The 72,089-nt window shown below is 34.1% G+C and overlaps 4 protein-coding genes and 1 pseudogene across 4 annotated transcripts; 2 read left to right on the plus strand and 3 right to left on the minus strand.

Moving 5' to 3' along the window:
• Positions 1-10,080: 10,080 nt before the first annotated feature.
• LOC106624603 (fork head domain transcription factor slp1-like) lies at positions 10,081-10,986 on the plus strand. The gene has a single exon (XM_014244351.3). It carries the CDS (start codon positions 10,157-10,159, stop codon positions 10,859-10,861), a length of 705 nt encoding a protein of 234 aa, XP_014099826.1. The 5' UTR covers positions 10,081-10,156; the 3' UTR covers positions 10,862-10,986.
• Positions 10,987-13,804: 2,818 nt separating this feature from the next.
• On the minus strand, positions 13,805-14,182 carry LOC106624601 (forkhead box protein D3-like). Its single transcript, XM_014244349.1, has one exon. The coding sequence runs from the start codon at positions 14,180-14,182 to the stop codon at positions 13,805-13,807; it is 378 nt and encodes a 125-aa protein (XP_014099824.1).
• A 1,314-nt stretch (positions 14,183-15,496) lies between these two features.
• Positions 15,497-16,348, plus strand: LOC106624602 (forkhead box protein D1-like). The gene has a single exon (XM_014244350.3). The coding sequence runs from the start codon at positions 15,570-15,572 to the stop codon at positions 16,287-16,289; it is 720 nt and encodes a 239-aa protein (XP_014099825.3). The 5' UTR covers positions 15,497-15,569; the 3' UTR covers positions 16,290-16,348.
• Positions 16,349-36,777: 20,429 nt separating this feature from the next.
• Positions 36,778-39,903, minus strand: LOC106624261 (uncharacterized; annotated as a pseudogene).
• Positions 39,904-40,038: 135 nt separating this feature from the next.
• LOC106624262 (uncharacterized) lies at positions 40,039-40,847 on the minus strand. The gene is made up of 2 exons (XM_014243957.3): positions 40,491-40,847; positions 40,039-40,432 (listed from the first exon to the last, which is right to left on the minus strand). The coding sequence occupies exons 1-2, from the start codon at positions 40,779-40,781 to the stop codon at positions 40,223-40,225; spliced, it is 501 nt and encodes a 166-aa protein (XP_014099432.3). The 5' UTR covers positions 40,782-40,847; the 3' UTR covers positions 40,039-40,222.
• Positions 40,848-72,089: the final 31,242 nt, after the last annotated feature.

Consider the following 72,089-nt stretch of genomic DNA (forward strand, 5'->3'; position numbering starts at 1 on the left):
TAAATACAAAAATTGTTATTTTGATGACTTTCAGTAAAATGTAATGGTAAGAAAAAATTATTTTTCTTATTTATTTTTAATACCGTTGGAACTCAAGTCCCTGTATGAAAAATTTGTGTAGTTGATAAGCTATGTGTATGTAATTTTGCATAGTTTATTATCAGTGACATCGCTACAATTGCCCAGAAAATTGTTCAGATCGAATCACCTAAGCATATAACTGCTATACAAACTGACCGATTGAACTTATGTTCTTGTATGGAAAACTTTTTTATTTGACAAGATATCTTCACGAAATTTGGCACATTTTATTATCTAAGGCATTGCTACAATCACTATAGCTTACAGCTGCAATACAAACCAAAATCAAAATAGATATATTTTTATACCCTTTTATGCTATATGAAATGCGCCTGTGATAGGTTAGGATATTGAAAGTTGGTTTTTCGAGCATTCATTTTGCTAATTATGGAAAACTGTTAATGAGATTTGAATTTAGTTCAATTACAGCCGAAGTGGCTGCGAAGATTTGTGAAACTATGAACTGGAATTATTTTTATAATTAGGTAGATTTCGCTTATTATTAATGACTTGAAAGCATTTGTAAAGGAAATAACTTCATTAGAGCTTCTATTCAGCATAGTTATATGCATCTAGTTGAATATCACAACACTTCCTCAGATGAAGCAATTAAGCAGTTATGTCCACAGAATGAGTCTCTTAACAAACACAGAGCTCATACCAAATAGCTAAGAATTTCAAAGAAGGCTAAATACTTCTCCAATGCGTAAAAATAACTTGGCAGTCTATTATAGGGTAGCGCTTTATCTATTCAAACCGGCTGCCAGCTGTGAGAAAATTGCTGTGTGACCAGTTTACCAGTTAGAGGCATGCGTAAACTAGGTAGGTGGTGTACTCAGGCCATCCACAGTCAATAGCAGTGGAACACGCAAGCTAAATAAACAAATGTGTATGTATACTATATGAAAATAACAACAACAAATAATAGAACTAGCAAAGGATTTGTGACTTTAAGCCGAAACACAACAAGCTGTGGTTTATCAGCCGCCAAAAGTCAAATTGCCACCACCATTCACCACGGCATAACTACATATGTTGAGCATATTTGAGTGGAGGGATGCGGCGGTAATTAGGGTGCTGCTTAAGCGACACACTAAGCGGTATTAATATGTGTTACGACATGCGAGTTAAACGCACGCACATTTGTTGCATTTACTAAATGCTAACTGTTTATTCACAGTATGCCTGCGCACATTTTTATTGCCTGCCTTAGTGCAACATTAGTTGTGTGAGCGATTGTGTTCTGGTTGTACTCTCATTGTTATGTATTTATGATTATTTTACCACTTAAAGTTTACTACAGGGATTTGTTGGTTGCGGCCACAGCGAAGCACAAGCAAATAGGCAACTAAGCGAGTAAGCGTTAAATGTTTTGTTAGAAAAGTAATTGTTATGCGTCTGTTTGTTGTTATTGCTTTTATTGTTGTTGCATGAATTATATTGACATTCGTAGAATGTAACAGATGTGCATGCGTAGTGCTTGTGTATATATATATTTAAGTAAAGTCAAGCCTGTGTGTGTGTGTAAATAGTAAGGTTTTTGTTTTATTTGTTGTTTTTGTAGTAAATATTATGCATGCGCAGAGTAAAATAAATAACAGCACATTTAACGTCGAGTTCGCATATTTATTCAACACTATTCAGGTCAGTAGAGTTCATTGCTGAAAGCCGGATAAATACGTTATATATGTACATAAATAAGAAAATGGTATTCGATTGACTTGAAGAACGGTGTTACTTTTATAAAGTAAGCAAGCGTTGCAGTTCGGGTGCAGCCATACACTATATACTCTCACAATTTGTAAGACATGATAAAACCAGAAAGATATCGACATAAAACTAGCGCAGACAACGCCACTGATCAAGTTTTATTTGGACTGGTATACTTGAACTGCCTGGGCAAACCGAATTGATAAAGTATTATTTCTAGATGAGTACAATTTTCTAATATTCGTTTAAAGTTTGTTTACTATATGTCGATTATTTTGTGTTTGGTAACTGTTTGTCAACGTCACGAAAGGTTTGTCTGGATTTTCACCATGAAAAAAATTAATCAACGAGCAAACTCGTTTGTAAATTTTCAATGAAATCATGGATTCGTAATCTTTGAAAATGTTGTAGAAATGTTTTGTGCATTTAGTAAAGGTCGTGAGGTAATCACAACGTTACCCCACGCTAGTCATCCACCTCTGCTAATGACGTTAACTGTCCAAAAACTTAGCGAATGGCGCTCCATAAATGAGCCTAAATCGAAAATACTAAAATTCGCTGAAGGTACTAAAGGTAATCCCCTCCGCTACGTTTTCCATATAATTCCCTAACCGCCATATATCCAATAAAGCATTGCTCTTAGTGATCACTTTTTTCAAGTTTTCTCACTAGGCTTCCGAACCGACATAGTTTCATCTCATAAACTAGTTTACTCATTCAATATTTTTACAGACATTGGATGGAATCATACTCTATAAACAGATCACAGCCATGTTTTTTTTTATGAGTTCACTTTCAGCCAAATTTTCTATTTGAACTGACACCAAAAAATGAGAAAATAATGTATTAAATTTACATCTCTTCATACTTTTTATACTTTGAATAGGGCATGATAATTTTACCAGTATGTAACATCCAAAAGAGAATTTGGGCGATCATATAAAGTATATACTTTATATACCTATAAATGAGCTGCGTGACGAACTGAGTAGATTTAGACATGTTCGCATGTTTGTCTGTCTATCCATCTATCTATCTGTACATACGGGAACTAGTCCTTCAGGTTTTGAGTTATCAACCTGAAGCCCTTTTCTTCATCAGACCACTATAGAATATAGCTGCCATATAAACTGACCGATCCGAACTGACCGATCCAAATCAAGTTCTTGTGAATCAAGTTTCAAAAACAAAATTAATGATACAACTAACTTTCAAGATCGTATTTATGGTAGATACATTTGTGGTGCCTAATGCCTGGTGGCTTAAGCTCAAACTGAACTTTTTCGCTAAGACTCCCTTAAAGTTTTTTAATATTTTGCCTACTACTAGTTCCGTATATCGGGTAATATCCTAAAATGTGTTAATGGTGTTAAGGACCTTGTTGTGATATTTCTTGAAACCTTTATTTCTGTGTAAGTATGCTCTGTTGGGTTCTATGCTCAGATGTCTATGAAATTTTCATTCAATAACCATAAATAGGATTGAACGCTTTTAAAACTCTTCCGTTAATTACTCATTTGTTTTTTAAACTGACTAAATTCAAATAAATTTACAAAGATTGAATAGAGCGGCTAACTACTTTAGAAATTTGCAGACTGTGTCCTACTAGGTGGTTTTAAAAATGAAAACACTCAATTTAAGAGAGTCAGCAGTCTCCAGAATGTTTTTTTTACTACAAAGTGAATGCTAAACAAAATTTGTATAAAGCTCTTCAAAATTAGTCTTACAATGATCTAAATTATTAAGAAAATCTCAAATTAAAATGATTTCTTAGTCTTTAGGAGCATTTTTAAAAATTAAAAAAACTTAATGTATCACAAACTCTCCCTAAAAAGCTCTCAAGTGTAATTTAAAGGTGCCCTTAATTACCGCAACATGACCTCCACCGCACCAACATTTATAGTTCACATTTTCTTATGCAAATACCGCATAAACTTGGCATTTAAAATTATCCAGATATGAATTATTAAAGTTGCTAGCAACGAACATAAGCGGCGCGCTAACTCCCTAAATAAGCAAAGCGGCTTCGGCGGCTCCCACTCAATACGCTTATTATATGCGGCTGCTTGCGCCATCATTTTCCTTCACATTTTACATCACGTTGTTAAGGGTAAAAATAAAGTGAGTATTATCCTGTTGCTGCTCCTCAAACATATTTTTTCTCTTTTTCTCCATTTTTTCTGTGTCTACGGTTTCCTCCCGCTTCACAGCGCGGCACATGCAGCTTGAGTGGTATTTTAAATATTTAAAGTTGTCTGCTGATATCTTCCTGCCATGTAACTCATTCCAGCCGACGTATTGACGATTGTATACGGTTGAGCATGGAGCACAGAAAACGTCGCCTTGATAACAACAAGTTTCCTGCGCGTACTCTTCCACTTAATACTAATAATGTGCTGCTCGCTCAGCGTCTTAGTGTCTACTACACACTTGTCTACCGCAACGCGGTGGGCGGATTGAATGACGCGATACGCGCATTTCTTACGTTTTTTCGTTCTTCACTCTTCGCAGAGGGTTCTGCTGATTGCGGTATACTGCTGTGTGAGATGCTATCGGTGAAATCCACTGACAAATTCTGTTGAATAAATTTTGAAGTATAATTCCGCTTTGTATACAAATCCGCTAAAGTAACTGTTGAGCAGCTTGACTTGCAGTGTCACGCAGTGTTCATAGTATTATTACCGACTTACTTACGACTGCTTTTACTTTCAACCGTTTGCTGGTATTTCTATTTATGAGCTCTACGTTGTTCTCCAAGTTGAGGTAGGCAAATTTGCACTCAGCCATTTTTTAATGCTTGCAAGTGAGGCTATGACAGGGCGCTACAGGTAAACAACAATCATTGTGTACTTGATGTCACTCAAAACGAGTCTCGTCAAGTGGTGAAAAGGGATCAATTTGATTCAATTAGTAGTTAATAGTAAGCATAAGTTTGATTTCATACCCGAACGCATATTTTTGAACTGAATATAAAAGTTTTGCTTTCGTACTATTTTGGTGTTGATATCAGTCATGGAAATTACTAATTTTTAATTGAGTTATGGATTTATTTTGCCTGACAATTTCGCTAGCCCAGTACCGTTAATATACAGATGAGAAACCAATAAAATTAATAAAATATTAATATTAATAATTAAGAAGGGAAAAATTAGATAACCAGACAACACTAAAAATTGAAAAAAAAACGATTGAAGTTTCTATAACATTTACGACCATATTGGGTAGTATAGCTATAATTTCTTCTAATCTTTGCTTTGAGCTTGTCAGTTGGCGGAGGCCGAAAGATGGTCATAGTCACCCCTTTTTGATCTATATCTATATCTATATCTACATCTATATATATTATTGTGTACAAAAGTACATTCATGAACTGTTTTTGTATCAAAGATCTGGTATCAAAGATCTTGAAGAAATTTTCTGTTTGCTAAAGTGCGCTTTTTCGCTTATTGATGCTGCCAGAAAAGTTTAGGGCGAGTTAAGCAGCGCGAGAGTAGTAAATCAATCAATCATTTTAGAAAATTATCAAACATGTAAGATAATAATAAGTGTGGTATTTATTGTCAACTCATAGCAGATCATCTAAAAGCTATTCACAACAAAAGAAAAATCTGACATTGAAAAGTAAATGCTTTAAAGATTAATTTGAATATTTTCATTTGATTATAAATGTGACAAAGGTAAGTAAAATGAAGTACGCAACAACATTTTCCCAGAAAATCTCTCAATTGCTCGCAGACGTCTTGATTAAAAAGGGGTTTTACACAATCAATATTCCTAAATATATATTTTCTTTTATCAAATTCATGCAATTGTCAGAAAATGTCACTGAAATATCACTGTCCTTGAAACATTTCTCGGCAACATACACAGATAAGTGGTACACATGAATTAGGTATGTATGTATGTTTGCGAATTCCAACGTCCTTCAACAAACTGCTTGAAGCACTTGTTGTCAATATAATTACGTAAGTAAGACAATGATTTGGGCTCAACTTTTTCTGTTCGTGTATGTGTATGTGAAGCAAAAAAAATTCATTCATTGTCCCCACTTACTTTGGTTCGAGAATCAAGGCTAAGACCTACCATACATATCACTGATTCCACTTTGGAGGATTGGTCTGGCAATCGCCAGCTGATTTTCTCTCCCTCTTCTTTCTTTGTAGTGATTTTAAAGTTTTTATATTTCCGTTTTACAATTTTTGTTTCGTGGATTCTTGTATGTTTGTGTATTTTCAGGCACCCTGTAGGGAAATCAGTATTCTATGCGTGGTGAAGACTTTTCACTCAATTATTTTACTTTCTATTTGGGCTTTATGTTAAATATAGCTGATTTTATTTATTCTTCTTATTCTTTAAGTGTTTCATCCCCATTTTTCTCTTTAGAAAACTGTATCAGCATGATCCTAATGAAGATTCTTTAGAACATCAATACCTATATCTACTTTGAAGATGGCGTTAATAATTAATATTATAATGTTCTAATATGCCGAACATACGAGAGAAAGCTACTGTCCTTGTCCTTTTTTCAAGAATATGGAAATCATTTGAAGCATAAATTATTGGTGGCCGTCCAGCCGGCGCAGTGCTTTTGAGATACAAGTAGAAGTCACAAATTGTCAAAAAATAGGAAAATTGTATAGCTTCATATGAGCAATACATTGAATTTTCTTAAATAAACGTTCATATTTTGAAAAAAAAAAAAATATACAAGTCAATGAAGTCAGCCAAGAAAAATGTAATGAAACTAAAAGTTGGTCTACGTCGAACTTTAAATATCAATATGCCGCTTACGAGTATAAAAATTACTGTTTAAACTGAATTGAGGTACAATTTAGTCCCTACCGGTTTGTCCGAAATTCGACACAAGCCACATATCAGGGGTATTTATTATAGATTGCTTCGATATCTTTATTTACATTTGAGTTTATTATTGAAAAGTCAGTGCAACTACCTTAAAAGCACATTATTCGGGCAGTAGTTCTGGATTTTTGGAAAAAATTGAGTTTAACTAAACTGTATTTGAAAGTCTTTATAATCAGAGTGGAATACAGGATCGTGTGTGAACCACTTTTTCATATATACATAGATGCATGTACATACATAAATACATACATACATACATCTGTGTACAGTTAAGTAATAATTTAGTAGTTTTGTTGGCTTTGAAACAGCCGGTTCTTTTATTACTTTACTGCACTACAGATGATATTACTTTCGTTACATTTCGTAATTTATTGTAGTACTAAGTTTATGCTTTGCCACAGGCACTCACACATACATACACACACATACTTATTTTCTTACTCAATTCTTAGCAATTTTTATTGCTCTGATTTTCGTTTTGTTTATATTTTCTTTTCGTAACTGTTGATGATGATTATTTTCGGTCATGGTCAGTTAGTTACCCCAAACACACATTCACACACACATACAGCCGCTTAGTTGCTATTTATGTGTGTATGTTTGAGATATTTGCGAGCCATTGCCTTGCGGTTGTTGACATTGAACGCGGATGAAAAGTACATATGTATGCGGCGAGGGAAATAGAGAAAAGGCAAAAGCACAAAACACTTGAAAATAAATCGCATCAATTTAGTTGATTCTGATAGTAAAAGTGCCATAATGTAGACTTACTTGTGTGCCTTGGCCGGTTATGGGGATACATTTTCGGCAGTAAGTGGGTCTGAAAATAGAAAAGTAGATGAAATAGTAAGTGAAGGTGTTTGTATATGCATGTTAGGGTATTCGTATAAGCTCATGAAAGTATTTATATACTAAATTCGTTTGTAATGGAAGTGTAAGAAGTCACTTATAATTGGGTACAAGCATTGCAGCTCTTAGATAATGTGAACTAATTTGTTGAAAAATTAGAAAAAAAAATATATTTATAAAATTTCTTCATTGCTTTTTATAAACAACTTTATTATGAGTATTTTTATTAAACATTTTTTTTTTTGGCGAGCTAAAAAGATTAAATTTTTCACATAATTTCCAACTCTTTCGCGCAAAAACGCGGCAAATATGCAAAGCATTCCTTTAACTCCCAAATTCATTTTTGTCAACCAAAAAACGCTACAAAAGCAAAACAGCACGAAAATCCTTTAAAATTTCACCTAAGCCCTTAGCACAATGAAAAATGCATACTCATAATTTAATTAGTGAGCTTTACAAAAGACTAAATGAAAAATGAGTTACGGGAAATGAGCAAGAATGCAACGGTAGAAAGCAGAAAGAAACGACCAGCCAGCAATACCAGAGAAATTAATGTCGAAAGTATGGCAACCATGGCGAGCGGGTAGCTGCGAAAGCGCGCAGAATAACCTGCAGCCAGACACATTTAATGAATTTGGCCTCCTTTAGTCACGATTGTTGTGTGCACTTCGTTTCGTTTCGTTTAGCTATTACTTTTGTTGTTTTTGTTACGGTATTTTGTTGTTTGTAATGCTTTATAAGCAGCTGCATGTTGCACACAGATAAGCTTCCATTTAATGACGCAACATTACTGCAGGTGTTTTACGCTCACGCCCACCGCCTCCCACATATATCCTTTGCATTATTTCCGAGATTTGCTTTGGCGTTGTTTGTCGACATTTTTGCTGGTAGGAAGTGTTGCACCGAAATGTTTAGTCAGCACGAAATGAAAATCTTTAGCTTGAGACATGGAATTATAGCGTTCAACAGTTGCCATTGATTTCAGCGACCTATCTTGTTGTAACATTCACATGGAATTTAAATAGCTCGAAGCTAAATTTTGAAGCAAAACAAAGTCCAAATTTTTTATGCTGGTAACTGCTGCAAAGTTAGAAAGCCGACTTGTTGTTTATAGAACATTTGTTTCTATACCGCATCGAGCATCTGCTAAAGGGTGACAGCATTGCAAATCAAAACTAAAAGGGTTTCCACTCCTGAACTGATAGACCAATGGTTTCCACCTCCAGGTTCTTCACTAGTCCAGTTCTGTATAGCATTCAAAGTCAGTTTACTCTCAGAACTGCTACAGCTCACCCAGGCCATCAACGCACTATCTGTATAGTTGGCCAGAATTCCACAGTTCTCTTCGTTGGACGACATCGAAGCAGTCAGTGATATGAATCCATTATATGACGGTGGTTTTTGCACTGGGTTGGTATCACATTGTTCGCTAACAAATCACGAATTAATAAATATGATGTGTTATTGTGAATAACTTTCCACAGATCTAAGTTAACTAAATTCTCTAGAGGTATTGTTCCAGAAAGCCAAAAGTCACTACAATTATGTCACGCAAAGAGTTTGACTAACTCAAACTGCGTCAAAAGTGCGGTCATAAACCGAGGACACCACTTGTTCCCAAACATTCTAGCAAGAAGGTCACAATATGCTTGCGACTTTTCGGTGACATTTAAATTGAAGACCTTTATGTTCATAGTCCAACATCTACCACAGGAAGAGATCAGAAAACAATAGAATTAGAATGCAAAATAATTTAACGTAACAATTGATGTGGATCTGGTCACAGGTAAACGATCGATGCTAAGCCAAATTATTTCTATGAAAAACATTTATATTTATGTCTGTGCTTTATCTATAGAAAGGAATAACAAAGGTGAACAGGTATAAAGCTGACAGCGGCTTAATTTCAATGCCGAATATGCTAAGGCCTTTCCAGCTTTTCGCTAAAAGATAAACCATTACTTAACACAAAATCTTCTCTTCAATCACTATTTTAAAGTAGTACATTGAAGACTTATTTCAAATATAATAAAAAGTTAGAATAACCAATTTAAATTAGGCATCAACTCATTTTAACAGATAAACAAAAAACAGCCCAAACCAATACACGGTTTTATTTAGTCCATTAAATATTAATTGTATAACAAGTTGCATTTACACTGGAACTAGATAGCCGCTAGACTCGGTTGCTTTGAACCTTTATAACAAACTGTAAGCCTCTTAAACATCCAATGTAACCAAATATAAGCGCCATTCTTTTACCTGTCTGCTACTCACACCGATGAAAGAAAAAGTTAAGATGACATTTTTAAACCTTTTTGTGGTTATTTTTTGCAAGATCTATGTTAGAGCTTCTATTTTCTATTGTATTAAAACTCCATTGTTTTCGCACTACTAAACTTAAGAACATATGACTTTTCAACGTCCTTTTATATCGGTTACCCCAGTAATTATCCGTTTTCTTGACCTTGATTTAATGACCGCAATTTTGCCATAAGTTTGACTCGGTCAAACGCATTGCAACATCTTAAGGTATATAAACGAAAATTTTCGAAGCAAAAGTCATCAGTCATCTTTTGGCTTCCACACTGAATATAACTGCAAAATTTAGTTTAGCTCATATATTCTCAGCTCTTTAAAACAGTTATACACAATGGCTCAACATTTGGAATCAAGCTTCTCAATTCGTAATTTGTTAGCGACCAATGACGGTACCAACACAGCGCTGACACCACCACCATCTGACGACGATTCGATGTCGTCTAACGAAGACAACTGTGTAAGTCGGCCTAACTATACATATAGTGCGTTGGTGGCCATGGCGATCCGTAGCAGCCCTGAGGGTAAATTGACATTGAGCTCTATACAGAACTGGATCAGTGATAACTTCCCTTACTACCGGAAAGATGAGCAGGGCTGGCAGAATCAAATAAGACAAACGCTGAGCACGAACTCTTGTTTCTGCAAAAGTCCACGACCTATGGGCGATCCTGGACGTGGAAATTATTGGGCCATTAGTCCAGAAGTAGGTACACTTCGTTTTCAGCAGCCAGTTGTTGGCACTGAGGCAGTACTTGGGGCGATGGTGAATGGTGTACCGCATCCGCAGGCTTCCAATGCGGTATACTTCCCTTCACCGCATGAGGTACAAGGAGCCCATCAGACCATGTTGGTGCAGGCTTTTCAGGAACAGCATACCTGGTACCAATATCATCTGCAACAATCACATCTACTACAGCAGCAACTAGTAGTCCTGCAACAACAGCAGATTCAACAGCATTACCAGGAAGTGTATCAAAAGCTCGCATTCCACCAACAGCAAATCGCTTTTCTAAGCGCTCAGCAAATGTCAGCATAAGTAGTATTTTATAACAGCGAGACATGTTGCACGAAAGTTAGTTTATTTACTGTTTTCATATGTAAAATTTTGTAAGAAGTATATATAGTGTAAAAAGAGATAAATGAATATTGTATATATTGTAATTGCTGTTATCTAATTTGCATAATAAATTTTAGTTAAAAAATAAAATACCTAAGTTCTTAGTTATATTCATTTATGTTTAAACCTGCATATTGGCCATGAGACATAGTATGTCTTGTTCAAAAGCGTTCGGCTTTGATTTTTCAAGCCGCAGGATTCCTACGATATAAGAACTTTTGTGGCAAGGGCTGAGTTTTTGCCGAAAACGTCGACCTATCGGTGAGGCGCTATGTTACTGAAATTCCCAACAGATTCTCCTGATAATAATGTTTCCTTGGATAAAATCTGATCACTTCTTTATCGCTGCCTCCATATAATATGTATATAGATTCTAGTCATTAAAATAAAATCTATATCGATTAAATCTATCAACTTTTGAGTTGTATTAATAGAATTGTTGCTTTACAATAGGAATCAATTATGTTATGGATCGCTATGTCCATATCTGCGTTTTTCCCGTAGGTCGATAACGAATCATTGGTCATAATGATTTATCTATTTAAATTCTAAGAGCCACTTATGAATTACGAAAAAAAAGCTTGGTATCCACAGGAGCAAAGAGGGACCCGCACACAACCACATTTCTAACTAATGTTAAATGTATGGCAATAAATTAAGGCCACCATGTGGTATGAGCGACGTCAAAAAATTTCTGAATCAGTATGAAGTGCGACATATTGACTTAATATTTGTAAAAAACAACCTAAAGTCAAGTCATGTCAAGTTCAAGTAGAAAAAAACTAATATCTATTTGCTTTATATTCTTAAAAACCGCCTTCACAACACAGCAACCAGAAAAATGTTCAATATGTGGAAAATTTACGCTTAATAAAATTTTATTTTAAAAGGTGATATAAAAGGTGTTACGTTTGCGTGACAGCAGGATAAAAGGGAACGTGCATAAGAAAATTGAGAGACAAAAATTTAGAAGTGCTAGTCAATTAGTTCAAATGACGCGGAATATGCACTTGTAATTCAAAACTAATTATATATATGCAAGTATATATATATTTCTTTTTAAAACAGAAAATTTATATCAAAGCAGCAGTCGCACCTATGTAAAATTGTTTCATTTCACACGAAAACGATATATTCATATTTTTCAAAATCGGGGGTATTACACCCTTTTTTGCACGTTTCCGATATTTTTGAAAATTATAAGATCAATCATCATCATAATTTACGTGATTAAAAAACCCCTCAAAAGTATAAGCATATCCCTAACAAATTTTGCTTGCTAACCGTTCCTAGAGTGCAAATAGTTTTCAAACTCTAGTCTTTGCAATTGGATTGAAGTTTTCTGCACTAAATTCTGCTTAGTGTCGCTGTTATACCTGGTTTCACTGTTTTGTTACAACTTTAAACAATTATGTTGCATTGAAGAATTGCCTACATGCAACAGCAAAGCAAAAACCGCAGCTCTTATTGTATAGTGGGATATCCCGGTTATTATTGTCTTTGCCTTGATTTAGCGACTTTCTCTATGAGGTTGATTTATAAAAAATTTGCTACCTCTCTTCACAGCCAATCGTCGGCATTATCGATCAGCTGTTTTGGTTTTGTAGGTATTGAGTTGACATTATGTCAAAAACCGAACGAAACTTCGTCTTTAGTCTTTTTATCATACCACACTTTGAATCAAAGTTCTTCATCAATAGATTATTCTCCAACAGCAAGGAATAAAAGAGCGCGTAGTCTCCTTCGCCCAAACTATATTAGAGGTATACATAGTGCAGTATAGGTTACTTTTTTGTTATTAAGCTCTTTTATAAACCTACCTATATTCGAAGGTTTTGTGCGAAATTGACAGGCTTAAGTTATGTTTTCATATCCATCTGGTGAATCAGGTTACTGAATTCCAAGAAGTTATTCTAAAACATTTTAAAATATGAAGTAACGAAATTAAGGTTAATTCAGCAGCCAGCAACCACCGGCCAAAAGCATAATACGCTTTGTATTAGCGGCGTTTCTATGGCATCAAAGTTACGAGGTTGCCACTGGTTTCTTGAAATCCACCGCAAGTGCGGGTTCGCAGCGGATACAACAATAGAATTTGTGTACAGTAACGTAATAGAACAAAGCAGCGCATAAGCTACCGCAAGCCACTTCATTGCTTTCTTGACCAAGGAGGAGGTTTGAGGTCTATTGTTCATCACTTGCATCTGTTTATTGTTTTCAAGATTATACCTGTTTGACTTCAGTTAAAGGATGGGATCTGCTATGGTAAGCAGGTAGGAAGCTGGCGCGATCCAGCATCGAAAAGGTCAACCGATTAAGTTTTGTGTAAGAGAAACTTTGCGTCAGCTGAAAGCATGTTTTCAAACTCTATTGTAATTATTCGTCATTGTTCAGCTTCATTGGTATACTTGTGGTGATTCACAGTTCAAAAGATAATAGATATTACAAGATTTGAATGCAAAAGTAAAAGCGGATTACCCGATGGCCTTCAAGGTAATCTACCACTGTTATTATGGGGTTTTCCTACAATTATACTTCTCGCGATCTTGATCTGGGGAAGTTGCGGTTAATAGTTGGTTTCACGCAACGTTGACTTGTTGTGATATTTTCTTAGGTTTAATGTTTTGGAATATTTTAATTATAAAGCTGTTTGGAACTCGATAAATTTTGGGCTCAAATTAAATATTCTACAACTTTAATCTTAAATTGTAACTGTACTATTAATAATTTTATCCTAAATACTGGAGGCTAATTTAAACCATTTCACTGAAACTTGCAATAAATTCTCATATTCAAATTAGTTTTGAAGCCTCTCTCTCCAAAACTAAGACATTAAAAATTGTGAAACATTTAACAGTAACCTTATTTTATTATATTTGGATATGCGATCGAGCATGATGGACAACCCTGCACCTCGTGTGGTGTGGGGAAGTACACAGCATTTGGAGCCTGCGGATGTGGTACACCATTCACCATCGTCCCAAGTACTGCCTTAGTGCCAAGAACCGGCTGATGAAAACGAAGTGTACCTACTTCTGGACTAATGGCCCAATAATTTCCACGTCCAGGATCGCCCATAGGTCGTGGACTTTTGCAGAAACAAGAGTTCGTGCTCAGCGTTTGTCTTATTTGATTCTGCCAGCCCTGCTCATATTTCCTGTAGTAAGGGTTGTTTTCACTAATCAAGTTTTGTATAGAATTCAACGTCCGTTTGCTCTCAGTACTGCTGCAGATCGCCATAGTCACCAAAGCACTATAAGTGTAGTTGGGCCGAATACAGTGGTTCTTTTCGTTGGAAGCTATTGAATTACTAGGAGAGACGGAGCCATTAGATGGTGCTGGAGTTATGTATGGAGTATATGAGGAAAGTAAAATTCTCTAGGGTTCCCTGTGCGAAGGCAAAAATCAACTGATTACCTCTTCTTCATATCGTATTCGTATCTATACCCCAAAAGGCATTTCTGTGTTACAAAGAGTAAGTCAAAATAATATCAGAGCGCGGTTATAAAATCAAGGACACCTGAAGGAATAAAGTTAGTTTCCAAACAATAGAACAACAAAGTTGCGACTTTCCGGCGCCATTTAATTTGTCTTTTGTCCTTAAGAAAAACCAAAATCTTCCTAGAACCAAAGAAATAGCATAATAGAATTGATGCGGATCTTATCACAAGTATACGATCGATGTTAATCGAAATGAGTTTTAAAAATATTTTTCTTTGCTTTCAAACTTCTTTGAAGCTCTACCGAATAAGAGCCAAAGTCATAAAAGCAGTGACCTTAGAAAGAGATTACATAAGTGTGTAGATACAAAGCTGCCAGTGAGTTAGTTTGATCGCGGACTGTGCGATTCCAACAATTCATTATTTTGAACAAATACAATGAAAATTTTTTGTATGAAGCAAACATGAAAAATCGAAGGATTAACTTTTGGGTAAATGTTTTTTTGCTGAAAAAGCTGACATCAACCCAAAAGGACATAAGATTTTAAATCAGAGTTGACTCCTTGAGATACTTATTCTATCTCATATTCAGTCTTAAGCTGCTAAACCTGTTTTGAAGAGAATGTAGCCTTAAAAACTATATATCATAAGACAACCGCTAAATGTGGTTACCTTGAACATTTACCACTTGCGAAAATTCTCCTGAACATTTACTACGTAAATGCAAGCGCCATTATTCTACCTGCCTGATATTTATAGCCACCAAAGAAAAGGTTACTTAGTACTCTAATATCTGAATTTACTTAGCGTCGCTCCTTTACCTGAAAGGACATTTCTAAACTTCTCTACTGTTATTTTTTGTAAGGATTATGTTAGAAATTCTATTATCTATTGTTTTTAAACTTCATTGTTCTTAAGAAAATACACTTTAGAACATATGACTTTTTAATCTTTTTTTATATCGGTTATGTCAGCTATAGATTTTTTTCTTGAGCTTAATTTAATGACCGCACTTTTGACATTAGTTTAAGCTAGTCAAACTCTTTGCAACATGAACATGTCTTAGAGTATAAATACAAAATATTTCACAGCAAAAGTCATCAGTCATCTTTTGACTTCCACATAGAATATTACACGAGGATTTTATTTACATTGTATAAACTCAGCTCTCTAAACAATTATCCACAATGGCCCAACTTTTGGAATCAAGTTTTTCGATTCGTAATTTATTAGCAAACAATGACGGTGTCAACCTATCGCTAACACCACCACGATCGGATAGATCCATGTCACCGAATGATTCGATGTCCTCTAATGAAGATAACTGTGGAGGTCGACCCAACTATACATATAGTGCGTTGGTGACCATGGCGATACGTAGCAGTCCTGAGGGCAAACTGACGTTGAGTTCTATACAAAACTGGATCAGTGAAAACTTCCCTTACTACAGGAAAAATGAGCAGGGTTGGCAGAATCAGATACGGCAGACGCTGAGCACGAACTCTTGCTTCTGTAAAATTCCACGACCAATGGGCGATCCTGGACGTGGAAATTATTGGACCATTAGCCCAGAAGTAGGAGCAATTCATGCCCAGCACTCGGTTTTAGGCAGTGAAACAGTAATTGGGGTGATGGTGAATGGTGTACCGCATCCTCAGGCTCCAAATGCTGTGTATTTTCCCACACCGCACGAGGTACAGGGCGTCCATCAGTCTATGTTGGTTCAGGCGCTACAGGAACAGCATGCCTGGTACCAATATCATCTGCGACAATCACATCTACTACAACAACAACTGGCCGTCTTGCAACAACAGCAGATTCAACAGCAGTACCAGGAAGTCTATCAAAAATTTGCCTTCCACCAACAACAAATCGATTTTCTAACGTCCCAGCAAGTATCAGTTTAAGTAGTATTTTTAGCAGTGTCGAAGTGTTGCCGCAGGGTGAATTGTTTATATTATTTTAGAATAAACATATAAAATGTAAGTAAGGACTAGACTAATACTGTTTATAGTGTAATTATTGTAAAATATTTTATTAAATAAATCATAGCTTGTAAAAATTACATCCGTATTTTTTTTACAAATATTATTTATTATAATATTTAGAGCAAACAATTTCAGCAAGTGAGGAAGATCCGTTTGTTATTTGTCGCTTTCTATTTTCATTATTACTCAAAATGTCGCATTGCTTTTTGCTTTTAAATCTCTATAGTAGTTGTGAGCACTTTGTTGTAGAGTATTACAAACAAGCCTGATGTAACAAGGTTATGTTTAAATACTACACTTGATATTGAAGGTGTGCTTCTCGTCGAAACCATATATCTTCTTATAGAAAATTATCATTTCACTTTGACTTATAACAATCGATTTTAAGGGAGGCACTGTTAAACCAACGTTAAGCCAATGGACATTTAATACTAAAATAATTTCCAGAGTTTGCAATTATTTATTAACATTTTCTGCACGATTTAAGCCATCCTGTCCTGCAACTTTACAACAAAGCTAATAACGTAATTTTCCTAGCGGCCAACCCCGGTTTATTTGACCTTCAGCGAAAGCGTGACTATGTAAATAAGCGCGGTTGGCAGCTCATTTACTGTGGTCCTCTAAGATCTTACCCATTGATCTAATGCTGCAGGCACTCAATTGCGCGTGACACAGGGGTTCGGCGAGTAGTTTTCACATTCAACTTTTGCCGCTTAATTAAATTTTATAAAGAGTAAATTAAGGAGATATTGAACATATTTGTTTTTGTTGTGTTATTAGAATAGTTTGTGGGAGTAAACAGCAAATAAAAGATAGTAGCGGCTTATAAAGCTTAAGACAATATTTCGCACTCTTTAGAGATTCATAATTAATTTAACGTCGCGCATACCACATGGTGTACGCCGTTTAATAGCAGTTTGGGATTTACAACTTTAAGTATGGTTTTTAGACAAGTTTATCGTAACAGTTATGATATGTATTTACGTAAGTATATTAAGACTTGTACAAATATAATCTTACAATAATAAAAGCAAGGTCGCTCATATATATGTACGTCGTGGTGGACTAAAATCTGCATTTTTATATAAATTTGGTATAAAATTTATATGCGGATTTCTATTACAAAGTTTATGATACATAAAGCGAATACAAATTTGCTGAATAAGTGCCGTTATATCTTATTAAGGATTGATTTCACGTAATAACAATGAAGTTGGGAGCTAAAAAATCGTATTGCCATGATTGCTTTACATAAGTTTGGAAGAAGCGCAAGTAAAATGTATGAGCTTCTCAAGAAAACTACTTGGAACCACTTTGGCAGAAATCCACTCAGGAAACAGAAAAATATATCAAAGGCAATGAATATATCGATCAGATCAATGTCATCTCCACATGAAGGCTTACCATCGGTCAACTAGTGGTCTTCTGGCAACGCGCTTGAAGCAAATCAGGCTCAACAGATGCAAGCGGCTTCTTCAGTAGCACGCGATCTACGGGCATGAATGTAAAGTTTTTATAGATGAAAAAATTTTCACTGTTAAAAAGAGATATTTCTAGGGTTCAACGTAGTCGCTTATTACTATGGTACTATTGACATCTAAATAGAAATTCCGGATTGTTTAAACCACCTTCAACCTTAACTGTCTCAAAAGCTATATATATACATATGTCAATCGTGTCCAGTGGAAATTACCCTCTCTTTAGTATATGGCAGCGATTAAATGAAAGACTAACCCTTTTCATATGTCGCATTCGCATCAATAAAACAAACTAAAACGAGTCATAGTGAATAAGCAAGGAGGCAGGCATGGAAAAGATATTCACACGTGATATGTCAGTGTCAGAGAAATTGTTTTTATTATTATTTTTTTGGTAGTCCTTCATGGTTCCTGAATATGCCATATGCTACATGAATACTTAATCCATCTTTCTTTGTTTCAAAAATTACACATTCTGTCTGCCCAAAAATACAACAACCACCAACTCGGGTTATGTCATTTTTTTCCATATTTTCCTGTACATATTGATTTCTTTTACATTTTTTAATATTTTTTTTATACATTTTCGCATTTTTATTTTTATTTTTTATACTTTTAAATCTTCTTTTTTTTATTTCTTTCTCCTCGCTGATGCAATCTGTGTGAACAACAACACGTAAAACTACGATTTGCGAAAAGTAAACTGTGGCTGGAAGCGAAAACAAAGCAAAGTGTAAATAGTAAAGCACGAAAGGCGAGAGAATAAAGCAAGAAAAAAATACGAAATTGATGGCGTCACACGTAAATCCGTGGCGACATATCCGCAGAGAAATGCAACAAGAATAAAGGTAAAAAAAAAATGTATATACCAAAAAAACCCAAAGTCTGGCAACAATAATAAAAAGACAAAAAGAAGTTTTGGTTTTTTTTTGAGAAAACTTTTTGCTACAAAATATTACATTGAACGAGTGAACAATGAACCCGTCATTGTGACACCCGACAGCACACGACGCGGAACGTGTGATACGCGGCTGGTAATGACACATCTCTCAGCTTACGTGCAGACCATGCTGACCACCTGAACTGTAAGCTGCTAAATAGTGAAGCCGTTATTTGGAGGTCACACATATGTACATATCTCTATATGTATGTATATGCACACACCCGGCTGTACTAAGACCTTACATTGGTGTAACCGTTGAATCCATTGCTGCAGCTGACAAAATGTCCACTAGCTTTGCTTGGTGCTGGTGATTTATATTTTTGCTATTTTTAATATACAGCAGACCATTGTGAAGTTACGTAAATAAAATTTTATAATAATAGCAACATATTTTATTTTATTTTATGGCAGTCCTTTGAAATGTCAACTCGAGAGGTCGAGTGGAATTTATTATTTAGACAAATAAATTTAATATTTTTTTTAGTCTAAGATGTTTGTAGTAGCTGATTGTATATATTATATAAGTTAAAAGCTCTACATGATAACTAACTGAAATTTAATTTAACGGGATGCGACTAATCCATAAATAGATGAACAGAGATTCTGCTGAATCCGTAAGCCCTTCCGTTATTAATTTTAGTCACTATAGTTTTGTCTTCTTCTCCGACTCTCTTCGTTTGCACTGCAGTGTGAGCTTTAATAAGACGAACCCAATATGAATTCTCGTTGGCTATGTATCGAATTCGATAAGTCTGTTTTGGCTTCAACTATTTAGCCCAAATAGTTAAAGGCGTAAGATCCATGATATTTTATTCTTAATCTTGCCAAAACGGCGCAGTCAAGAAGGAAATAATAAGATCCTATCTTCTGGCAAACAGCTCTGAAATTTAGTAATCTGAAAGATTTCTAGTCTAACTGGAGAGATGCTCATGCTACAGTTAGCGACTAGCAGCCCGAATATCAGGTAAAAACAGAAAAAAACAATAAAAAGTCTCAGACCGATAGCTCAAAAACTGAGGGACTACTTGTAGTTCGCGTATATACAGACAAACGGATAAACTCACATGGCTAAATCAACTCAGCTGTTATATCGATCATTTATATATATATATATATACATATGAAAAGATCTGCGACGTTTCCTTTTGGATGTTGCAAACGAGCCCACTAGATCCATGTAGTTTAACCAGATAGACCTTGAAATCTCGAAATTAAATGCGGTTGAATCGTAGAAGATAGATGATCTTGGACCTGTTCTCAGCCAGATGTCTTATCCTGCTGTTGGGAATATACAAATATATTTTTTACAATAATGGTGTTGTCATGAGTTGCTATTTTGACCCACAGCAACTTGATCGAATGTATTATATAATGACCTATATTTGACCGAGACTTTGAGAGCTTTTTTTAAAGCATGAGAGAAAAGCCAGACGACTTTAAAAAACTTTGGCGGGTAAAAAGCTTCATTACGTGTGCAGTTTACATATGATCAAGCGAATTATGAGCCAACACAAATATTTTTTGTTGTTTGTTCCAGACACAAAACGAAAAAAGTTGCCACTGGCTTGAAATACTAAGTCAAAAATATATATATGATAAAGAAGCAATACAAATTAAAAAAATTTTTAAGAAAGGTTTAACAAAGCTATTTTTGGTAGAGCCTTGCCACCTGTTTATGATTTGTAATTTAATAAAAATTAGAGAATAATAAAATTTTTGTCTAAAGATAAAATTTTTAAAAAGGCTTAGAGTTGAACATACTTCATAGAAGTGAAGATTGTGTTTGAAATAGAGTTGCCATTTGTTTGAAAATTTTATTTTCATAAAACTAAGCATACATTTTGAAATTTAGGTGTCCGAATAAAAACAGAAGTTAAGAAAACTACAGACGAAAATGTTTTTGAGCAGGGATGCCACCTGATTACATATTTTACTCAATTAAATTGAACAAATAAAAGAAATTTTAAAATGTGCACATCAAACAACGTGTGTTTAAGAAAAAAGAAAGAAGTATATAATATATTTTTGTAAAGGGGTTGCCACTTGCTTTCACTGTAGAAGCAACATTCCAACTCTATAAAATAGACTTTCGCTAGCACACCTAAACTAAACTCAACCGCCATAGTTATTCCAAAAGCAAAACAATCATTAGCTCTTCGCCTTCTGCTAAAATTGGCTCAAAATTGGTGCATTTAGATAGCTAAATGTAAAACCAAAACTAAATTTGTCCACCCACTCGAGTGTCTGTTGCATTTTTTGCTTTTTCTTAAAATCAAATCAAATGCTAAAACAATTGTAGACGAGGGCACAAACCAAGTGTTACGCACGGCTTGACAAAGTTTGCAAAATATCATGCGATTGCTAATGCAGAATGTGCTGATTGAATATGAAAGTGAATAAGACATCGATGAAAAACCAAATGACAGGCAACAGAAGTAAGGATAAAAAAATAAAATGTTTAACCCTATATCTGTCACATGTAGACATGTGTATATTTAACTGCTGGTAGATGTGACGAGGCACCGGTCTGTTTTAATGAAAATGCATGCAAAAATAGTAAGAAGTAGATAGAAAAAATGTGCTTTGTTTCCATAGCAGTGACGTTGGCAGAACTTTAAGATGAGAGGAGATGCTCGAGGGGTACATATTACCGCCGGAAGTGTGGCATGTTTCTAAAAACTCTTTTTGGAGATTTTTATTTGCTTTCGGGTCTAAAGAGAACAAATATATAAAGTGATTTATAAAGGGCAATTTCCTTACAGATCCAATTAATTCAGCTATTAAAAGAAGACGTCCAAAAATTTGTTCATCAAATCTATAAACAGTTCTAGTGGAGAAAAATGTAATTTCAGAAAAATGTAATGTAAGAGCATTTGCTCTAGATGGTCCGAGTCAATCCGAGAGGTTGGTCGTTTGCTTTGTTTTTGGATTTCCTTCAAATATGGTCCTTGCTGATCTAATGTTTTTGTGTTGTCGAGAACATGAACTTTGTTAACCCTTGGTGTTAGTGAAAGCTAAATACCATAGCCATTAACCCCATATATCTCTGGTGCTTCATTAAAGATATTCGTGTTATCGGCCGCTTTAAGAAAGTTATACTATATAATCCTACGTGACAGAAACGATATTATGCTAACGATATTTTAATGATTTAAACTCACAATTCGAGACATTATAGAGATAAGGCTCAGAACCATTACTTTGGCTTCATATGTACATAGATCTAGGTAAACAAGACATACCCAAAAAAAAGAGATATCGAAGTGAAATTTTGCACACGTCATTTCCTCTCCTAGAAGCTGCTTATTTGTCGGAATCGGCGTTATTGGAACACTATAGCATATAGCAAGCATACAAACAGATCTAATAAAATCAAGTGCTTGTATGGAAAATTTTAATTTTTATTTGTGCTTCATCTTAACCTCTCTGTACCCAGCACCCTTCTTTCTCCACCACTCGTCCGTATGTCCATTAGCTAAATTTGTTTTTCCCAAATCAAAGCATAGCCCAAGCAACATCTAACTCACTTACACTCGCATAAAACACTCATACTAGTAGGTATGCATGTATGTCCTCAAGAAAACCACACTTGCAATAAGTTTGCACATTCAGTTGACAAGTGTGACTGCAGGTGTAATTGAACTTACAAACTCACTGCTAAATATTCGTATTTCCCAAAAACTACCTGAGTATTTTTAGAAAGCAAACAAAAAGCATTGCTTTTCAATATTGTTTGCTGACAAGCAGTTTGCAATTTTCTTTCATAAGGAAAACTCAATAAATTGCAAAAAAAAAAAATGTGGAAAATTTAAAAAAAAATTAAGTCATGATGTTGCTGCCGTTGGCTATTAGATGCTCCGAAATAGTGAAATATGGCAACAAAAGCTGGAGAAACAGCAGCAATCAGCAGCCGGCAGCTGTCAAAGCATACTTCAATTTTTCTATTACGAAACACAACCAAACAAGCACACGTACACACAAACACACATACACACATATATATATATATATATATGCATATATATGTATAGTATATGTATACAAGTATATAAAGTATGCATGCATAGAAACTCAAAAACAGTAAATATACAAGCGCAGCGATGAGCGTGTGTGAACACTGACAGTCACTAAACTCAATTTTGTGCAAAACATTTTGCTTCGGTTACTTTCAATTTTCTAGAAAACTACTAAAAAAAAAATCACCTATTTTGTACATCTGCAGGCGTATATGTATGCGTGTGTGTGTGTGTCTGCTGGGCAAATGACTTCAAGCTGCACGTAAACGAAGTTACGTGTGCAATTTTACGTTTGAGAAAACTTAAAAATTTCCTTACGTGGCTGCCGCTCAAATGCTCACTGCCTCCACTTACTTGCTGTTAGAAAGCACTCGTATATATGTAGATGTTTGTGTTTGTGTTGCATATGCCGATAGATAAATGTAAGTAAGTTAGATTTTTTCGTAGAAAACTTGAAACAAATTTAATTTATGTTGCTTTGGCTGAAACAAATGCACTTACGAGCGTACGAATAGGCTCCAACGGAGCAGTAAAGCATTGAAAATAGGGAGTTGTAAGCACACGAATGCACATATAGAGATTTTATTATATAATATAACGATTTTATAGAAATTATTTGAGTGCATGCACAACTGAAAAGTTATAAAATAGAATGTTAACTTCGTTTACAGCGCAGCTATTATACCCATCTCAGGTATATTTCTTATAGCATAAAAGTGTATAAAAAGATCCTTATATTTATTAAATTTGAACGGTCAGTTGTATGCCAGCTATATGCTATAGTTATTCGATCTGAACAATTTTTTGCAGATAAAAGCAATTTCTTAGGCATTAATCTGTACCAAGTTTCAAGAATATATCTCGTCTAATAAAAGAGTTTTTCATACAAGCACTTGATTTCGATCGTTCAGTTTGTGTGGCAACTATATGCTATAGTAGTACGATATTGACGATACGAACAAATGAGCGGCTTCTTGAGGAGGAACGGTGTGCACAATTTTAAATCGATATCCCCAAAATTGAAGAAAAACTTAAAATGGAAGCGACGAAGTTCTTTTACGTTGAAAAGTTCAAGTGAAGAAAGCCTTGACTACATACAATCTTAAGCAAAGTTATGACTATAGGTTTATCGAATAGAGACAACCATGCAAAAGCCGGTGAGTGTATTCTGCATCAACCAAAATAAATGGTAGTCAGAATGGGCAAGGTCTGGGATATAAGGCAGGTGAAGCAAAACTTCCAAGCAGCTGTTTTCCAAATATTTTTTAACCGGGTTGGCAAGATGGGGTCGACGGATATTATGACGTAAAATTATTGCTTCGTGTTTAGTGCGAATGCTGTGCGTTTTTCGGTAATCGCTTGTTTCAACTTAATGAGTTGTTGTCGGCAACGTTCCTCATTAATGGTTTTATTCGGCTGAATACCAAAACGTCTTAAAAACTTATTATGGAGTATCGCTCCTAAAGTCCTGAAGAACAAATCCGCATCAAAATACTATGCTTATAAACTCTTTAAACTATTCTAGAAAGATTGAAGGAGTAGTAATAATTATTGTGAGCGAGTATCTTCTGGAGAGTATACTGAGTAAATATGTTCAGAGTACAATGAAAGCGGAACAGACGTTGTATACTTTGAAGCAGAAGATACTAGATATATTTCCGGATATATTGATTTAGCTATCTCAAGTTTCATTTGCCTGCTGTATTTTTGGAATATATTTAAGTTCAGAGTATGTACTGAAAATTACTAAACAAAGCATTAACAGCAGTCATTCTTTGGCATTATCAGGGTGCAGTTGTGGTCTACAGAAAATACTGAAGAGTTTCAGAGTTTCCAAAGCCGGTAATTAAATCTTTCTTTGACTTTTCAAGGCTGAATTTACCTTACTTTACTGCTTCAGAAGTACCGCGCTCATATTGTCAGAGAAGCCTAACATTTGAAAATTGCTCAAAAAAAAAAGCCAGGGAAAGAGTGTTTTTGGTAGCAATCGATGCATCTAGAATATTTTAACGAATATTTCAGCAGCGAATATACATCTTTAATGCCTACACATACATTTGTCGTAAATACATACATAAGTTATGTACATATATTTATATGTTTATATCTTATTCCACCAAAAAATTTTCTCTTGTGACTAAAGCAGTGTCTTTTAGATACACATGTGTATATATGTTGGTATGTAAGGGGAGTATGTGTTAGCACGCGAGTAAAAACATGAATAATGCAAGCAGGTTAAGTGCATTTGTTGCGCCAGCTGCTCTTCGCAACATGAAAATGGCATTCGGCATTGCCGCAAAGATTGCACACTTTTCGGCGATATCTATACATATGTATGCGCATAGGTGAAGAAGTGACTACATAATGCAGGAGACAGTTGGCGCAAATAGTGAACGGGTTGCGCAGAAATCTCGGCTACTTTCGAAAGAACTTGTATAAACTTGTCTTGCGATATATTGGATGAGTTTAAAATTTTCTCAAATATTAGAATTCTCGATTCTGCAGTGGAAGTTTATATACCAGATAATTTGCAACCCCTGAATTTGTTTTATACAGTTTGATCCTAAATATAGGCAACAATTTCTACTTAACTCTGAAGTAGTACTGGACAGTTACTGTGTAGTATACATTTAGGAGCATGTAATAACATCTTTTAAGACCTTTCAAGACTGAAATCAAAATTTGTATCTAAGGAAGATCATCTAAAAAAGTTCGAGTAACTTTAATGTACGTTCAATTTATCGCGTCACTGTTTTCTTCTCTACATTTGCCATCGTTGCGAGTTTTCCAGCCACGTAACCGCCATCTACACGGCATTGCCTTGTGCATTTACAAATATTTGTAAAATACAAAGATATCTCTCATTCAATATGCTACTTTTATTCGTAACTGTAACACTCACGGCACAAACAACACTTGCACAAACAGCCGTTAGGTGTTGCGATTTGTTGCATTTCTAACATTTTGCTTGCGAGAATACTTTCTTTTCACACATGTAAAAATCAAATTCTGTGCATATATTCTCCGACTACACTCTTTGCACAACTCTTCGCTGTGTTTTTTTTTTTTTTTTTTGGTGGTACTTCTTTACACATATGCATAGTTAATAGTGTCAGTTATTACCGCTCCAAGTTGCAACGCGTGGTTACAGCCAAATTTCTTTTGCAATTTCACCTCGACCGCAAACTATGCACTGCTATTGAAATATTGAGGAGCACTCGATATAAATATATAAAAATATATATAATATATGTGCTTGAAAGAGTATAGGCGTATGGAAATTTTAGGATTTAGAATTGTTTTGCGCAACAATAAAGTTAATATGAGTGTGTGGTATTTGAGCTGACGAGTGTATTTGAGTGTAAAAAAGTTGGCTTCAGCTTGACAAATCTCTTTTATTGGTTATATTATAAGCTCAACTTAATTCGAAGTATATAATCTACTCTAAGGTTGATACAGTCTAAGGTTGAAGTGATGCCTACATTTTAGCAGAGTCGCACCCCTGAAAAATCTTGAGGAATTTGATTTCAAAAATAGGTTACATATTCTAGGGTGGGTCAAAAAATACAGATATTTTTTTCGCTTGGTACTCTAATAAATAGGTTCTTAGACAACTCTAAGAGACCTTAGCAGTAAATTTTCTACAAAACTATGAGTTTTCCTCTCACTTTTTTCCATAGAACTATTAATTTCATAAGAAAAAAACCTTAATCAAACTTCAACCGTTATTATCTTTATGGTTAGGTTTACGAAAAAACCATTACGAGACCGTTTTGTAGAGCATCTGATTGAAATTGAAAACCGTTACGTGGAGGACTTTTCCGTTACAATTAAGAGCGCATATTTGGAGCGTTTCTAAGACGCTTCTTTTAACAAATTTTTCAGAGTACGAAGCCAACAATAAACATTGATATTTTTTTATCCACCCTAATATATACATACTCAGTAGAGAATATTATTTTACTACTGAATTAGTTAACAAAAGTTCGACTTAAAAATTTGACTTTTTCAAATATGTGGCAACTTTTTTTCTATTAAAATCGTAAAATTTCAAGCAGCGAATAAAACTTGATCGACATTTAAATTAATATTTCTTACGACTAATTGACTTATATAAATTATTTAGAGAAACGACGAAGTTTTTGTGAGTATAATATATGAAACTTATTTCTCTTTTCAAATACAAACAGAAAGAACATAATATGAAATTTTGTCTAAATATTTAATTGAAAGCAATCTACTTTGAATCTCCACAGTTCGTTGGCTGCCAAGGAACCATTAAACTTTCCACAACACCTTTTACAGTTAGCAAATTCGCCGAGACTGATTTGAAAGCGCAAGCCAAATGAATGACAGTTAATATCACACATTTTACGGTTAGGAAATCCGCCTGTCTGCTCGACGCTGTGCGAATCTTTCGCTCGATTTGAGTTGTAACCTTAATGGATTAACTTTAATCCCTGTAAGCGCAGCGACAATGGCAAGTAAACGTAAAAAGTTTTTAAAATTCAAAACACACAACAGAAAATAGAAAACACAAGCGACACTAGAGAAAAGATATGTGTACGTTTGAGTGGAGGAATAGCGTATGGCCATAACCCAGTAAGTGGTTGGGTGGAGTGGCCAGAGATATGTTAGTAAGATGTAAAAATTGTTTCAGAAAGTTTGTGAAAACTTAAGTTATGATATATTGTATAATTTAGATCTGATTTAGATAGTTTTAGTAATATTTATGAGAGCTTCTACAATATTTGGAATTTATTGAACATTTGTTTTTTGGTTTACTGAATGTATCAGTAAGAGTTACTATTTAATGCATTGAAAAGAAACAAGCCAAGTATTTGCCATTTGTGTGGTTTAAGTTCAACACACGTAAGTTTAAGCTGCATATACGTACTGGTTCATCCCAGTAGGAAAAGGACAATGAATTAAAGTAGAGTAATATTTTAGAGGCACAGATTGGTATACGAAACGTATGAAATAGAACGCACTTTTTAAGGAATTTACGGCAATGAATGATTTCCATATGTATTCGATAGGTGATCGTTAATGATTTCTAATTTGATGATCCAACAAATATAGAAAAAATGTTTAACTTGTTTCTGAAGAAAATTGCAAATAATTAAGGCATTTTATTTTTCCTAAAAGATTCAAAAATTACCTTCCAGATTACTCATAATTATTTTATATAATCTGAGTATCTTAATTTAATTTTTATGAAATAATTAGAGATCAGAAGCCGACACGATCTAGTAAACCAATAAAAAATAATAATTGGAGGTTTTTTCTTTTTTTATCAACGAATGACGAATGTTGCCCAGAATAAGTTGATGGCGTAACTACCACTAATACCAAAGCAACTAGAGAAGGACATATTATCATGAGTAGTGAGAAGACCTGTTGTTGTAAAACAGCTTTTCCATTTCGCCAATATATTGGCCTCTCTATAAATTAATAGACCTCCCTGCTGTCAAAAAGTGTTGATACCTAGCAAACGGATACGCTGCATATTTTTCTATTAAACCAAGATAAAGATTTCAAGATTTCGTTCTTCAAAATAAATTTGAAAGTTAGTGACTCATTCTCTCGCTATCTCAAGTCACCGATTTCGTAAAAGTCGAAAACACTTATGAAAAAGTCGACGTTAGAATTTCGTATATATGTTATCTACCACCAAAATTAAAAATTTTAGTCTTCAAACTTGGAAGTCAAATGAATTTCGACTAAGTAGTGAGATCTTCACGGTGTCATTTACAAATTCGGCGGAAACATCTAATTTCATGTTGGATTTGAGAATTAGCAGAATATCGAAATTACAAGCATGTACAACACTCTCGGGTTGACTCACAGTACACCAGATATATATCAAAAATAAAAATATATCCCTTAATGTAGCTTGGATTTATTAACAAAAAAACAAAGTTATGTTTGGTTCGGCATTCTTCACAATTAAAAAAGTGTCCATACAAGAGCTTTGTATGACAGCTATATGATATAGTAGTCTAATCTGAATAATACGTTCAGAGATTGTGGCGATGCTTTCGCAAATAATTTGTGCCCGATTTCGCAAAACATAACTTTTCAGATCAAAAAGCTTTCCTTAGAAGGACTTGAGTTGGATCGGTCAATTTGTATGGCAGCAATATGTTATATGGACTAGTTCGCGTATATACAGATGGATTATTTATATATACTTTATAAAGTCTGCGACGTGCGAAGTGTTTCAAACATCTTGGCAAACTTAATATACCCCGTTGAGGGTATTAGTACTCAGTTGTAGCTCGAAGTTTATACATGTATCCCTTCATGCAACTGACATTTACAAGTTTATCAAAAAATAAGGCGATACTGGCTATTGCATATTAATTTAGTATATGGTAACATCGCTAATGTACCGGAAAAGAAAGAAGTTCTGGATATAAATGTTCGAGAATAGCTGTTCGAAAGATTTGCCAAGATGTTAGCGGTAATATAATAGGTCTAATTAGCTAATTATTAGAAATTTTTACAAACATTTTATTAATTATTTAAAAAAAATATCTTCTCATCCCTAACAACTCTTTCTTCCCACTTAAGAATATGAACAGCAGTTTGAAATAATAATTTTACTAGCAATCTCTTTCGAGCAGATCCATCATTCACAATTAAGTTTTCCGATTAAAACTAAATTACCGCACTTATGCGCCCTATGACACGTAGTTGGCAGATTGCACCCGGCAAACATTATAACTTGCCTTTAATCTGACCACTAAATAAACCAATATTTTTCACAGTGTTAATACATACTTTGCTTCCTTCTCCGAACCGCAAGCAAACAGTTTAGTTTTCTAGATGAAAACGTGCATGCGTGTCTGTGTATCCCGAAAGGTGCCAGCCACAAAACACGTTCTGCATGCCAAATACTATTGAAGATCAGGTGACGCTACACATATGCAAGTAGTCACACAAGCACACACGCATATGCACATAGCTATATGCGGATTTATAGAGGAGTTTCACTACTTTGTCAGTTTCAAAACCTTTTTGTTACAATTTAATATTTTTCCAACTGAAATAACAGTTACGTACTAACCGTTTTTTGGCACTACACACACATGCGGTCATGAAAAGTTCGTTGCTTATGTATGTATGCGAGTGCTAACTGCCAGGCACGTAGTACATACATATATACAAATGAAATATATATATATATATATATATATGCACATATATCATATGTTTGCGGATTATTTGCGGATTTTCAATATTTGAAAATCTTCTGCTGCGCCATTTCGACTGCTCTTTTCAGCATCGCTGGAATTGCGTTGTGCTCTGCTCACCGACCGAAAAATGTTTGAATAAAATAAAATCAAATAAAATGAAATAGAATAGTATTTGCAAAGCAAACTAAAGGCTAAGGATTTGCTAAAAGCAGCCAGTTGAATAAACACAAAGTGGCGGAGGAAAAGATGTCGGCAAAGGTTAACGGGTTGCGGCTGTGTTGGTGGGTTTGGGTGGTTGGTTGAGATCTGTGTTTGGCTGACTTAGTGGTTTGTTGTTTGTATTTATATTTAACTCTGTGTTTGTGGTGGCTTTTGAATACATGCATTCATGTATAGGTTATGCATGTTTGTATGTATATGTATCTTTTGTGTGTGTTTTTAGTGTACTGATTGTGACCAACGCAAGGATTACTCGAGTTTTATACATTTTGTTGATACATTCCGTGTGGTTCTGAAGAATCAATGCGTTGCAGCTTGAAATTTCAGTGGTATTTAGTAGAAATTATTTTAGCTTTTTTTCAAATGGTTTGCAACTATATGGAACATTTTTATATATTTATTCATTTTTTAAGATTTATGAAATTGAGTAAATTAATACATAAAATATTTATTGGTAGGTTATTTAAGTCTACTAAATATATGAAGGCACAACAGAAGTAAATAAGCATTTACTCAGACGCTCATAAGCTTGTAAACATGTTATGACAGCTTCCTAGTAGCCTTCGTAGTAGTTTCCTTTTTCAATAATGCTTAAATATGTACATATAAGCATAGAGAAAACATTTTATTTCTAAACTTAAAAACCAACTGCTGAGCTAAGGGCACACCAAATGTCACAGCCCAAAAGAAGCGATTTTTGAAAATTGCAAAGAAAATAAAAATACTTATCAATTGTTATAAACTTTAAGGGTATATATGCACATATTTTGAGAATAAAGTGTAAAGTTTTTGAAGAAAAAATTAATTGAATTTGAATTTTTTTTTTTCAAGTTACATAACGAGTCTCGACGGCGCTAAAGAAATGCCATACACTGCTGCAGGGCCCGCTATTCTCCATTGTTGAAAAGTAAAAAAAATGTCGCGACTAGGAAATATGGCTTTTACAATAACCTACAGTCGAAAAAAATCAAATATTGACAAAATTGCGGAATAAAAAAAAAATACTATTTTGATCAATATTTTGCTCGTTTTTGAAAAACGAATGAACAAATTGTACAAAGAACTATCACACAAGCAAATTGTTCACTCAAACAAAATTTAGTTTTGAGAAAAACGCGTTTAAGGATAAACTTGCGGAGCTGATTGAACTGAGTGGTTAGACTTTAGAGGGCTGTAACTCAAAAACTATTAGAGTTTTTAATTTAAAATTTTAGTATTTTATTTTTAAAGGCTATCGCATCGAAATATATAAAAATGCTACGGGTACAATAAAACCATTTTGTATATTTTTACAGATTTTAATAATAACGCATTTCCGCATTTTCTATAAAAAAAAAAACCAAGAAAAAATCAATCAATCAAGGGGGTGAGTTCGGATATACTTATGTATGTTAACCGAACGTTTTATGCTCTTTCAACTTGCAATGTTCAAAGCCGGCTTAATACCTTCAGGTGTTGGCAAAACTTTATATTACAAAAAGGTTTGGAAAGGGTGCAGCTTATAGGGGGCTAATGCTAGTTTCCGCCTGTTTCTATCCATTTTAGGTACAAAGATACGTTGTTATTAGAAAAATGCGCTTTCTCAATTTCATTAAAATAACTCCCACATAGGCCGATATATGTGTATAAAGACAACTGGAAGGTCGAAAATCTTTATATTAGGTAAATGGGGGTATTGACCCCATTTAACCTTTTTTGACCCCATTTAACCCATTTTGACACAATTTCCCCTATTTTCAATAACATATATTTTCACAATTTAACATAGGATAAGTTTGGTAGAAATTGGTGGTTGAGTAGGTCCGGAGAAGTGTAATCACATCAAAGTGTGATGTGCTCGATATACGAAAAATTTGGCACAAACCATCCCACGCTTTTCTCACAATAATACAAAAATTTTTCGGTCAACATTTCTATCTGTTCATTTGTGGTTTAAAAGCGTGTTTTTTTTTTTGTTTTTAGTGAACTATATTCATTTTTATAATGATTTTGTGTTAAATGGAGTTTTTCCGGAAATTCTTACCAAGAGCTGATCGCTGTTAGATAAAAGTTTTACCGTACTCTCACTGAAGTACAGAAAAAAAGCTTCGGTACATGCTCCGAAATTTTTCGAGGACATCGTTTCTAACTCGAAATTTTTTGAGAAAAAGGGGTTTTTGAAATTTAATCAAGCTAAGTTATTTTCTCAGCATGATTTGGTAAGTGTGGAGTTACCTTGAAATCTAGACTTTTTCAATTAAAATGCCACACTAAGTTCCAAAATGCTGTCGAAGAATTTCCCAACGGGGTTCTTTATACCATAAATGTGCTAAACGCAATTTAGTTCTAGGCATACTTATACCAACAGCCAACAGCTAAGTTTGTAATTCAAAGCGTTTGCGCCAGTCTACTCGTATTCACCTAATTCATGTTTATATTTGTGGCAGCCTGTGTAGTTCGTGTGGCAGAGCCTATTGTTATTATAATGATTTTTATTCTTGGTTGGTGTTGCTGTTACAGTCGCGTGCTTTAAGCTATGCCAGCGTATTTATTTTGATGACTTGATTTAATATGTACTGTTGTCGGCACACCATATCGTGTCATCGTGTCAACAGTATTTGCTAGCTGTCTGTCCACACTTCCGTCTGAGCCTTTAGCTAAACATTAATTCAATCGTGCGTCACATCGAACGAAGTTTGACGGGTTTGCTACCAACTGCAACAACAATAACACACATTTATAATATTTGGTGTCACCCGGACGGGTAAATTTGTGTGCTCTTTCGTACATATATTTACACTCATGTGGTTGAAGTGATATATTTATATAAACATATGTATGTGTGCGCATTTAATACAAGTATGTAAAGTGTAGTAGATTTCGGTAGTATTTTAACTTGTGTCTTTTGATTTATTGAGTTATGCTTTAATCCACTTAATTGTGTGTGTATATGTAAATATTTGCTTGTGTGTTGGTGGATATTTTACGGTTACCACGAGCGTGTGTGGTCAATTAGTGTCAAATGTTATCAGGTGCCGAAGGTTGGAAAATTATATGTTTGATTTGCGTCAAGCTTGAAGGGATTACACTTGTATGAATATGTTTGTGTGTATATATATTTATAAATGTCTGTGTGTATTCAAATATTTGTGAAGCTAATAAACTGCCAAATAACAGCGCATATAACGTGTTTATCGGCATTGGATTTGCCTTTAATATTTGTCAATTAATTCTTATAATATTACTTGGGGTCATATCGAAAATGAGAAATCTTTAATGAATAATAATAATTATCTCTTTAGGCAATTTATAGAGGAACAGTGATGGCAAATGAGCTATTTCATTAGTTAAGCCTTCTAACTTAGCCTCTCTTCCCACTTAAGTTCTTTTTTCCGAGATAGATATTGTAGATGCATCCACTATAAGAGAAGAAGCTTGAATTTTCATACTCTCTTGCAATTTTGTTGCCTGCCAATGAGCGACCGCTATGAATGAAAATTTGTGTGATGTTAATATAAACCAATTTTTTACATACATATATAATTGAAGTTGACCAGCAAATAGATTCGATGATATGGGGTATTTGTAAGAATTTTTTAACTTAATGTAATCAGCTCCGAAAAATTTTAAACGTTCTTTGATCAAAGCACTGTTTTCAGAGTCGGTGATTGAAATTTCACTGAAACAGCTAGATCGATCGACTTGCAATTTTTACACGGGCTTCTTAGATATAATATATTTTTCTGAAATGATGGCATGAATAAGATTTTTGACAATAATTTCAATTCTAAGCAACTCCGAAAAGTACATTTTTTCACAAAGAAACATTTTTTTTTTGAAAAGCTAGTTGCTAGTTTGTAAAAATCAAAAATTGGATCTACAGCCTATCTATTAAAGTAGATGAAATTCTGCAAATGCATATTTTTTACTTACTCATCAAAGAAAAAATCACCAGAAAAGCGCAGGTAGATAAAACCCCTTAAACACGAATACTGCTTCTCGAAAGAATATACAATAGACAAACAGTCCAAATCGTAAAGGGACGCTAAAGAAAGGATATTAACAGAAGACAGCTTTTGATCGAATACGCGCCATTCAGGTCCTGCAATATCGACTCGCTTTCGAGCTAGACAACTCAATAGCCGGATTTTTCATAATTACTCTCTCTAACCTTGTCTAATTCTAATGGTCGAGATCGACGAAAACGATAGCAATTTTTACCTTTAAAAATTCAGAAAGAATCGTTTTTTATTTCAGTGTTTTGTTAGCCAAATTAGCCTTAGTTACACAAATGTAAAGGATAGGAAATCGGAACGAATCTAATATTCGGTATGACAATAATTTTTCCTGACAGAGAGACGTTTTATGTGATGACCTGTACTTAATCGCACGAGTACCACCAATTATTTTACATTTTTCTTCGGTTCATTTTGAAATAAAATTTGCTGTCACTGAAATTTTCTGGAGACTTAATATTGACCACATCATCCAATCGATGACCACTTGGAGATTTGATATTAGCGATTTCAACCAACATTGAAACTGTATTTTAGAGGCTCACCTAGTTTGGCTTTTTTTCATACAACATTTTTTAAACATACTGAAATTTAATAAACCCAAAATAAAATTTTTCAAATTGGCTTAAGACAAATGACCCGATGACTATCCAATTTTTGCATGTTATTTATATAGTTCATACAACTTACCAGTTTTTTGGTCTGAACAAAAACGACCATAACTTTCTAAATTTAAACTAAAGAAAACGCCGTCATATGATAAATTTTCGACCGTAGGTCACAGTATGAAAAATATCTTTGAGGAGATAATTTTTTTTCATTAGGTTTCATCCACAAAAACGGCCGGAATCACTTTTTAATCTTAATATTGCTGTATTTATTGTTTTTTAAAAAAATATTTTAGATTTGTCATATAAATGAAGTTCCACTGGCGATATTCAGAATTTTTGCTTACAATACTTAGCTTTAGGCAACCTTTTGTAAGACGCCGCTAGAATTACCTTTTGTAAGCTAGAATTAGTTTATATCAGACTTGTGTACAAATAAGAAAAAATTAAACTTGAATCCATGATAAAAGATATGACTTTGTAATGTAATGTAATGACAAAAAAGTTTCTGGTATTAGTAGAATCCCTCCGTTAGCAATTTCGGCGGAGTTCACATAGTAAATCCATGATGTTTCGTCTGGGTGATAACTGTAAATCACCGCTTTGGACATAAAACACTTCTTCTCTCGTTTTTTATAAAAAAATGATGGATATTAATATTTTGACTAACCAGTGCTGACAGCGATTCCAATCAATTACTAAGCCAAGCAAAAAAAATAAAACTGCAAGTTAGCTCTGCGAATCTCACCCCTCAGCACTATTTAATAAGTTTTAATTCAAATATATTCACAAATTAATATTATACTCCATATATATATATGTCTATTAAATATCTGACATTCACGCGCCATTTTCATTCCAACCACCCAACAACCCAGCCAACCGACTAGTTATCCCACCTGTCACATCGGTTAGCCATCGAAATTGCTGCATTAATGTCACAAATTCAAAAGCTGCACTTTACCAATTGAAGTTGGTGCATAGAGCACCATTTACGTGCACATATTCCTACCAACACCAACAACTAGTTGCATGAACCATGTGTGTATGTATGTATGATATTTATTTTGACGTCTATATTTGCTCAAACCTGAGTCTGAACCACTAGTTCGTGGTCTGGTGTTTGTGTGTGTGTGTGAGGATGAGGATGAGGAATGTGTGCTTCATAGATATAATGAAAATGACAATTTTAGGTTTGCGATAAACAACGACACACGAGTGTTGACACTTTAATGAAAATGCACCGACATCGAAAGTTAACTGCACATTTTCGAACACAGTCGACGGTACATTTATAAACACGCGCCGAGTTAATTATCGACAAAACGTTGAATATGTAAATTGATTTAAGTTTTTATTTTTTATCCCTTTTTTCGTATCATCGTTGATTTAGTTGGAAAAGTTGGTGAAGTCATATTGATATGATTAGTTTGTTGTTTTGCATTCACACACAGAACGACGATTGGAATTAAATTCGTGTGCAAAAATGTTAATTAAACTAGTGAATGTAACCACTTCGAAAATCAAATGCATAAATTATACAGATTACGAGTTCCAATATCGAAAATATGAGAGAATAAATTGTATATATTTTAAAAGTAACAAATATATATATATACACAATGTATAGGTTATATTAAGCGTGACCACCGTGAGTCGATTTAACCATGTCCTTCTGTTGGTCCATATTTCTATCTGTATATACGAGAACTAAGCACTCAGTTTTTGAGATATTGATTTGAAATTTTGCACGCGTCTTTTCCACTTCAAGAAGCTGCTTATTAGTCGGCATTGCCGATATCGGATCACTATAGTATATAGATGCCATACAAACTGATTGCACAAAATTAAGTTCGTGAATGAAAAATTTATTTATTTGACAAGCTATCTTCACGAAATTCACCCAAGGCAAAGCTACAAGCTTCGAACAAATTATACACTATAGCTTATAGCCGCCATACAAAGCCTCTACATAGAGGTAGGACTCTTTATAGTAGATATATTTGTTCTTATTAAGCATAGCATTTATTATTATTTTTTGTTTGTTTTTTATATTTTAAGAAATATTATTAATTTTCAGAAAGAAAATATTTTATTAATTTTACAAAGAATTCGCCTACGCCTTCACCACATCCACCTCTTGCTTGGGTTTCTTAGTTTTGCAAAAGTAGCTGAGCAACATTATGAAGAAGACCACCAGTATGGCAATATCCAAGGCCAATAGTATTTGCATCAGTGTGACAACGACGTTAATGATGCGATTCTCCATTGCAACTGTCATTAGTGAATAGACATAAGCATTATTTTAACTAGCAATTTGATTATTTTACTTAGCTCACCCTCACCTTCTGCAGCCATATTTCTTAAATTGTGGCGTTCATAATTGTAATGCGCCATTTCGTGCTCGTTTGGCACCTTCGCTATGCCAAAACTCTTCGCCAATACAGACTGTTGCCACTCGGACGTTACACGTATCAGAAGTTTTGGCCACATTACATATAATCGCGAAAAATTAGGATTGACTTGAGCTTCGAGTGCCCGCCCTGCGCCGCTTTCATTCTCTCAATAAATATAAACGGTTGTGATTGTTCATTCTGCGAGACGATCTGTATTTTGTGGTATATATAAATTAATGTAGTATGATATACATATATAATTTAACAAACGATCTTATGTAATATTTTAGCGACTGAGCTGCTCTTGTACTTACCTCCATTGGCTCCGCCAACACAACCGTCACTGTGGATATGACAAGGAAAACTTTTATGAAGCATTCTTTATTGCTTAGTGGGTGAAACATTTTGTTTTCTATGTCGGATAAATGCAAAACACAACGAAGCTAGTTAAACAGTCTATCGGTCAACGGTCGAACTTTGCTAAAGTTCACTTTACCGTTTAAGCGATACACTAATCGCATTGCTCTTTGCAAAATTTTCTTGCCAGCATAATCTTTGCCCTACACCGAAAAAAATAACACAACTAAAACATACTAGACACTTTTTCAGATGTCATTACCTCGGAAAATTCCAAATTAATGGATACTGTTATATGATACTCAAAGGGTAACAGGCAGTGTCGGAGTCAACTTAAAACTCGGTTTAATTTTTCACAAATAAGTACATACCAAGTTTTGTTTTTTTAAACATACCATCTGATAAAATTTTACCACGAGTAACCTATAATCTGTGCCCAAACCGAATCAAAAAACTAATTTTTCCTAAATTAGTACAATCTTTTTTTTTTGTTCACGTGAAGTTTTATCGTCTTAGGTCAATTAGTAGATAAATGGCAGCTGTTTAGTCACGATGCAAACAGTTTATTTGGCGATTTTCACCATGAAAAGAAAAATTGAACAACGAGTTCGCTTGAAGTTTTGTGTTTCCAACAGAATCAGGACTACAAAATCATTGAGAAGATAACAAAATTAAGAAAACTGTTTTATCACGAACACATGTATTCGAATGACTTGAAGCATTCAATGATGCTAGCGATAACTTGGAATGCGAGTGGTCCATCCACCTCTGTTTATGAGGATAACATTGAAAATATGTTTAGGATGAAAATCATCGTGCAGGCATCACAGAGTTAGCAGATAATCCCAACATCTCTCATAGATCAACTCAACACATTTTGGTTAAGGTTTTGAGTATGAAGCGTCTCAATGCTAGTATCGTACCAAAAGTCTTATGTGTTGGGTTGCTTGTACTGGTATATTTATTAATAAATTGAAACAAATTTTAGTTTGCTTTTTTCTTTTTTGTCAGTTAGTGTCAAAATTTGTTTTTAAATATGTTTTTAATATATAAATAACTTGAAAAGGTTTAATGTTTAACAAAATAGCGACGTAGTATCAGGCTCAGCCCTCCAACCCTTGATTTGACACATATAGTATAACTTAAAAGTTTTCCATTTTAGTAGAAACTTTAAGACCTATAATTAAATCGAGTTTGGCCTTTCCTTCAAAACTCTAAGATATACTTGTAGTGTAGGAAATATCAAGTGATACAGATTCGTTAATCAGTTTGGTATGAGTATATCAGAGTACTACTTCTCCATTTGCACGACAACATAGTACTGATTAAAATTCTTCCTGATGATAGATAGATAGATTAATTTCGAGGTATGCACCGCGACCTATGGTCTATTGTGCCCTCCCCTAAGTCATATCGTATCATCTAGGCCCAGCATGTTGATAAATTCCAAAATTCTGCTGGGTGTAAGTGAGGTGATACAATCCCTATGTGGAAACATGGATCCCAGGGCCTTGATTCTGCATCTGCAGACTGCTGTGCAGCTCATCAGCAGATGTTCAGGGGTTTCCGGCTCTATGTCGCAGAACCGGCAGTTTGGAGAAGAAGCTATGCCCATGTTGAAGAGGTGCTTCTTAAGCCTGCAGTGATTCCTGATGATAGACAACCCATTATTTTACCGGTGAATGGTAATGTATAGAATTATCAAACTTACTTTGAACAATTGGACCTTGGGTCTAAAAATGGGATAGAACAAAGAATAATATTTTACGCTCCGAGAACTTTGTATATATATATACCAAAAATGCCAAAAACTGAAAGCAATGCACCATTAATCGATTGAGATCATAAAAGAAAAATCGCTGATAAGATTCACCTTAAAAGCAAAAGGCATTACACAGTTAGCGGAAACTTATTTACTTTTTTTCTGTACTATTGAAATTTATACACTGTATTTTTTAATACAATAGGCTTTTTTCTAGCTTAAAAACATGTTTCCGACCACTGCAAAAAATGTATCCTTAACATGTTTTGAGACGAAGCTTATACATTATATTATTAAATCTTATAAACAACGCACTGCACAATATCACCCTATAAAACCAAACGAGTTATTCACCTTGACTTCCAATCGCAACCACACAGCGTACCATAAACTACTAGAGAACTAGCGCAAACCAAGAATGCTTGAAAGCTCGAAAACTCAAAACATCCACAAACGTTACAAAATAAATATTATATATCGAACACACAATCTTTAGTAGTACAAATGTTGGTTTATAATTATAGAATATGTATATATGTAGAACCAACTGTGTCCACATAAATATGCATTCCAAAATAGTAGTATTTACCGTTAATTTTGGTGCGTCTCTTAACACTTGCGACACCAAATGCTGTCGAATAAACCAAATCAAGGTTAACTGTGAGGCTAACGAAAAACAAAACCAAATCAAATTTCAATTTTGAAACTAAAAAATATATATTCAATATAGTACAGGAATAGTTTATATGCAATTTTCAAACATATTTACTAGTTTATGATTTCGAGGTTAGACCACTGTTAATTTTGGAATATCTACTTGCTCGCCAATCACAAGTACCGGATCAACTAGTTACAGTGACGCAAACGGTAGCTAACCTAGGCAACATTCGAAGTTGTAGCGTTACCCGTGCCACCAGCAGTCGTGGATTCGGTTGGGTTTACTGTGGTACTACCAACAGTCGTGGATTCGGTTGGTTTCAAAGTCGAATTTGCACTTGCTGCGCCAGCACCGCCTTTATTATCCTTATTATTATTCGTTTCTTTTTTCTTTTCACCAGGGCTTAAGTTGAATACATTATCAACACACTGCAGTGCAAATAAAAAATGTTACAGACTAAAATTGACACTTTATGCCAGTACCTACTTCTAATAGATCTTTCACTGCGTTTTTAACGACCAAACCCACTTTTGTGCCTAACTGCCCCAAGAATGTGCCGATATCCCATTGATCTTCATCATCTTCATTGCCTACCGCTGCAACGGGTTTCGGTGTCGTTGTATCTGTAGCCCACATACCACCAAGACTGTCGCGCAAGGATCTAATTCGTTGGTTTACAAGACCAAAGCGATTTTTCTGTTCAGTTTTTTGTACATCATTACTTGTAGCTGTCCAGAAGACACAAAACAATAGGAATAATAGCGCGATAAATTTCATTTTTGGAACGAATGTTTTAACAACTCTGCGGTTTGACAATACTTTGCGAAACTAACAATACTTCTTGACAGAGTTTCCTGTTATATATAGTACTGTTGGAATATATAGTATATTAGAAGCTGATGCGGTGATTCGAGGCTTCGATTCGAACGAGAATTTCAAGGTATATACTGAAACTAATGACAACCCATATGTTTTCGATCTAAAGCTTATTCAGTTGTGCAGGTTATTTGTGGAAATATACCACATGATCATTTCTCTATACAGTTTGGAGCGTCTATATAGGGATTTATATTCGTAACGTGTATTTCTACCTATATCAGATATATAGACATACACCTTAATATATATAGCAAATGTATAACCCTACTATTGTTGGGTAATTCGACTCCGCATAATGGCTTTTCAGAGAATCTTTTTCAAGGCGGAAGTTCGCTCGGTCATTGATTGGGGTATTGTCACTATGAGACAAGAAAAAACGTTAACACTTCACATGTGCAGTTTTTGTAACACAAAATGGTATAAAAATATTTTTGTCGTGATTTTTATCGGTGTGTTTGTATGGCAACTACATGCCAAAATAGTCTGATCTAAACAATTTCTCCAGAGATTGTACCGCTGATTTAGACAATAATTCGTTCCGAATTTCGTGAAAATATCTCGCTATTTGTTCGTTCAGTTTGTATTGCAGCTATATGCTATAGTTTTCCGATATCCGATATCGGCGGTTTCGACAAATGAGCAGATTTTTGGGGAGAAAATGACGTGTGCTAAATTTCAGATCGTATCTCAACAACTGAGAGACTAGTTTGGGTGTACAACATACAAACAGACAGACGGACGCTAAATCGACTCAGCTCATTATGCTTTCCATTTATGTATAATATTGTTTCTAGGTGTTATAAATTTCCTGGCAAATTTAATATACCCTGTTGAGGGTATAAAAATATTATATAATATTTTTTAGTTTTGGTGGTCTACTCTTTCCGTTATTATAATTTATAATATTTTGGTACTTCATTTAAAAACGCAAACGGGCACGAAAAATAGTGTATTGAGTGTACATATCGTATACATAGGTACGTATAGTACGTACATATGTACTTAAAAAACAGCTATGTAAATAACAGTTGGAATACGAGTGCTTTTGGGTATGTATGTTCGGCTGTGTGTATGTGTGCAAATACATTAGCCAGATAATTAAGAAATAATGTCATTTGCAGCAATTCATTAGTATTAGTTCATTAGGAAAAGAACATAGCTTAAATGTACTTGAAAAGCTGATGTCAAGAACATTAATAGCCGTTTTGGGATATATTTATTTAAGTACAAAATTCCAGAAACGTTTTCTAATATCACTTAATAAAGGTTAATCTATCGTCCATCACATATTTTAGTATACCAAATAAACTGTCATAGCGCCGATCATCTACCTGAGGCTTTTGATCGCTGTGCTTTTTTTTGTACTATATTGATTCCACAAACGCGGTTGACCTAAGAAACAATAGTTGCTCGTTTATCTTGACCTTGGCTGCGAGTTTTGCGGTTATTACCTCGCGCTGTATTTATTTATATTTATATCTATATACATATATACTGTACAAAGTTAACACTTGCTTCCCAGAATTATAAACATTTACTATTGTTGTTGTAAAACTTTTTTAGTTTTTTGCAGTTCTTAAAAGTGTTTATCAAGAAAGTGCCTCACACAAGTTAGCGAATTTTAGTGATTTTATACAGGTGATTGTACTTTCCAATGTTTTGAAGCAAATAATGGCGCTCTGCACTCTGCAAACTGGATTATGGAGTATCCGAATAAAAGATAAAGTAATATTTTGAGATATGTACAAAAGAAAGATAAACAAGCAATTTGAATATGATATATGTAACCACAAAATATTTAAAATTTATTCCGAGAGTATTGGCTAGATTAAAGGATTGCTGGTTTTGAGGCGTTTACGTGGTGGTGCATCTCTGCATTAGTTGTTGAGGTAGAAAAGTTTGGACAACTTTGAAAGCAAATGAATCATATACTCGTATATGTACATATATGGCGAAGTACATTGAACTGTTGACACAAGTTTTCATTACCCTTTATCTTTTCAATATCGCATGAAGCTGGCCGCTGTTATATGCTCAATACTTTATTAAAGTTCCATCTTTTCAATTTATTGTAAATAAGGCTTGCATTAACCAATCGATACGATTTTCTCAGAAATTTGATTTCATAAATATGTTCTCTTTAAAAAAAGGTTCGAACGTATTTATATACAGAAGTATATACAACACAAAGCTGGAAAATATATGAAAATATTAATTGGTCAGCTGACGCATATATTCCAGCTTTGTACAATTTATCTGTATTTTCGCTTTATCCATTATATATTATATATAATATGTACATACATATTTATGCAGTCAAAGGGTGGACAATTTACACGGGAACTGATTTTTTTTTTAATTTTCAAACCAAATTGTCATCTGCCTGTTTCAACTTTTTAAGCCATTGAGAAAGCTTTCTAGCTGTTATAGCATGATTAATTTTTGCAATGTTTTCCAAGAGACTGTATTTTTTGAACTGCTCGTATGTATGATATCAGTTCTTTGTCACAAAAAATTTTTAACTAAATTAAATGTAGAGATTCAAGTTTACCAAACAGACATTATTGAAACATAAGCATCGATTAGCACTATTACAAAAGTCACAATTACTGGACTAGCTTAATATCCATGACTTTGAGATCCCAACAAAATATTTAACGTGGTACATTTATATACATTTGATATGGTTTAAACAAAATTGGTTCACCAACGCTCAACCAGGCGAAGAATACAAGAGTTTGGTATTTCTCACTTTATTTATTTGTGCTTTTCAACAAACAAGAAATTTTGTTTCACACTAATATTATATTTTATTATAACCAATTTCCTATTGGGTTTGCAATATGTTCTCTGACATTCTTTATGCGCAACTTTCAAGCGGATTTTTTCCCAGCTTTTAATTAAAGCGCTGGCATTACAGCCAGCCATGCACCAGCATTGCGTTAATTATTTTTACGTGTAAATTGGAAATATTACATGAAAATGTCAACCGAATCTGTTTTTATTTTTTCAATGTAAAACTTACCTAGCAACAGTGATGGAACCGTGTTGTGCAATTGTTCGAGTGCCAACTTACACCTTTGAAGAGTTGTTGCTCTCTCACTTGAGCGTGTTGTTTTTTCGACTGGTGTGTTGCCACCTCGTTTCAGCCAAATTCTCGTGTGTGTTCGCAAATAATTTTTTCCAATAAATTTAATCAATATTAATGCAGTAAAACGCTTTGGTCGCATATAAATTTAATTCACCCGTTTTATGCAATTCTTTTTCGCATTTCTTCAACGAAATTGTTCTCAGTAAGTGAGCGCTACATGTTTGGTGTAAATGAATTAATTGGAAGATTCTTAAATTTGTTATCTCACATTGTTGAAAATAACTGAAATGCATTCAAAGTGCTTGGAGTTTCTGGCAAGTTTAGTGGCTTAAGTTAGTTGAGCATTTTCAACACAGTGGGTTTTTTTGTCTCGTCCCCTTACTATTTCAATATCATTGCTGACAATCGGGTTCACTGCATCGCGGAACCATCTATGGACGGTTCCTTCTCTGCTCACACACCTGCGAGGATTTTGTTGCCGTTTTCATGGATAGACCGAAGCTAAGAAGAAGGGTTGAAGGTGAAGTCTTCTGTCGGAAGTTGATGGAGCACCTCTAGTTTTTGTGATCAATTTTTAAGAGATTTTGGGTATCACAAAATACTAATGTTAACAGCTGTCCAAATGAGATCCAACGTCAGCTTTTGCTCGAGTATCAATCCTACAAACTAATCTAATCTTATGTAGATTAAGTTTCCTCTTGAAAAAAGTGATTTAATGAGTTGGTGACCATATACCTTATACAATAAGTGACAGCTTCTTCTACTGTCCGAAATCTGTGCAATATTTTAACGGTGATATTCGATTCGATTTTAATCGGAGTACAGAAAAACAATACAGCTAATCGAATCGCTGAGCTATGCAATAATTATGAAACATTTCCCACTGAAATGAAATAATATACCGATTGAAATGAGAATAGTATCATAATATCGAAAGTACTTCTACTCTATGATTACAATTACGCAATCAGAGGTTATTGTAAATTTTACAAAACGACATTATTGTTTTTTTGGGAATTTATTGATATGTTCATATGTACTGGTAGGTTAGACATACCTTTCTGCTATCGATATTCAAATAAATGTATACACGTATATATGAACATGCTTTTATCTGGCTACGAATATTTTCAGAAAGGGTTTTAAAACAATCTCCGCCAGCAAAATCAATAATTCAACTGTCGCAACAGGAAATCAACATTGCATTTTTCGTGTCATAAATCATTTAGTTAATTGTCGTATTCATGGCGGCGTTGAAAATGGAATAAAAACGCAGCGCCACAACTATATGCTATAAAACTATGCAAGTACATAATTTCATATATATACCATATATAGAGAATAGCAACTTAGAGCATTGACTTTATACCAGGAGACAAAATGGGGCTGCGAACTTAAGAGTATGAGAATAGAATAAAATAATCTTAAAAGTTAAAGAAACTAAACGCAAAGAGAGAGTTTTGAAAAATTATGAATTAAAAATTATTTGGAAAAGGTAAACATGATTAAAGACCTTGAAATTTCAACATTGATCTCATCTTATCAGAAGAGGGAATAATATTTTACATTTAATTAAGGTATAAAATAATACTCTTATAAAATACAAAGAGTTAGAAAAGACTTAAATGAGAAATGAATTCTAGGAATTTTAAGTTTTTTTTATGAATTTTAAATTATTTTTAAGAATTATAAACTATTATTTTATTTTTAATAATTATAAATTATTTCTCAAATGTAAAGTCATTTGTTACTTGGTTCAACATAGTGGAGAAAATGATATAAAATTGAGCCTATACTTGTATGTGGAAGATAAAAGGCTTCACGGTTGTTAAATATCCAACATTTTTCTCAATCACTAACTTTTAAATAAGTTTTTGAACTAAAAAAGCAAAAATATTAACAATTTTATCATTTTGTCTCCATGTTGTTTGTAGTAATATTTGTAAAGCTCACAAAAGCACACCCTTTACAACAAAGCTTACAAACAACATTTTAAATTTAGTTAAAATTATAACAACAAAAAAAATACTTGAAATCCATTGCATGTAAGGCATCAATGCAACGCTAATAATCTTTATTGTATTTACTGACAAAAATCCCTGCACAGGCGATAAATAAATATTTAATGAAGTGCGAAAGAGCATATCTGCCATTTTTATGCTTTATAAACAACAAATGCAAAAAAACACGAAGAGACGAACGGTAAATGAATAACTGAAATGCCATGTTCGCTAGTGAACCCCAATGTGCAATGACCGGAAAGAATACTTCTTTAATAGTAAATGATATATCGATGCAATTTATGTTAAAACGCGCAATTTAATATGAGTACATACATATTCAATATATGTAGATATGTTTGTATATTCAATATATGTTTTTATATTATAAATAGGAAATTGCTTAAAATTTTAAGTATAAAGTAAACACAATTTTCTGTTATAAATGGAATAAAAACTATGGGTGTTATAAAAAATGTTATAAGTAAAAGATCTACTGATTTGTCCATCTATATGGTAGATCAGAGGAATCAAAGCGTATCATAGGAATTGAAGCGAGAGCAACAATTTATACGACAGGTGGCGCAAAAAACTGCCACTTGATTTTGCACAAATTTTGATAAGTTAGTCTCAAGAAAAAGTGCAGAGTTTGGCACAAAACACCCCGGTGTCAAGAAGAACGGCAGAGCTCTAATGATCCTCGTTTTGCTAAATGTAAAGAAGAAAAAGTTTTAACAAGAATAGAGTATGTAAGAGAGCACCCTATGAACATATATGTACATAGTATCTAAAATCTTTCAAAACACAATTAAAAATGTATTTCCCAACCTTCAATCCACGTTTCCAAAAGGTCTTGCAACAGTAACGAGACCTCCGAATTTCTCCAAAAATTACACAAATTGAGCAAAAACATTTATCGATAAGCGATATAGCGACCGATCCGTGTCAAATTCGAATTGTAAAGCATTAAAATTAAATACTTATTTGTTTAATATATCATGATATATTCACCACTTATACTACATATAATTCATTCTATAAATCTACTGTTAAAATATGCTCTTAACGTAAATTCTATTTTTTTCCTTTTTTCTCTTTTCATTCAAACAATGCATGCTTAATTATTAGGTTGATTTATTGCTGACATAATAATCTTTTTATACTTAATTATGATCTTATCTTATAATCTTTCGAAATTCTTACAAAATTGAGTATTGACAGCTCTTTAGAAACCTTTTAAAACTTACTGCTACTTTCCTTTTAATTCATGAGCTTTTAAAAGCTTTTGTTTAATAAGTTATTAGTAACGCTGAATAAATAGATAAATTGCCAGAATTTTCAACACTATACAGTTTTCTTAGAGATTCCATTTTTAATCCATTTAAATAATTCAAATAGTACCTTTGACGTTCGAAAAATACTTAAAATATACACATACATACATACACATTTTATTTGTATGTGAACTACCATAAAATATTTTATAAAACAATGCTTTAAAACTATATATTATTATATAAAATTGACAGTTATAAAGGCCGTGCTTTCATGACAGAGAGCGCCATCTTTAATGGCAGTATATGAACATAAAATGACTTTGAAAAAAGAAAAACCGTTTTGTGTTAAATACCTTTTGATTAAATTTGTCCTGGACTGGTGCATTTAAACCGGGTGCACAATCCGAATCGATATGTGGAGTTAGAGATCCACATGTCAATTAGTATGTATTTGACAATTTTTTGTTACCGACGCGAAAAGTTTGTCTGACAAGTTTTACCATAGATATAGAAGTACATGGTTTTGCTTCGAATTTTGTGTTTGCAATGGAATCAGAGCTACGGAATTATGACAATGTTGCAGCAGTGTTTTAGGGAGTCTACTTTACCACGAACATATGTAAGTATTTAAGTGGTATAAAGCAGTTAGTGAAGTCATCGAAAATTTTCCTCGTGCGAGTCGCCCACCAATCTCTATTATTGATGATTAAATCGAAAAAGTGAAAGAAACTGTGCTTGAAATTCGTCATGTTGGCGCATCAGAGAGACAGCAAATATCAACATCTCTTATGGATTGACTAAGCATATTTCAGTTTATATTTTGCGTATTAAGCCTCTCAATGCTAGACTCATATCAAATGACCTGAGTCTTTTGCAAAAACAACGGCGGGTAAAGATCGAGAAAAATATGCTTGAAAATGGAGCTGATACAGCTACATTCATCAATCGTATAATTACCAAAATTCGCTGCAGTCACTGAAGGCCAACCCAGGCGAGGCGAGGTGTATGGAAAATTGGATTAAACGTTTCCAAGCTTGTATTAGCTCGGGAGTCTATTTTGAAGTATTTGTAGTAAAGTGCCTGATAATGCAGTTGTCAGTCCGGGTCACGACTGGTCAAGATTGGAATTTGATCAGATGGTATGTTCTACTTAACTCGTACTTCCTCAATTTTTCAAATTTAGATAATTTTAGGTCACACGATCACCTTCACCGGCAACAGTATAATGAATTCCTTTTGCTGTTTTTTTCCATAACATCGGATAGCGTTGATTTCGGAAAGAATGTGTTTCTGAGTCCGAGAATTTATGGTCAATCAAGAGATCTAGGTGACCAGACTTAATAAAAACTGTATTCGACAAGTAATTTTTCACATATTTGTGTACAGACATACTATCAAACATTATCTTTCGATACCGTACTCCATCAATATTTTCTGTTTGTATGGAAAAATATGGCCCGATATTGGCTGAAAAGACCGCACAATTAGTCGTTTAGACCTTTTGGTCAGTTATTAGCATTTCATGGATCTCGAATGGATTGAATATGTTTCACTAATACGAAAATTTGGAGTAATAACGCCATCAGATCGTGCCGAGTAGGGCTCGTCGCCCAACAAAACAAATCTTCAGTTAAAAATTCGCTATTTCGAATTGTTGTTCTGATGTAAAGCTGCCCATGATGAAAATTGAGCTGGATTGAAGTATTCAGAGCCAGCACAACCAACTAAAGCAGTTTATAAATTTTAAATGTATATTTACTAACATTAAAAATAAAGCACCCTGTATATTAAATTTTAGCAATTTTCCATACTACAATAAAATAATTCAAATTTTTTTTTTGAAATCTTTCAATATTTCACATTCTAAAGTCGAACTCAGAGCATATCGCCAACAAACCACACACTAACACATGCTCGGCACAAAATGCGTTCGCCAACCGCATTAAAGTATGCAGATGCATTTATTTTAATGCATTTAAGCAAAATAAAATATTTACATGCATTGTAAGTGCAAATATTTATTGCCAAAATGTATGTGCATATGTATATGTATGTATGACGAACAATCGGTTGTTGCGGCAGAAAAATATTTGTGCAAGTAATCAGCATAAATACAAATTGTTATTGTAAAGTACATATGTACATATGTATGTATGTATGTATATATCTGGAAATATTATTATACTATATATAGCAATATATTTAATTTCGCACATGCACATGCATACATATTTTGATTGTATTTCCAACTAAATTAATCGTGTTATGGTCAATTCAATTCATGCAACGCATAACTGACGTAATTGCCACAAATTGCATTCTGCTATTGTGCAGTATTATTGCGTTGGGGCTTCTTCAAATATTTTCACATGTAAAAATACGGAAGTTATAGCTAATTGGCCAAATAAATGGTAAATTCTATTAACGCTTTAGGCAACCGATTTTTTTTCTTTTTTCATTTATAAGCGAAAACATACTGAGAATGAAAAGTAAAAACAAAATATTGTATTTCTTAATTGCATGAAAAATAGCTAGCAGCAAGCTACCATATATTATATATCGGTAAAAATTCGGAAGTTCGAAAACACACTGCGTAAAAAGTAAAATTGACCGTGGCAATATACGCACAGCTTAAAAGCAGTCACCTTTTCAAAAGAGCCTTCTAAGCAACCCAGTGAGATTGCGCAATCAGGCAAACTGAAAATTCTCATGAGATCGTTGAGCAGTCAAACTGACCAGTCAAAATCAATATAATGATATTTTTATACCCATTCATGCTATAGAAAATAAACGTATGAAGGGTATTACGAGATAGGTTAAAAAAATAATAGGAATTTTCTGTTTTTTTTTTAATATTTACTCATTAGACTTCCTTAATGTTGTCGGCTTCAAAATAGTTCCCATTCTGTATTATATTATGCCAATGCTTCTCCCAATCGCCGAAACACTTCTCAAATTCGATTTTTGGGATAGCCTTTAGCTCTGTTGGCGATTTTCATAGATCCTTTAAAACGACGGACCTGTAAAGTACTCTTTTTTTTTGCAAATAGGAGAAAATTACACGGAACCTTGTTTAACGAATATGACGTCTGGGGCATCGTTACAGTATTGTTTTTCACCAAGAATTTACGAACAAACAACAACGTGTGTATGTATATATGGAGTTATGGTTTTAAGCTGACAACGGTTAATTTATTGTAACATGTTGCTAAGTTGATCACTATTTATTAATCTGTTTCAAGCGTTGGAGCCAGCCACTGTCTCAGTCTCGTTCAAAGATACATTTAAACAGTTTTATAGTCTGACTCTCAACTAACTCGCCGATAACGATTTTGCAACAATTTTCATATTTTTGGCAAAGCATTTTAATCGCATTCAATACATAGAATATAGTAGAAAATTTTAATATAGTTATATAATACATAATAGATAGTTAACTGTATTTGATACATCCTCTAATAAGTATTATTAATTCAGAATTACTTCATAATAAGTACATACCTCGTTTCGAAGAAAGAATTCTTGCTGAGGTGACAAAAAAACCTGCAAGAAAAGAAAATTGTTGAATTTTTTTTAATATACTTTTATTAAAAATTAGATTTTAGAGATCATTTAAAGTATATTACTGTTAATCTATATATGTATATGTATATATAATATCTGTTATTTAGTAAAATGTTTACGAAACCTACTTAAAACATCACATCAATTTTCATGAAAAAAACGAATAAACTTTAAGGCTGACACACACATGCACGCTCTTCAACTGCATAGGCAAATATTTGCTTTCATCTTAATAAAGTAAGTACATATGAATGTTCATTATATGTATATGTGAGTACGCCAGCGCGCGCGTATAATCCATATTTGCGCAACGTGTTGCAACTTATCGAAATACACAATAAACTCCAGCAATCCATTATGCCATGGAGAGCGACATAATGCAGCAGCAGAGTCAACAACATCGCTCAAACACTTTGTTATCAACATTTTGCAACGCTGAAGATTTCCATGCAGCAGCATAACTAATGTGCACCAAGCCAGCGGAACTAAGAAGTACAGCCATAAAGGGGGATACGGCGAGTTGCAAAAGGAGTGTTTGGGGTCGTCGCCTCATTTATCATTTATTACAAACGATGCAGCGAGACACGGCAGTGACAAGACAGCGACACTGTAGCAACAATCTGCTGAAGAAAAGCCGGGAAATCAACCGTGGAGCTCACACGATGCAACGCACAATGATCAACACAATTCTCTGCACTCACACATATACATATATGAATATGTTTGAGTGCATGTATACATGTACGCAGTATAAACTTCTAAGTTAAATCTTGACATCTTGACTTTATGTCTTTTCTACTTTTATGCGTTTTCTTTTTTCAGTGCAACACTGCAACATATCATTTTCCGCTTTCTTGCCCTGAATCGACTGGATATGTGTTCACTTCGTTTAGAGCCGTTGATGCTCTAATATTGTTGGATACATGTCTAAATACCCTAAAGGAAAATGTGGACTGATCAAATATATTTATGGTTAAGGAATTATAGGGATTGCGAAAAATTTTTACCATTAAAATTTCATTCAACTCCGACTACTGTTTAATTTTCTGTATAGAATTTTCTCTACTACTACAAAAATTAGTTATGCACAAAATTTGACGATTAAAGCAAAACAAAGCATGCTACCACATGTTGGAAAATATTATGTCCCAAAAATTTAAAAAATAGTGAAATATAACAAACTTAGAAAATTAAAAGTAAAGCAAGCTCTCTTTCAGTTGGAAATATTTTTGGTGGGGAGTTGCCACCTGTTTAATTTTTTTTTCAATTTAAATAAGTTGGTAAAATGAATAAAAATATCAATAAAAATATGAAAATAAGTAAAATTAGTATAGATTTCTATAGAATAAAATTGTATGAAGGGCTGCCACCTGTTTAAAAAACATCACTGAATTTTGTAAATTAAATAAGTTGGTAAAATAAATAAGGTAAATTGAAGTGAATAAGAAACCAAATAAGCTTAGTTTCGAACTAAATGATACATTCGATAATATTTTATAGAAGTTGCCACCTGTTCCATTTATTTCTCAATTTAAATAAGTTGGTAAAAAAATAAAAATATTATTTTAGACATCAAACTAAGTAAGTTTAGTATAGATTTCTATCGTATAAAATTGTATAAAGGGCTGCCACCTGTTTAAAAAATATCACTGAAACAAATTTGTTAAATAAATTATAGCCATTTCATTCCAGCACAATCTAAAGTAATTGAAGACACTCTGACACATAACTCTTCCTTGTCAAATTGGTCGATAGTTTAAAGTCGAACCAGCTTTAAATTAAAGAATATCCCTGCAGGGTGCGCTTGCTTCTACAAATATCGAACGTGAATGTATAACATAGTCTATTCCCTGTTCATGGCTTTTAGTGATAACGTTAAAATGAGCCGCATATTCGTTTGAAGTGTTTGAGGAGGCATTTGGTTCAATGACGCTGATGACCCGATTCTCTAATGTGTTCTCCTTTCAATGATTCAATAGTTTTAGCTATCACTTATAGACACATGGAGTTTAAAATTATGCAAGTGTTTGGCTTTTTACACACCCATACCAATCGACTGTTAAAAAGCACGAATCCCAGTTCTTAAATAGTGATCCACGAGCCCTCACATTCGAAATGTTTTATTCAATATATTCTTATCATCTTTAGTTGCATGTACCAGTGATTTTGAATAGTATTAGGCACAAAGCGTAGCAGCATACCAATACACAGTTTCTATGCCGAGTTTGGTACAGAATCCATGTATTGTATTACCTACATCAACAGTACTAGGTGAACTCCCTGCACTTCGTGAGCCGTTGTAAAATTTATGCTGAGAGCGAGTGCGCTATCAATATAAACAGGCTGAAAGTATCAAATATTAAAATTTTTGGAATCATGTCCACTAGCTTTCACATCCAGGGTGTCCCAGAGGACATGTTATTTCATTCTTATTGAATATTAATCACTATCGGATTCCGAATTTCAGAATGAGAATGAGTTCCTTATATTTGGTAAATTGAGTCCTGGAAATTTCTGGTGTGATTCGGTACATTTTTAGGTATGTTACAACTTTTGAAAATAGTCCTCGTTAAGGCCTAAGTGCATCGTCAAATCTACCTACTTAAATCTTGAAGGCACTACATATGCGAAGTTCTATTCCGATTCGTTGTTGTTTTTGTAGCGGAATGATTTAAATCGAGATAATTTGAAAGGGTCGGACATTGGAAGCGTTTTATTAGATGTGTTTGTTTGACAGAGCATGTAAAGCTGTGGTCAGCTAACCTTGTTTGGATCGATAAATAACAAGTTCCGTGTCGATTCCTCTTTCTATTCGTTCTTGAAATATTTCACTAGAAAAAAAGTTCAACAATTTGCGACGTAACTTCATCTTACTTAATTGTGCCTCCTTAATTTCTTAAATTTTTTTGTTGTTGTGTTTTGTTTGTTGTAGTGTTTAATCCGCCGGGGTTGACAAACTTCTAACCCAATCGTAGTAACCATGTAATGCCTGCTCAGTACCCACACTCGTATATATATATATTTATGAAGCCGCCAAATCGAGCAGTACAAAAACGTCGATAAATGCCGAGTCATTAAATCTAATCGCTTAGTAATTCCTTGCCACCAACAATGGTCACTCGAAAACTTTTTGCTAATGGCTGCGCTACCACCCACGTTCCCAACGAGTCATTTGTCCACCACCGCTCGCTAAAGCTTCATAAATCATCAAATGCTCAAGTTAATTAATAAACAAAATTAACTAAAATAGCGAATAATCCAAAAGTGCTCAAATATTTGTTGTTTCTGTTTTGTTATAAAGTTGCCAGACATAATCAATAGGAATACAGCGAAATAACATATATATCGACACACAAAAATACACTCCTCTAAATAATAAAAGCAAATGGCGTGTGAAATGTCGCTTTGCCACTTCTATTTACCGCTCAATTATGACCCCGATGAGCTGTTTGTTTTAGTCATTTCGTTTTGCTATCGCCTTTCGGCATTTGGCCGCTCGAAATCCTATTACTTGTGTCTTCAGCCAATAATCAGATTATGTTGTACGAACCCAAGCTTATTCCTCCAGCCACATATCCGCTTCGGTATGGCAATATGTAGGCGTGTGTGTGTGTGTGAGCGCAAGTAAGTGTGGAAGCGTTGATGTGGCAGAAATGTATTGTTTCACTCATTGTTGTTGTTGCAACAAATTAATTGCTGTAAATCATTGCCCGAAACGTCAGAAAGTGACCAACGGACCACTCCGCATGGTCGTCGTGCCGATTGAGTTGGAAGTGTAATTGCATTGATTTGCTGTCAGGAGATCAAGGAGGCATTTAATCGACACGACGATAAGATGTCACGAGTAATGGCTAAATAAGAGTTAATGAAATGTGACATGACAATTTGGTTGGGGTAAATAATGGTAATGAATTCAGAAAGATGAGATCAGAATAGCTGAAACGAGTTTTTTTGAAAAGCTTACTACAAAAAGTTGCCATATGTATTAATTTAAAACTATGCACACTGAGATTTGCAAAATTAGCATATATGTAATTGAATAAGAGAAGACAGTTTGACCAGATTGACAATAAAAAATAATTTTTGGAGTTGCCACCTATTTAATTTTTTTGGTGAATAAATTACATATATGCGTATAAATTTCGTTTTCAACGCTTTTTACTATGTAAAATGTTTAAATATTAATAAATACAATAGTTAAAAATAAATTAAACGTAGTTGCCACCATTCAATAAACTATGAGTTGTAAGTTTGAAATATTTGATTTAGTTATAATTAATTACCATATTTCTAATTTAGTAAGAAAACGCTTTTAGGCATGATTGCCAGTATAAAATAATATTATGGAGTTGCCACCACAAAAAATGTTATGATAAAACTATATGAATATCTTTATGATATATATTTTGTAATTTTTACGATATTTACTACTCAAAATATTTAAATATTAATAAGTAGTCTCAAATAAATTTTACGCAGTTGCCAGCAAACAATAAATTTAAGTTTGAAATTTAAAACTTTTAAAAACTTATAGAAAAAGACAGCAATATGTAAAAAATTTGTTGTTGTCAAAATAAATAATTTTAATTGAACGCAACGCGGTTGTGACAATTTTCAGAAAATTAATGGATACGGGTATGCATTTTTTGGTTTCTTAAGCAGAACGAATTTAAAGGCATTGTCATCTGCAGTTTTGTGTGAAAAAAATAGAAAGTAATAATAAGACTATTTCAAAAATGAGGCATACCACAACTTTTGATTGCTGAGACCCAGCATATAATAATTTCGTATCAAACTAACATCTTTTAAACTAATATTATCTTGCCTTGCACAGATTAAAAATTTAATCAGAAACGTAGAGGTGAAGGTCGAATCCACCAATGTAATACTAGTAAAACTTAGCGCCCCTAACAACAATCAAAACGGAACAAAAAACACTCTCAATTTCGGGTCAGATGGAATTATTTGCACAAGCCAGAGCTATAGTAGCGAATTTTCCGCTTTGAAGGAATTCGTCTGCGGTTTTTCTCACGGTAGTTCAAATTTACTTACATACCCTCTGGAGTTCCCGAAAAAAGAAAAAACGCCTGCGGTAAACTACGGCACGCAGCAAAAACACCTTCCAGCAGATAGCACTCTTAGTGAAGTTGCCGATGCTGTGCCGTTCATACAGTGAAGCTTTCACGTCGGATTTTTTCGTTTTTTTCCTTTATTTTTTTGCATTTTCAGAACGGTTTTTATTGACTTCCGTGTAGCGTGCCGCTATGTTGCTGTCATACATGAACCAAGCCGCACCACTATACCTTTGTACCCTATAGTCTGATGTGACGTTAATGCAATTTACGGCTGCGGTTGGTTGACTGTACACGGGTTGTTCGAATAGTCGATAGCTGTTCAAAAGATTCACTACGAATAGAAATGTTGCTGAAGTCATGATAAGATTGAAGCTTTTACGCTCATAAGGGCTTTGCAGATTTATTTCACGAGTCATTTATTTAATACTAATTATATCATGCTTATTTGAAAGTCTGTTTTTCTTTGACTCCAAAGTTGTCTCTGTTATCATGCTCCCACAACAAAAAGTTCTGGTAAATTGAAAAAAGCTTTAAATTTATTTGAACGAACGGTAAAAATTGTTATAGATAACGAAAACCAATCCATCGTTCTCACAACAACATAAATGTGCCTTGTGTAACATGAAGTATAATTGTTGGTAAAACCCACAACAATAGAGGCAGATGAAGGTCAGCAAGTAATGCCGTTTCACTTTTACTCTCAAATCTTGTAATGTCTATTGTCTTTTGAGCTCTTTACACACCGAAAAATGTCGAATAATTACAATAGACTTAAGTAGTAAAGAAGTGTGGAGGACAATAGCACATAATTCCTAAATCGCTTGTTCGATCGTTTTTGACCTGTCGATCTAGACGACGTAGATCGCGCGAACTCTCTACCTGCTTAACATAGGTGAGCCTTTCTTTGAACAGAAGTCAAACAGCTATAATCATGCGACGAGAACAATAGAATGATGCAAGTGAGGAATAATGAACCTTAAAGTGAGCTGGCATTAGCTAAGGAAACAATTAAACGGGCTTTCGGTAGCTTAGGCGCTGTTTTGTTCTGTTGCATTCTTTTGTTCTGTTCGCTGCGATCCCGCACTTGCGGTGGATTTTATGAAACAAGAAAGCAATAAAGACCTCGTAACTTTGGTATCACATATCAAGTCCTTGACTGATGGTTTCTCTTTGTACTATAATTACTGGTTTCATAGGTCATAAAATATGTATAACCTCTATTTCGTGATTTTCTTTGTTTTGACCCAAATTTTGGAATTTGATATACTGACTCTCGAGATTTTCTCAATTTCAGCGTTTAAAGAATATCTGAGAATATAAGAATACTCTACATATACATACATAGCTAATTATGGCTTAGCAATATTTATAAATATTGTTCCAAGAAATAATTTTTCCAAACGGATTTGTTATTGTTGGACTTAAACTTACAATTTCAATGCCATTTCAATAAAATCTTAATATTTATTTCAGAGTGAATTTTTCCTGAAACCACAAAGGTTAAATATATTAAATTATTAATTAAATTTAAAACAAATGAAAATATTTCGCACAAAAACCAAACACCCTAATATATCAGTCCCATACGCACTCGCATACTTGTAAACTCCTGTCAATCACTTGCTACACCAACCTATTTCCTCGTGAGCTCTTTTCCATGCGGGTGATGTTTTCCTCAATCAACTTAGTTAGTGAGTTGAGTGTGTCAAACTGTGATTTAGTGGACCTAGTTGCTAGTTGCCAACTTCGGCTAAGCACATCATGGCATATGAGTAACTAACTACGCGGAATTTTGTGCGTAGTTCTTTTCCACTGAGGTAAATGCTTAACGGAAACACATGCAATGTCTCAGAGCTGAGTTTGTGTGCAGTTTTTGAAATGATTCCCTGTTGTTTGCGTGTTATACAAAGCTTTCCAGATGTTGGCTGTTATTGAGTTATTGCGTATTAGTTTTTACCTAAGCTTGAAATAGTGTTTATATTAGTTGGGGAGTGTGGTTAGTATAAAACTTATTCATTAGGTATTTTTGAATTCAGTTAATAATTTTGACAACATCTTCTGAGGTTTCCTACCATATTTCTTTTAGACTCTTAATTGTCAAAATTATATGGAGGAAGGTAAAGTGGAAACCGCCAGACATTTTCTTTTCCAGTGTATAGCTTTTCAAGTCTGTGGTTAAAACATCTCAGCAGTCATTTATTCGCCGATTCGGTGATTTAACCACTTCAAAAATTTTTGGCAGCCACAAAGCGCTTTGTCGGTATATCAGCTGTTTAGGTGGGATCCTTATTGGCCTTTGTCACAGGATGTCGTTTTATACCATGAACAGGGTATATTAAGTTTGTCATGAATTTTCTAACACCCGGAAAGAAACGTCGGAGACTATTTGTGTATATAGCTGATCGATATAATTAATAAAAAGATATTTAAAAATATATTTTTTACTTATTGAGTAACTTGAATTCGACCAGAAGGTTATTTATTTCAAAAAACGTGCCTAGAAAGAACTAGAAATATGTGCTCCGTTCGATAAGAAGCGCCATTTTTGGGTTGGGACTTTAGACGTCCTTGTTTTTAGTTTTACTCCACTGTTTTTCCTTTCCATAGAAGAATGGTGACCTCATTTGAGCCTTTATAATATGAAAAAATATATGTATTTCCTATAAAAAGGTTATTTTGTGAGACTTTTGTTTGGTCATCTCTGATCCAACAATATTGAATGTATTCGCAACAAAAACATACAAAAGGCTAATTGTATAGCTAATATTGATTTTAAAGCTTTCAGTTTGTTGACCATAAATTTTTGTTTACAACTCCTGTGTGCGATTTATTATACAAAAATACAATATAATATGCTAACATTTATAGAAATAGTGCATGATAAATGTATGTATTAAGCTCCATAAATCAATTACCGTTGTCAATCAAACGTCAACTCGATATAATGAAATATTCATCCTGTTGCGTTTCCTCGCCATTTTAAGCAGTTCTTTATTCGTTTCCGGTGAATGTAATAACCGAATCATAAAAACAACAAACAATAGCTATTCTAAAGCATTATGGATATAATAAAAGTGATGCAATAAATAAAATTGGCAAAACTGAAGAATTGGCGAAAGATTTGGCAATGACAGCAAAAGCACATTTGACTCAGTGCCAAAAATAAAACACAGTTATGTGCTCACACACATTGTGCACTAAACATGAGCTTGTTGTTACAACATCCACAATAAGCAACGACAAGCAGTAAATGTTGCACAATTTGTTTTTGCTTAACAACAAAAGCGAGCAATGTATAACGAGCACTTAAATTTATACAGCAAGCGCCGCGTTTTCGCTCCACCACATGCACATGTATATCCACATCAAGTATGGCGCGCTTTTAGGCGCACACCCACGTCGCGATCGCTGTTGTTGCAATATTATTGGCTATTTGCTACTGTTGTGCTGCATTTGATATTATTTACTCATTCATACCTGCCACTTTGTAAAAGAATTGTTGCTGCAGTGTTGCCACACGTCGATTAAACCGCGCCCACACACACACATGCACATAAATGCATTTATTGCAGCTGTAATGTGCAGCCATTAAGGTAGTTGCACACGGCAACGGCGACGATTTCACTGCCTCACTTATGCATTTTGGCAATATGCCAATTCATCTCAACACCACGAATTGGCAACAAATTGACAACGCCGGTTTTGCATAAATATTTACGCGGCAAGGCTGTGTGCGGATAAGGCGCCTAAATATATACTAAATGCAAAATGCAAATATGTCCCACTCGTTATTAAAATGTGCGCTTGAAGTACTTTGTCACTTAAAATTGTCAAAATCATAATTATTTGTTGACTTGGTGAGACTTTTTGTTGCGATTTGAATGCAAATATATATGATTATTCTCGATTAGTATAATTTCTAGGTAATTATTTTTATCGCTACTTCTCTGTCTTCTTAATTCATTAGTTGTAGATACTTAAGGTACTCCAGGCACATCCCCAAAGGTTTAAAAGCTTTACATTGTTGATTTTAACTTCCTGATTCTTCTCAAAAACTTGATTACAATTTCAATCAAGGCCTGATAGAAGAATGGAAAACCTAAGAAATTATTACTAAAACTGCTGCATATTGTATATTATCGAATCCAGTGTAAGGAAATACTAAAGTGGCCTGAGGAGTTGATTATCAGGCTAATATTTTTCAGTACAGTTCTTTATTGTTTATATATATGTATGTAAATCATGGCACGACCGATAGTGACTTACTCATTTTTACAACACTCGTTTCTACTTAACCGAAATAGACCCGTTGTTTTATCCGTCGTAGAACTACCACCTCAATAGTATTTTCTAAAGTATTTAGATCCTTGATCTATGCCAAAACAACAGTAATAACAAAAGCTCTGAAGAATGATCCTGTTTAGGTTTTTATGTGCCACATTTGGCGGTAAAGCCTCTACTCAATATCCAGACCACTTGACAAACGTTGTAAAGTAAGATATTTGGTTCAGATGTGCTGAAGGTAATAACAGACTATATATATCTTGAGATTACACACTGAAACTTAGTATTTAAAAAAAACCCAGCATGATTCTCCAATCTAACAGAGCACAGTTTTAAACTTAAAATAATTAATTCGACATAAATTTTTCTCTAATGCCGGAAATTGAGTTAACCTCAAAAATTTTGAATAAGAATTTAAGAGACTTTTCTAAAACGGGCGCAATTTTCAGCAAAAACAGGCAAATTCGAAAGGTACACTATATTAATCCATGAGTGGGCTCGAGGTCTTTAAACGTAACCTCAAAATGCGATGATATCAGACCTATAGAACCTTTGTTATAATTTAAACTTTTGTAGAGAGATCTTTCTTATCAAAGGTTTCAAAATTTAAATATTTTTAAAACTTAAAAAATTTTGTACTTTTCATACGCGTTTTGAAATCAGGTATCAATTCTATGCAACCACTTCAATATATTAGTAAAAAAATGTTTTAAAGAAATTAAACTGCAACCTATTAAACATCTACAAAATACTCTTCGATTTTATCCACGATATTATCTATACTGGATTCGCGCATATAAAACCATGCTCCATCGCTTATCCTCCGAATATAATGGTATAGTCGTAAGGTTACTGTTAAGTCTTTCAGCCTATTTCCAGCTAATGAAACCACATTATTTCTAGTATACATTTTTTTATACTTTCACAAATATCTAAATATAAATATAAAAAAAAATATTAAACTCAATGACTACAGCTCTCCATTTGGGGAAAAAGTCGGCTAACGATCTAGTTTAGCCAAAACTCTTAATACCAAAAGCCCCAACTAACGAATATGACAAACACGATATAGCAAAGCTGTGTGCAAAGTGATCTCGTTACCATTACTCTATTACTGTACTATGATAATAGAAGAAAGATAGAGAGAGAGGCAAAAGAATGATAACGAATACTTTTATAAATATTTATAGGCATTTATAGTGAAGTGGTTTAAGTAAGCCTTAAATATTTAGCATAAAAATGTTGAAAATTGGAATTCCAACTTAAAATTTATCGCAAGAGAGCCTTATAATTAAAGTATTGTAAAACATCTAACTTAAATTGATTTAATATTATATAAGCATTTATATAGATTTATCACATAAAGTTAACAATATGTGAAACCAATATTATATTAAGCACAAAGTCTAATTCTAAACCCGGATCACAAGAAGGATAATTGTTGGTAAAACTCACAAAAATAGTGGCAGATGATGTTGAAGGTCACCAGGTGGTGCGGTTTCACTTTTACTTTCAAATCTTGTCTATTGTCTTTTGAGGTCTTGAGCCACCACAACTATACTATTAGAGTTGAACAACGTCGAATAATTACAAAAGAGTTTGAAAACACGCTTAAACGTGTTTTCTACTGTTGCAAAATTTCTTTTGGCAAAATAACGTCACTAAAGAGAATCACATGTTTTAGCAAAATTTCACTACACTTGAATCTATTGTTCTTCAACTAAATGATTTTTTCCCCTAATCTGGATTATAGCAGCTTACTATTTTAACAAAGAAGTGGTAAGGCTAAAGCTCATTTTTCCTGAACAATTTTTTCAATTGCTTAAAAACAGGTTTTTGACCTGTCAATATTAACGATGCTAGTTCGCGTAAACTTCCTACCTACCTAACATAGCTGACCCTGTCCCTTAACAGAAGTCAACCAACTTTAATCTCGCGATGAAAACAATAGAGTGCTGGAAGTGGAAAACAATAGACTCTAAAGTTAACTGTCTAACGTCCAAAGACTCAATATATCCTTTATTTGGGGCATTAGCCAAGAAAGCAATTAAGTGACTTTCGGTAGCTTATGCGCTGCTTTGTTCTGCATGACGGTTTCTAAACTCTATTGTTCTGTCCGCTGCGATACCGCACTTGCGGTGGATTTTATGAAACAAGTAAGCAATGACGACCTCGTAACTCTGGTGTCAGAGAATCGATGCGACTACAATGTGTTTCATGACCTTGTTCGGTGGTTACAGACTTCTGTAATTACTGGTTTTATGAGTCATATCACGTGCTTAACTTGATTTCGTTACCTTGTATTTAGAACTTTTTTACAATTACTTCTTGGAATTCATAGGCTCAGCAATCTGGGGCGGCTGTTAACTTTCTGTCAATTGGTCAAGCGTTTTACAATTACACGCTGGTCATGTAGGTTTGGTAGAAAATGATAGGGCAAACCTTTCAACTGCTTTATAAATTGCCAGTGGTAATAGATGTTAAAGGTCTTGAAATCCAACGAAAATGGAGCGTATTGACCAAAAAGCTTCACTTTTAAGAAACAGAGAATTAAGTAGTATGGAAAGGTCATTCAATCCGGAAGTAACTGAGTAACAAGTAAGACTAATTACAAAAAAAAAAAAAATCATATGCGAACTAATGACAAAGTTTAATTCGCTTTATGATCAAAGGTCAACTTATAATCTATACAACCATATATCTAACTGATGAAGTCAACGACTGGTTTTGGTGACAGGTAGCAAATTACTTTCAAATCAGTCTAATAGAGACAGTCGCTAAATCAAGGCCATGAAAAGGTCAATAACTGGGAAAACCCGCAAAGAGGTGGGGTTTTTGCTTGGATATTGTTTTTAGGCAATTGACGATGACAGCATATAATTATTCACGAGCTTTATTGATCTCATAATTTTATAAAGTATCAGAAAAGTGTAAAGCAGGGATTTTAGATTTTGAAAACCGATGAATAGATCCTTCTCGAGTGAAATGAGAAATAAGTTTACATAAAAATGGCTACGCCTTCGATATGAATTTTCTTTTTATTTATTTCATAACCTCCGCTTATTTTGGAAAAAGTTATATATACATACTTATTTGAATTACAATATATTATATATATTATTTGACGTCATTAAAACTAATTAACTATCACTTCGCAATTTTTGTCACTCAATTTACCTGCGAATGCTCCTCCTTAACCTACTGTCATGCAAACGTAATGGATTTTATAGCTCTTCTCATCTGAGAATAGCCCATTGCACAATCACCCTTTTCCATTTTATTTGTGTCAATCGCTTTTGGAATACGGGTCACCATATTCCAGAACTCCCACAGCTCAGGTGAAGCGTGTATTCTTACAGGCTATAGGAGTATTGCTAACCCGCAACAGAAGCTATTGATTGTTGGTTCGACGTGAGAATGCAAATAAGTGACGATGTGTATAGCTGTATATGGTATATTTGCATTAAAGGACAGTTGGAGTTCAAAGGTTTGATAGCAGCGTATTGACAAGAGTGAAATGAATTCGTATGAATCGATTGTGGGCGTGAAACCGTGTTGCAGGTGAATGATTGAATTCCATTTTCTATTTGCCACCCTGAACAGTTACAAATATTGAAAAACAACTTTAAATTTTGTAGAACAAAGCGATTTGAGACAATTCAGGCAATATTTCAAAAGAAACATATCACCTTTGAAAATGTTTCAAAACGAATATACTATATAATATTCCAAAGTTTTCCATTTAAACCGCGCCAATGCTTTTTCGAATTATGTGCATCTGGTTGCTTTAACCGCCTTAGAGTTTGTTTACTTGGGAAACATGTTCCAGAACTTGAACTTTTGGATGAACAGATCTGTGGTTAATTGCATATATGTCCATTTCGAAACCCTTACATTATATCCATGTATCTTTGCAATGAACCTGCTTGAGCATATCATTCTCTCGCGTACTATAAAACCCGCCCTTCTTGTTTTGTTTAAAAAAAAATCGGATCAATAGTTATATATGTAACTTTATTCTCATATATGATTATAACAAATATAACAAATATGCCACAACACACGTCCAACAAGCCAGCATATAATACTTGGTGGAACGGCTGAAAGCAAAGTTGCCAACGGAAGTGTCAATATAAATGCCGTCATGACTGAGGCTGCAATGGAAATCGAGTAAAATGGGAAATTTACCGGAAGAAGAAATAGGAAGTGTCGGTAGTTGTCACTACAGGTAGTGTTTGCTTTTTATTGTAAAATGGAGGAACTGCATTTATTGTATTTGAAATTTATAATAGTAATATAAAAATTTAGAAAAATATAATAGGATTTTTAATTATGGTTACAGTATACTTTAGTAATATACTTTAAGCCAGCAAATTTCTCTCTTAGTAAAAATAAACATTTTGAATATAAATCCATGATCAGAGAGAGAGAGAGAGACGTCTTGCAAAAATCCTCGCTAAAGCAAAGGTGCAGTAAATCTTTCACGGATGGAACCAAAATAAATGACAAGGTTGAAGGGAGAACCTATTCGCTGTGGACTTTAGAGGCCATACCAGTGGTCTAGGAGCGATAATATAGATTTGTATTAAAATACGTGAGTGTTGATTTTTTGTTAGTCCGATCAAATTTTATCAAAACGTACCATGGCAGCTATGTTAAGTTGACAAAAGATGCATTCGATAATAAATAAGGGATGCCAAGCTATTTTTTTTTCTACAATTTTTTATAGATTGAAGCAAGTAACATAGAGCTTTGGATTGATACTCAAGAGACTGACAAAAGCTTGTATGACTGGCTCAATAACAAATTTGGTGCGCATAAATTGTATAATAATTAAACTCAATTAAAAAATAAATTAATTGCAAATTATAAACCGTTATGTTGAACTTTTAGTTACATTTAAGTCTATATTTGTGCTACACTAATTCATTGAAAGTGATAGTTAACTAGTTTTTGCTGAAACTTCGAATAAATTGCGCAACCAGCCTAATTAATATGCAACAGAGTTGTTCAAAAATTAATTGCTAAATAATTAATTTACATATTAAATGTGTGGCAAAAAAAAAAACAAATGGAATAAATATAATTCAGCATATTCATAAATATAAATTCACATAGACTATAGTATAAACTCACGAGTTATGATTGCCAATAAAATTCGCACTTAATCATTATGAACGTACTCAATTTGAATAACATATTTGTGTTAGCATAACATATGTGGAAGCGAGCTAGACTTATGTAGACACTCAATAGTCGACTATTGTGCAAAATTAATTGCACGCATGCATTGCTATTCGAAAATCCGCTACTCTGCACCTCGCACCGCTTGCCCAGTCCTTGACTGCTTACTGGCACAGCTTCAATTCGTGTCGCAGCCATTCAAGATGCGGTCAATATGATGCATTAATTTATGTGTCTATTTAGTAAATGATATGTTACCAGTCAGTCTGAGTGGTAATTACTCCAGCGTCGTTTGCTTTGCTGCTGTCACCGCTGCTGCTTATCTGTGTTTGGACAAAGGATTTACAATCAAATGAGCGCCAATGTACACACGCTGATTTGTAGGTGTGTATGTCTGGATGTGTGTGGAGCAATTTGGTCGGCTCTCTGCTCTTCAGCGTGTTGAAGAACCGTTCGTTGGTAATTGTCGGCAGCACAATTATGTCGTTTGTGGCTAGCGATAAATTAATGTGTCCATAAGTTACCACTACAGACACAATATTGTGGAATTAGTGGGGCACACGCTTTAAATGTAATTTGTTTGGATTTATTTATTATGTATTATATAGTTTTATTACAGAAATTATACAAATTATTAATAAAATTTGGGTTTATTATTTAAAAATATTTTTTTGAAGATTTTCTTCCTCAGCTTTAATTTTAGCTGGGTTCTTCAATATCCATCAAGCTTGGCGCTGTTATATACCGTTCCTTCAACATTTGGCTCTACGTAACTTTAATGAACCCGACCAAGGACTCTCAACTCGGCAGTATTCTTCAACAATGTTCCGGGCAAGGTTTGCTGTTTTTTCACATAAATTAGTAAATTTTTTGGAATTAATTGTTAGTCAGGTAGCTCATAACTGCGATTTAGTTTTCTAAATTTATCAATTGATTCATAAATACATAGTTCAAAGTGCAAGGCTTCTTTCCAATATCTTGGCACTTAATTAGAGAATTGACTATGCTAGTATTCAGTAAAAGTGAGATCTTGAGTCAGTTGCTTCTTAGAAGTATGTCAAAGTTCCTCTTTAGTTTATTCTCATATTCGTTAGCATCGACTAAAAGCCAAACTTGTCTTCCTTTGGCATTGCCTTCTAAGCTTGCAGAAAATATTTAAGCTTAGTAATGAAGTTCTAAAATTTTTTAGCTTATTTTGGGACTTGTACATACAAGTCTTTATGCCACAAGTGGCAAGTTTGATAATTAATTTCTATATATATAAATTTTAATGACAGCTGTGTATATAGCGATCTGATCTGAACAATTTTTTTGGGCTTGAATAATTATATCAGATTATTATTTTTATGCTCAAGAATTTAGTTTTATTATAAAGATAAGCGTTGCTGTTTGTTTTAGAAATGAATTCAGGCAAGTGACCGCCGCGGCTGGCACGAATAAATTCCAGCCGGTATGCCCAATTTTCTACCACTTTTTGTAGCGATTGGGGACCCATGCGCCTCTTCCAAGGTGGCAATTGGCCAGGTTTTTGGAGAGAAGGAAGTTTATACTTTATAGGGTCTCCGTTGATTCCTTTAGGATGTTGTAAACTTCGTGGCAATTTTAATATACACTGTTCCAAATATAAAAACATTGTACAATAAATTTCGCAGTATGCTTTCTATCTCCACTGCAACATATAAATTCAAATTGCTCGACATAAATTTAAAAAGCTTAACTGTAAATATTATGTATGCAAAACTAAGTAAATACACACGCACACACATTCGCAAATGTTTATCGCTGAAAGTCAACTTCAACTACTTCCATAAGTTTTTGGCTGCAGTTGTTGCCTTGCATAATATTGCTGATGTTAAGAGTGTTATCGTTGGTGTTGTTGTTGACCAGTTGACGCCCAAAATGCTCTCACATTAATTCAAGTACTGCAAAATTATGAGTGCAAAGTTTTTTATGATGCTTAATGGGTAAATACTGTCAGCAACAGACGCGTTACGCCGTGCCACACACAAAAGTTGGCCAACCAAAAAGTATAAATAACAAAATACTCGTATAACGGTATAAATAAACCGACAAAAAAAGTGAAATTATAATAAATGCTGGCAGCGGAGCGCTGCAGTTTCGGTTTGACGCTGACGCATGTGCATTTCGCTGATTTATAATAAAATTATGCGAACGTAAATGGTGAAGTATGCATGGTGTAACAAAAGTCAACCGAAAACAACAACAACCACAAGCACAACAATAGCAATAACGAAGTCAAATGGTTGCAAGCAATCAGCGGTGCACACGCTCGAAAGTTGTGCAAGGAAGTCGCATTTTTTATTTTCATAATTTTTTTCCTATTTCTCTTCGTTGCAACAAATGGTGACGCCACGCACGTACAATTTATTTTGCTTGCCAAAAAAACTAAAAAACGCAAAATTTTCAACTCTGAGCATTTGCATAGCTCTGGTTACATATTGTCTTTTACTTGCCACACTGCTACCACTCCTTCACTTGTTTTGCATGTGAGTTCCTGTGCATTTTTTGGCGGCCAGTTGTTGGCATTTTTGCTCTAATTCTTTATTATTGTTGTTGATGTGTTTTTTTTTTGGTTTTTGCATTTATCATAAATACTTGCAGCAACTGCTGGCGTAAACTTCCGCGCAAACTTTGCTGCGTGCAACTATCAGCACCCACGTGACACGTTTGCTTCTGGCAGCTGTTGCAAGTAGCATAACTCTCTTACTTACCTGTACGTGCAACATGCGCCAACTTTTAAGTTGGTGGCAAAAAATGTCTGGCCTTGGTGGCTTGTTGCCTTTGTTGCGTTTTGTTTTTTTTGTGTTGTTTTTGTGGAGGGTAATTTTTTAACGAAAACTTTTTATGCTGCATTAAAATATCAAGAAAGTTTTTAGTTTTCACGTAAAAGGTCGAAGAAGAGAAACTCTTTCTTACATTTACAGGTGTGGTGAAAAATTCTTGAGAAATTTTAATATTTTTTGTTTTTGACAAGCTTTTGTATAAAGCAGTTTGCTTTTGTTTATGCAAAATTTATAACAACTCTGTAGTTTAGATAAGGTTGGATTGAGTTTAATTAGTTGTTTAATAATCAATTAACTTTTCTGACGTCATTTTAGCGATAGCACATGTTATGAAACCGGGAAACATAATTATTGTATTTACTCCAATAGCAGCAATGGATCATGACAATTCTACAACACCAATGGAACGAGGCTGTCAAAGCAATTAAAACTTTATAAGTCAAAATTAGCTTGAAGAACGCCTTCTGCAAAACCCTTGCCGTGGTAATTGTAGACGCTATGAATGATAGTAAATTTAAGCTTCTCGTAAAAATATTGAGGCCTTTAAGGGCCAAAACTACAAAAAACTACGTAATATGTGTTTGGATGACCGTGAAATTATGTTTAGCAACACAGCTGATATTTTAAAAATGTCAAAAGAACATGTTCGACTCATACTAAAAATATGAATGAACTACAATAGATTATATATATACATATTTTTTGTATGAGATTTGACCAGAGACCGATTCATCGTGTCAGAAATCATTGAAAACTATAGAGATATCACATGAATTGGACTTCGTATTGCTTGTGTTCACATCGTATTCTTCTGATCTAACAAATCATTGTCTTTGCATATTCGCAAAATGTCTTTAATGTTATGTATTATTTAATGTGAGTAGACGAAACTTCTGATTAGCCGCTTTTAGGATCATATTAAGATATTTGAGTGCTTACTCTGGGGATTTAATTAAGGTTTGTTAATCGACCTAGTTTGACAGCGGCTCCAAAGTTAACAACTAAGATTACCTGTAGAATGACAAACTTTAGATCACACCCTACTTATTCTTCTTCTTTGGCGTGGGTCGGTCCACGCTGCGAACACAAAACTTCGCTAGTGGCCTCTATCTTTTATGAGGTCACGCCAGTTTTACATCCCAAGTGCTGACAGGACTCTATGCACTTGTTCCAGGAATACCAAATTTAGACATGGCGTCGAATATAGGCAGCTCCTGTCAGTGCTGTTGAAAGCGGCATTGAAATCAACAAAAAGCGAGTCGATCAGTTTTCAAGGGTATTCTCCAAGATTTAACATATTGTAAGAATTTGGTCTATAGCGGAGTTGTCAGGTCTAAGGCCACATTGATAAGGTTCAATCAGTTGATTAATAATGGGCTTAATGCTTTCACAAAGTATTGTCGACAGAACCTTATATGCAATGTTAAGAAGGTTGATGCCACGATAATAAGTCCATACTGTGTCATCTACTCTCTTATGGATAGGGTAATGTACACACATATTTCAATCATTAGGCATGTATTCTTCCAACCAAATCATGCTTAGCAGCTGGAACATGCGCCTCCTTCTACTGAATTGATGGTTGTCCAAGTCTATTTGCTCCAATTTTTAGTCACAAAAAATAAACTTAATAACACGACTCTATTTCGTTCTTCGATTATTGAAATTTTCTTGAGAAATGAATATGCAATATGATGAGGACTTTCTGTTATATAAAAGCGCTATTTCTGTAAAAGTAACCAATAACATGATGACCTCATTTGAAAAGAAAAGTTATTTCATTATACAAAGTTATTTATTTTGACTTCCACCTACATACCATATACCTGATTTATAAAAAATAACAAACAAATACAAAACATTAAATAGCCAACAGCTTTTTACTTTTCTAATTTTCTACATATTTGTATAAAAAATAATAGAAATTAAATGAAAACCTCAAGGCCATGTTAAACCGCATTTTATTAACGTGTTACTAAATGACTGAGCAGCTTTAATAACAAACAAGTGTTTAAATCTAATTAGCAGCAGTCAAACAACCTTAATCAAATGTAAATAAACATATTTATATAAGTAGAACATTCAATGAATATTAATAATTTATAGTATGAATGTAAACAATGCTAACTAAGCTAACTAATTATTGTTAACCGTTGCATAAACCCACTTTTCAGTTACAATTTTAAATGACCTACATACACCAAATATTATTGCACACTAGAGTATATGTATGTACTTGTATATGAGGGTGGGTCAAAATAAACGAATATTTTTTTTCGTTTGGTACTTGGTATTTTTTCAACTTGCTGTAAGCGAGATATGAATTTTTCTATCTGATAATAAGATAAAAATAGAAAACAATGAATAACTCATAATAGAAGAGATTTTCTTAGAGATGTCTAAGCACCAATTTTTCAGAGTACCAAGCGAAATTTAAATTTATTCGTTTTTTTGATTCAACTTAATGTATATGTAAATCACTGCCACAAATAAGTAAACAAAAAATCCCAAATTAAAGCCACAAAAAAATAGAATGAAATTTTTGCTTTTCTTGCTATTCGTTAGCATTTCAACGTTTTTTTTTTTTTTTTTTGTTTTTGGACAAATAAATATAAATTACATTAAAGCGCAGAAGCCATTCAAGCGCAAAACCATTAAGCATTATGATGCGGCATGCCACAAAAGCCACATACTAAATTCTGTTACACAACAGCAAAAAAACAATAAGCTACTGTAAACATTATGTAACAGTTGAAATAGCAATAACCAAAAAGCAAGCAACAACATTTACGCACGAAAAGCGATTTAAATCGTGCTGTGTGAAAATGCGCAAAACAAATGTTGCTCATACCACATGGCGGCCATCAAAGTGGGGCAGTTAGACTGCCGTGGCATGGTGGTAATGTAAATATAACTGCGAATTACGGAAAATAATAAACAACACACATTTTAACGCGTAAAAGCGCAACGACACTTTAAGACACCGCTTTCTGCTAGACCTATCGCGCGCTTCCTTCGCCTCTCTCACCCACAATTTCTTTATCGCGCTATCTTCATGCGCACTTTCCCCCAACAGCTACATAAATGGTCGCTGCTATTAATATTTTTCATTCTTAAATAAAGATAATAACAAAATATGACTTTCTGCCGGAAGTGTGTACAGGCGCCACAAAAGGTTACCATCTACGGTGCATGTTGCTGGAGTGGCAAATATAATATATTTGTAATGGCAAAAATATTGGGCAGCCACAAAAGTTGGACTGTAAACAAAACATACACCAGTTGCGTTGTTGTTATTATTGCTATTTAAGTGTAGTGTGCATGTCTTAAATAAGAATAGCAAAACAAACGGCAGCGTAAAAGTGGCGAAAAAAAGATGGCGAAAACATTAACGCAAACATGAGTTAAACATAATGACCGCTAATTTGTTTTAATTTATGTTATAGTTTCGCTGTTGCTGCATTGGAGTCTTCATAAATTTCCGTTATGGACTATTTGGTGTGACTTTAATGTGCTCTTGTACATATGTGTATGGGCGAGTGGTTTTGTGGAGTTTGGCGGGTTTTTTTATATACCCAGACAAGGGCGTAATAAGCTTAACAAGAAGTTTGTACGATTCAGAAGGAGACTCGAAGACCCTATATATTTAAGTATATAATCAGCGTGGTAAGCTGAGTTGATTAATCCATGTGCATCTGTCTGTATATACGTCAACCTATCTCCCAGTTTTTGAGATATTGATAGGACATTTTCCACATTTTTTTTTCCTACAAGTGGATACTCATTTGTCGGAACCGCCGATATCAGACCACTACATCATATAGCTGCCATACAAACTGAACGAATAGAACCAAGTTCTTTTATGAGGAACTGTTTTATTTGACAAGAAATCTTCATGAAATCCATCATGCAGTATGTCTAAAAGAA

The sequence above is a fragment of the Bactrocera oleae genome, chromosome 6 (genome assembly GCF_042242935.1).
Source record: "Bactrocera oleae isolate idBacOlea1 chromosome 6, idBacOlea1, whole genome shotgun sequence".
In the NCBI taxonomy this organism is placed as follows: domain Eukaryota; kingdom Metazoa; phylum Arthropoda; class Insecta; order Diptera; family Tephritidae; genus Bactrocera; species Bactrocera oleae.

Coding starts and splice junctions, on each gene's coding strand:
- LOC106624603 (XM_014244351.3), top strand. CDS start 10,157: ATGGCTCAACATTTGGAATCAAGCTTCTCAATTCGTAATTTGTTAGCG.
- LOC106624262 (XM_014243957.3), bottom strand. CDS start 40,781: ATGAAATTTATCGCGCTATTATTCCTATTGTTTTGTGTCTTCTGGACA. Junction 40,433..40,490: donor CAGTGAAAGATCTATTAGAA/GTAGGTACTGGC, acceptor TTTGCACTGCAG/TGTGTTGATAATGTATTCAA.
- LOC106624602 (XM_014244350.3), top strand. CDS start 15,570: ATGGCCCAACTTTTGGAATCAAGTTTTTCGATTCGTAATTTATTAGCA.
- LOC106624601 (XM_014244349.1), bottom strand. CDS start 14,182: ATGGCGATCTGCAGCAGTACTGAGAGCAAACGGACGTTGAATTCTATA.